The sequence below is a fragment of the Vipera berus genome (genome assembly GCF_964194415.1).
Source record: "Vipera berus genome assembly, chromosome: Z".
Classification (NCBI taxonomy): domain Eukaryota; kingdom Metazoa; phylum Chordata; class Lepidosauria; order Squamata; family Viperidae; genus Vipera; species Vipera berus.
The window spans coordinates 101,378,283-101,450,371 of NC_138205.1; the positions used below are offsets into that span (position 1 = coordinate 101,378,283).

Below are 72,089 nucleotides of genomic sequence, written 5' to 3' on the forward strand. Positions count from 1 at the left end.
CCAAGAGCCGTGGGTTGCAAACCCGTGCTCTAGCCACATCAAGGCTTGACTATTGCAGTGTGTTTTACACAAGGCTATACCTTATAATCACTTAGAAGTATGTTTCTGGGAGCATTTCAAAACAATAGTTGACACCTATAAATCCCTTTGTGGCAGATTATTTGAGGTACTGCTATATCTTCCATAGTTTCATCCCAGCTGGTATGAGCAAAAAGAGCCAGTAACTTTTGATGCCTTCTTATAAAAAGTGACTTCTATCAAGATCAGAAAGTATGGCTCCTTTGTTGTGGTATCCGTCCTTTGAAAATAGATCCCTCATGATATCCATGTGATAGCATTCTAAAAATCTTTGAAGATCAGGTCTTGGGTTAGAGTGGATGGAGTACCTTATTGGGTTTGTTTCTCTATAGTTTATGCTTTTATACTGAATGGCCGAAACCCATCTTGTTTGAAGACTCTATACTTATTTTTCTGATATATTGGGAGCTACCCAGAATTAGTTTGTACCTAATTAAATACCTGAATTTGCATTAAAAGAACTAATTCCTATTTGCTTCAATGGAAGCTCTTTTTCGATGGCATTTGTGACAAAGATGTAAAATTTCAAGGCTTTGTTAAATTTCTAGTATCCATCACTGTTGGCCATATTTTCTCTTAGTTCTTTTAGCAACGTTTGCAGAGCCACAGGCCCTGAGGAGATAACATCTCCAGCATGGATATTTGAATATGAAAAAAGAAAACACAGATATAGTCACCTGCTATGTATAAAAGACAATGTCTTCTCTGCATTATAGGCTTCCAAAATGATATATGAGTAGTACAGAAAATGGGGGAAAGAATACAAATCAAGGACCAAAAGTATTACACTGCAAGTTAGCACTATGACAAAAAGCATACCAACTCATATCTGATGTAATTTATTTTGTTCGGTTTGTTTTCAGAACATCAAGAGAGTTCATATTATCTCATTTTGTTAATTTTAAAAATGTCAACAAGACCTCCTGATCTGTTAGTTGTATGGTGCCTGTGAACTCGCTAACAACTAATGAAAAAATAATATGTTCCCATTTCCCCTAATTTTAGAAAAGCAAAGAACGCCTTAAATAATGATTAATGCATAAACAGTCTCTAAGTGAAATTAGTTATCTGCTACTTGGCACAAAGATTTTATGGAAAGCACTTTTATGCAATCTTTCTATTTGGGAAAACATTTTGTTTTTTAAATTATAAAATATGGTTCTCGGAGATGACATACTCCCTACATGTGACCTTGGAAAAGACACTTTGTGTACAAAAGAATGACCACTGAATATATAAAAGCACTGATAAGTATATCCATCATGAATTTTTAGTCTAAGGATCATTGAGTAAGCATTCAGAAAATTGCATGATTGTGTATGCCATCTTTTAGCTGAAACAGTGGCCTAAATTCCCATTCAGAATTCCCATATATTGAAAGTGAAACAGCTATGAGAATGAGCAGACCCACCCTATCTCAAAGCAACAACCTGTCATAATCTGGTTGTCATAGGATTAGGATAAGAGTGAAGTGTCCTTATAATTTCCTTCAAAGTGATGGAACCTGCTTAACGAAGATCCTATGTTTAAAGAAGAAGCTTTATTTCCATCTGAAGAATACATTCAGACTGCAATTTTATTATAAGAAGGTAGGAGGCATGTAGGACCGTATATCAGCATCTAAGGAACATGGGTAACCTAAGATCACACTTACAACCATTGCAGCATTCCCATGATCACATGATTCAAATTTGGCTACTTGGCAATTGGCATGTATTTATAACAATTCTACTGTGTCTGGGTCATGTGATCACCATTTGTAATCTTCCCAGACAGCTTGTGACAAGCAAAGTCAATGGGGGAGGACTGATTCACTCAATAATTTCAGTGATTCATATAACAGCTGTAGCACACAAAAAAAGATCATAAAATTTTTTTAATTTTTTTTTAATTTTATTGAATTTATTTATTTATTTATTTATTTTAATTCCATTTATATACCGCCCTTTCCCGAAGGACTCAGGGCAGTTTACAGGATACTTAAAACATTGATACAAAAATCAAAAACAATTAAAAGAATTAAATTTAATCCCTGAAAAAATATAAAAAACCCCAATTAAAAACTCTCAGCCTGGGCTGGAAAGCTCGAAGAGCCAGGTCTTCAGGTCCCGGCGAAACGAACGAAGGTCGGGGGCGGTCCTAAGCTCCGCAGGCAGCTGGTTCCAGAGGGCAGGTGAACCCACAGAGAAGGCCCTCCCCCTGGGTGTTACCCGCTGGCAATCTTTAACCGGCGGCACCCTGAGAAGGCCCTCCCTGTGGGAGCACACTGGACAAGGGAACTTGATGCCAGCAGCAGGTGTTCCCTCAGATATCCCGGACTCAAGCCATTAAGGGCTTTATAGGTCATCACCAGCACCTTGAATCTTACCCGGAGGGCAACTGGAAGCCAATGCAGCTCGTGGAGTAGAGGTGTTACATGGGAGTGTCGGGAAAACCCCATCACAACTCGCGTGGCCGCATTCTACACCAGCTGAAGCCTCCGAGTGCTCTTCAAGGGCAGCCCCATGTAGAGAGCATTGCAGTAGTCTAAACAGGAGGTCACGAGCGCATGAGTGACTGTGTGTAGAGCATCTCGGTCCAGGTAGGGTCGCAACTGGCGCACCAGGCGAACCTGGGCAAAAGCCCCCCTGGCCACGGCTCCTATGTGATCTTCAAATCCAGGAGGACGCCCAAGTTGTGAGCCCTATCAACGGGGGGTAACACCTCACCCCCCATTGTTAAAGATGGAATAGTCTGGTTAACCCGAGATGCCGGTATGCACAGCCACTCAGTCTTGGCAGGATTGAGACAAAGCCTGTTTCTCCCCATCCAGACCCGGACCGCCTCCAGGCAACGGGACAACACAGCAAGGGCATCACTGGGTTGGTTCAGGGTGGAGAAAAAAAGTTGGGTATCATCAGCATACTGATGATACCCCACCCTGAAACCCCAAATGATCTCACCCAGCGGCTTCATATAGATGTTGAACAGGAGGGGAGAGAGAACCGACCCCTGAGGGACTCCACAAACGAGAGGCCTCGGGGCAGATCTCTGCCCTCCTGTCAACACTGACTGCGAGCGGCCCAGGAGATAGGAGAACCACCGTAAAACGGTGCCTCCCACTCCCAATCCCCTGAGACGCTGCAGTAGGATACCATGGTCAATGGTATCAAAAGCCGCTGAGAGGTCTAATAGGACTAGGACAGAGGAACAACCCCTGTCCCTAGCCCGCCAGAGATCATTCACCAGTGCGACCAATGCCGTCTCCGTGCTGTGCCCGGGCCTGAAGCCCGATTGGTACGGGTCCAGATAATCAGTTTCCTCCAGGAACAGAGGAAGCTGATGCGCCACCACACTCTCAACAACCTTCGCCAAAAAGCGAAGGTTGGAGACCGGACGATAGTTATTTAAAACAGCCGGGTCCAGGGCAGGCTTCTTGAGGAGGGGTCTCACCACCGCCTCCTTCAAGGCAGCGGGGAAGATACCCTTCTTCAAGGAAGCAGTTATAACTGCCTGGAACCAGCCTCGTGTCTCCTCCTGACTCGCATAAACCAGCCAGGAGGGGCACGGGTCCAACAAACAGGTGGTGGAGCTCAGCTTCCTCATCATCCTGTCCACATCATCAGGGGAAACAGGATTGAACTCAGTCCAGATAACATGCTCAAGACCGTCCGATTACTCCATGTCAGACTCTGCCCAGTCAGAGTCCAAACCGGCCCGGATCTGAGCGATTTTGTCCATCAGATGATGACTAAACTCCTCGGCCCGTCCCTGTAAGGGATCCTCCCTCACCTCCTGGTTAAGAAGGGAGCGAGTCGCCCTAAACAGGGCGGCCGAGCGATTATCTGCGGACGCGATGAGGGCAGTGAAGTAATTAGCCTTCGCCGTCCTCATCGCCGCAAGATAAGACCTTATAAGGATTCTTAACGGCAATCAGTCAGCTTCGGATCGGCTGGACCTCCAACAGCTCTCTAGACCCTGTCTCCTACGCTTCATCTCCTGGAGCTCCACAGAAAACCATGGAGCCCACCGGGATCTGCGCTGGGTTAGGGGTCACAAGGGTACAACACAGTCAAGTGCCTCGGTGGCAGCCCTTTCCCAGGCATCCACCAAGGCGTCGGCCGGGCTGTGAGTGAGGGGAGTAGGTATAGACCCAAGCACCGTCTGGAACCGTTCCGGATCCATTAGGTGCCTGGGGCAGAACCATCTGGTTGGTTCCGTAGCCCAGCAGCGGGGGATGGCATAACGGAAGACCAACCGCAGGAGGTGATGATCGGACCATGACAGGGGGACAATAGTTGGCGAGCCCCCTCCCAGATCATCAAGCCACTGCCCAGATAAGAAAACTAGGTCGAGAGTGTGTACCCCCCATGAGTCAGACCCTGAATTACTTGGGTCAGGTCCATGGCCGTCATGGAGGCCAAGAACTCCCTGGCTAACTCAGATGACCCTCCCAGAGAAGGCAGGTTGAAATCACCCAGAACTATAAGTCTGGGAAACTCAACCAACAACCCTGAGAGGGCATCGAGAAGCTCGGGCAGGGTCGTTGCCACACAGCTGGGCGCCAGGTATGTTAGCAACAAGCCCAACTGAGCCCCAGGGCCACACCTCAGGAGGAGGGACTCACTCCCACCTATCTGTACAACAGTGGACTCCCACGGACATAAGGTCTCCCGTATAACTACTGCCACCCCACCGCCCCTGCCCTGAGCCCTCGGCTGATGCAACACACAGAAACCTGGAGGGCAAAGCTCAGTCAGAGGGACACCTCCATCTGAGCCCAACCAGGTTTCTGTAATACATGCCAGATCTGCGCGTTCCTCCTTGATTAAATTGTGGACGAGGGGAGCCTTGTTCACCATGGATCTGGTGTTAAAGTACACCAGCCTGAGCTGAAGGACCTGATCCCCCTCACCCCTGGATAAGTGGGTACCAACCAGAGGGTTGGAGCACGCCACCGCTTGGAGACAGCGGGGGCGTGATCCCAGATGTCGATATGGCCCTCCGTGTGACCGCCTGCTGCCATTCCCTACCATTGTGGGAATTTGAAAGCCCACCCCAATGCCAGGAAAACCAGAAGACCCCAACCCCAACCCCATCCCGCCGGGAACCATCTCAGGCCCAGACTGATATCCGGTTGAAAAAGCACATCCTAATTCCCTCCCGACCCTACCATTCCCCTCCCTCCCTAACCCTTTAAAACAACCGGCTAAAAAACATACTAGGGGCCTCTTAATGCATTTCCACCAGAGGCCCCTATCCATGCCCAGCCACCTCTTGGGGTCCCAAAAATTGGGCCCGTCATGAAGGGAATTATGGGACAAGGCAGCAGGTCGTACCCAGGAGGGAGGAGCCCCCCTGAGGGCGTACAGGTCAACACTAGAGTAATGCAGACGAGCCATATAGTACAAAAGACATCCACATAGGGCAGTTGTAAACAAGTGAGTAGTCAGATGGTACTACGTTAATATCAAGATGACATTGATATTGAGTCTGGAAGTACCTCAAGTCCACCAATCCGGCTCCGCTCTCACCCGAGCCGGTAACCAGGCAGAAAGAAACCCCAACCGCCCTCTCACTACAGCTGAGGCATCAAGCCTGGGGTGGACAAAGTACAACTACCAGGATAAACCTACCCCAACTGGTTTCTCACACCAGAGGGCTGGTTGATGGCCAATCCAGAACCGCCCTCTCACCATGGTCAGGTCCCAGGTAGATTCTGGACTATCAATAGGGAAGTCACAGGGGCAGGGGCATAAACCATGTCCAAATAACAGGCTTAGTGTTAAAATAAGCAGGTGAGCAGGAAGGTCTGGTGTAAAAACACCAATAACATGCAACTAATTTAAAAACTGCCTTTCTAGGGCTCTATTGTGGTTATAAGTCAAAGATTGCCTGTATTTATTATTAATATTTATTTATATTATAATTCTAGAAATATACAGGTTATCTCAATAACGAATCCTGATTTGACTGTATCTAATATTGAATATATTGAACTTTATTATAAATTTAATAGGTAGTTAGGTTAGTTGAACTGAATGTAATCTATAAAAAAATGTTACATCTTTCAGAAAGGGCACAACATCCAGCAATAATATGTGAAAATAATTTACACAAACATTGATTTAATAATCCTGGCTGATTGATTCAATGTCTTAGAGTTGTTTCCATCACTATGAATCTTATCCCATTTGCCTCTTCCATGGTAGAATGACAGTCTATATCTAGAATTCCAGATGGGCAATTTAAGAATGAAGACAAAATACAATATGTGATTAATATAATGCATAGATTGGGCCAGAGTGGGAGAAGTTAAAAGCAACTGGGATAGCTAAGCCCAACTCCTTATATCTACCTGTTTTGACAAGTGTCAAAGCAGTAATAGGGTGGCCAGACAACTATTTCTTTTGGATTCATAGACAATGAACACAATTTTGAAAAAGAATTTTTAAGCTTTATTATTAAACAAATTTTAAAGCATAACATAAAAAGCATACATACCAAGCAAGACAGTATCCAAATCTCTTACAAGCTGTGAAGAGCTCCTAAACAGAGATACATTAAAAGGGAACAATTTCCACAGTATTCAGTGCTAGATTCTGTGCAGAAGCTACCTGCTTAAAAGCCAGTACTAGTGTTTTTATTAAAATCTGGCACTATGACTTCATGGTCCTACTTCTGTGATCATGAGACTATAACACTTGACTTTGACTGGGTGGCACATGACTCTGGGATGGGAACCAAAAGTCTAAAACTTTCACAGATAAGAAAAGCTTTGCAGCTATGTGAAGATTCCCACCACCACCTTCTTTATTCAACAAGAGCAAAAAAACCACATTTTTAACTTTTCTTAATATGAAAGAGAAATGAAAATATGTCATTAAACTCCTTGAAATACAATGGTCTTCCACAGTGCCGTTACATTATCTCATTTGGATTAGCCCACTGCACTATGAATATGATTGCCAAGCAAAAACATGGAAATATGAAATTCCAGATCATATTCTTTAAACATTACTTGGTTGAAATTATCTTATATTAAAATTTAACAACTATCTATATAAATATAAGTAAGACAATTTTATTTTCTATAACAGTGTACCTTGCACACTGGAACATGCGCAGAGGCAAAAAAATCCAGATTTCTGTGTGGCATTTCTATGAATGACTATATTCCCTTTATGTTTCCACTGGAAATGGCTGTATTATATTAAAGTAAAAGTGAGTGACAAAACTCATGGGAAATGTCACCTCCTACTTGATAACACTTTGTGGTTGCTCAGCAACCAGTTGGAGAAATGTTAAATCTTCAAAATGAGAACATATCTGTAAAACATAGAAGATCAATTTAGTGTCAAAGGCTTCACATATTCCTTTTCAGGAGGCAATGCTAGCCTTTTTTTTACATTGCCATGATGTATGCTCAGATTATCTTGGCTTATCACACAAATATCCACAAGGTCTGCAGCTTTCCTTGCTACTTCACTTTGAATGCTGAAAATATATAATGATATGCTATGCATTTCAAAATCAAAAGGTCTCAGTCCCAAAGCATCCTTAGAACAGGATAGCAACAGGATAGCTAAGGGTGAAGATATTTCATCTCAAAATATTTTGCAGTTTTAAAAATATATACTTGCTTACAATCTTCCAGCATTCATACTAACCTGAACTATTCTGAGGAATTTTGTATTTTCACAATAAATCTATAATTCTTGTGTGAAATTAATATTTTAGTCCTTTGTTCAATTACTGTGGTGATAGCCATGGTTGAAGCATCATACACAGGACAGGACAGGACAGGACAGGACAGGACAGGACAGGATAGGATAGGATAAGATAGGATAGGATAGGATGAAATAATAATGTATAATATATGTTATTTGTTTCCTCTTTTCCCTACAACAATAATGGGGTGGGGTGTGCTGGGTTGAGAAAAAGTAACTTGCCAAGTCACCAGTCAGCTTCCATACCTAAGAATTTAGTCTCCTGGTTTCTAGGCCAGCAGCATAACCACTACCACAAACAGTCTTGTTAATTAATTACAAAATTAATTCATTTCAGCATATTTCAGGAACACATTTAACAGTTTTAAAGTACAAAGATCTGGGGAGATTTATACTTTTATTTTACTGTTAATTCAAAAGCCCCAGGAAAACATATTTGGCATATTTTGCACTGTCACAGAAAAGTGTTACAGATGCTCAGATTGTTTAATGTATTCTTTTAATTCTGAGGCCCTCCAACTCCACAACTGTGGCCAGTTTACAATTAAAAAAGAATTTAAAAGAAACAACATATCTCAGAAAAAGAGAATACAACTGACTGTAACACTAGTCCATAACATGAAAAGATAAAATTCTAACACAAGATTTGTGAGAAAGCCAAAGTTAAAAATTTGTGAAAAATCAGCCTTGGAGAAGTCCTTGGAGAAGACTTCCAGAAACCAGATGCAAAAGCATGTTAGATCAAAGGAAGCAGGAAAGTATTGGCTGGCTGACACCCTGGGTATAAGAGAGAAGTGAAAACATAGGCAGATTTGCAAGATTCTGTTACAGATAGTCCCTTTTGATCTTCTGGCAACCTGGTCATTAAGCAAAGTGGTCACTAAGTGAAACCACAGCTGAGCTTATGATCTTATTTTCAAATTTTTCCTTTATTTTTTTCATCACCATTGTAACTGCAAACAGTTACTAAATGAGGCTATTTGTTACTATCATCTATCTCAATAAAGGATGATTCTGTGGAGTTAGTTTTTTTATCTGATCTACCTTGCAGAGCTAACAGACAGTAAGGACAGAAAATAGGAAAGACATTATAGGAAAGCAATTAGATCTAAAATCTGGAATTGCTCAAAAGTTTAAAAGGAACAAATATGGATTAGATCATTTATTCATTCCAAAATTAGCTTTTTTAGGTAAGCAGATTCATAATAAAGCCAGAGAAACCTCCACTTTGGGCTCTGATTATGTTTTTCTGACTGGCCATAGTTATTCCAGGAAATTGATAAAAAATTGGGCACCCTTTCTAAGAATTCTTTATGATTATTGTGACATTTCAAAGTCCCACTCATCTCCTTTATTAGGTACATTGTTTTATTATAATCAAACTGTATTTTATGATTACTTGTACTTTTCAAGCTTATTTATTATTTTAAAAGCACATCCCCTACGCACACTAAAATCTATAACTGAAAAATTTAACTGCCTTTATACAAAATTACAAATCTTTTCGAATTTTCCATTTAATATACTGAATATGAAGGTTATTATAGATCAAAAGCCATGTGGAGGTTAATGGAAAAAAGGGAGCTCATCCTATTCTACCACTATTCTTAAGCTTCCTCCTGAAGCAGGGATTCTGTAATGGGAAGGAAGATAGTGAGATAAGCAGGAAACCTTACAAAACAACAACAAACCATCTTTGCACTGGGGCTGGAAACAAATAGGAGACCAATACACTTGTCCAAATCAAAGATGTATGAGAATATTGAAATGGTATAGGTTCTCCTGCTTGAGCAGGAGGCTGGACTAGAACAGGGCTTTTCAACCATTTCACCCATTGCACCACTTTTAGGATACGGCAACATCCGAGTACCACCAGTCGCCTAGCAAGGTGTCAAAAAATTGATGACCAAAAAAAAAAAAGGAAAAAAGTGATGAAGTACAGGTAGTTCTCGACTTACAACACTTCGCTTAGTGACTGTTCAAAGTTACAATGGCACTGAAAAAGGTGCCCCCCAAGCCACAGCCGAGCAAGACACCTGCCTGCCCACCCAGCGGCGCTCTTCCTTCTGTCCGAGGTTTTCATTGTTGTGAACATTTCTGTTGAGCATTGCCAGCGGAGATGGGGTGGGGGGTGTTTGGTTTTTATTCCCCCTGTCTGCTGGGTGGTTGCAGCACGTTTTGGTCACTTCATATAACCCTGGGACACTGTGACTGTCATAAATATGAACCAGTTGCCAAGCATCTGAATGTAAATCACGAGACCCTGGAGATGCTGCAACATTCCAGTTGATCTGTGCTTCTTCTGGGGTCAGAAGTGCCAGGATCAGTGCCGAGCTCCAGCTGGAGCCTGGCGCTGATCCTGGTGCTTCCACTGACCCCTGACAGCTCTGCAGCTCCAGCCATCTCTTGCTCAGGCTTGTGTGGTGCTGCCATTCCCCTCCCCTGCTACCACTTTTCTAGGATGGTCACGTACCACCTGCCAGGTGCCAATGTACCACAGGTGGTACCCGTACCACTGGTTGAAAAGCCCTGGACTAGAAGATCTTCAAGGTCCCTTCCTATTCTATTCTATTCTATTCTATTCTATTCTATTCTATTCTATTCTATTCTATTCTATTCTATTCTATTCTATTCTATTCTATTCTATTCTTCTATTCTATTCTATTCTATTCTATTCTATTTCTATTTCTAATTCTAATTCTACACTACACTACACTACACTACACTATTCTATTATTCTAAGTTGTCAATAAATGGACTGTCACAATATTAATTATTGTATTTACCAGTATGTCCTTTTTGGGATGCAGTGAAGAAAAAAACATTTCCTTTTCACTGGTAATAACATCAATGGTCATAATGTGTTCTTGTGTTTGATCACTGGCTCTTCAGCCTGAAGATTTGATTTGCATTCCAGTAACGTATCTATGGATTGAAATGAATAAATTGTGGTGTGGATGCAATTAACAGCTGCCAATATTCTGTGGTTGGTTAGTTTCTGTTTCAGTTTTGGGTTTTGCTAAAATAAGGGCTTTAGACCAGGATCAATATATGCATTTACTTTTTTAATTCCCACCATTACCCCCAAAAGGACCAGTATTTCAGCCCTACCTACTAAAGTTATAAAGCTTGCAGCCGTCAGTGAAACCTCTCTCAAGAGAAATGAAAGTGGGGACCTCAGACACCAAAAAGCTTCTATCCCATCCTAAACTAAGTACAGGTAATTCAACATACAGCTTATATGATGAAATTCTAAACTAAATGTAGAAACCTAGTTCTTTCTGTTGCATAGTATTCCAGTAGTTTGATACTGATGCCTCAGAAAATGTAATTTGATACTGATGCCTTCCTCTAGTTGAGAAAATAGGGTATCTGGATCCTACCTATACACTTGGTAAGGAACAATAAAATCCCACTAAAAATGGCAATAATTAAAATTGCCTTAAGTAAAAAGAACTTATTTAGCTAACACTCAAAGTTAAAAGAAAATTGAAAACTGAATAAATTTCTTAGACAAATTTTCAGGAGGCCTGTACTTTTTGACATTTTAATGGAAACTAATGTTATATTCAACTATTTTAATTACTGCCACTTCTATTTTAATCTTGCAATGAAGTTATTTCCATACGAAATCATTTTTAAACTAGGAATTCAAAGTGAAAATATTGTTTTTGAGAAAGGTCAAAATAATATGTTATGGGAAGATTGGAAATATGTGATTATTTTTTTAAGCTGGAAAAAACTTATTTCCATTTACAACTGTTGAGAAGTTTTTAATAGATGTTGGATGATAAAGGGCTCAGACCAGTCAAATGAATTTTTGTTTCTTTTTTGCATAATCTCTATATAATATCTTGGGCAAGAAAAAACACATCAATTGAATGTCAAGACAGATTCCAAGACATGAAGCACATGGGAAAATATTGCTACCATTCTCCAGGATACCATCCTCCAAATAGTTAGCATTTAGAAACAAACAATCTCCTGAAATTTGTGAGCAGATCATGCTTCTGGATATGGAATTAGATGCAAAATGATGACATTAAAGGCACTGATTGTTTATTGCACCCATAAACTGGGTTATATAAATCAGAATCATGCTGGTGTCTGAAAGTCAAAATATGCATAATGTGTTTGTCATATACTGAGATTTAGCTATCTTTTCTTAATTAATATGGTATCAATAATTAATTACAAGAAGGTAGAGATTTTTATTCTAAAACACGTAGCAAAGGAGTGCTTACCTTCTTGATCCTCATTCATATTTTAAACAAAATCTATTTCATATAACTGGTTTGGAGCTTCTTTATTTTAAAAAAATCTTTAGTATCAATGGGAACTCTTCCTAAAGCTTCAGACCATGTTTAGTCAGCATGTTTTGGAATGCAAGAAAGAAATGAAGAGTTAAATCTTGGATAAACTATTGTCAAAGTAAAAAAAAAATCTGCCTATTTATCCTGTTCATCATGACAGGTACTTTAGTGTGACTCTTTCAGTGAGTTTTCCTGGCTGAAGATGGATTTCAGAAGTTGTGGGTGTTCCAACACTAGAGGCTTTTAAGAAGAGACTGGACAGCTACTTATCTAAAATGGTATGGGTCCCCTGCTTGAGCAGGGGGTTGGACTAGAGAGCCTCCAAATCTCTTCCAACTCTGTTATTCTGTTATTCTGAATCTAGATCTTCTGGGTCAAAGCCATCATTATAGTCACACCAGTTCTTATCAAACCCTAACAGATATCCCCATCTAAAAATTATATTCAGCATTATTGATATACACAGAGATCGATTTCTTTTTACTTCCAGTTGCCATCTATAAAACCTGATTGTTTCACCAACTCTGAACTCATATTTGATTTTTTTAAAAATGGAAGTATATTACAAAAATACCCAGAGAATAACTATTTTTTAAACAAGGGGAGTTTCTATTGGGCTCTGGGGGAATTGTGCATGTTAAACAAAAGGAAGGTCCACCTATTCAGTTCAACTTCTCTTCTTAAAACTGTTGGGATGCAGAAGTTCTCCATTTTTCTTAGTTAAGAAACAGCTGAAGTGTTTATCCAGATATCCTTCACGTACAGAACAATCCTCTTCCCAGCAGTCTAAAGCCTGCTTGACTTTTTATATTCCAATTAAATCTCAAGGGAAGACATCACAAGGGAACTTTTATCAGAACAGGAAGTAAGAACAGCATGGGAGGCTGAAGAATGATATAAAGGTGAATCACAGAAAGAGTAACAATACCATCTGCTACTTTAGTGCTTTAAAATGAAATAGAAAAACCAAAATTTCTTTTGCAGGAAAAAATATTGAGCAAAAGAAGTCAGCTTTTGGTATTTGAAAGTAAGTACAAAGCAGAATTTAATATGATCTGCAAGACATTTGAATCAAACAATAATTTATGTTAAACACATATAGCTGCATTCTATTTTTAAGAAATAAAGACTATTAAATTTTGAACTTCAATCAATACGCAGTTCAAAGTTTTTACCTCTGATGTTCTGACTACCCACAAAATATATTCTTAGTACAAAGCCATTTTGTTTCCTGCATATGATAAATTTAACACAGCTGAAATGTTCCAAAATATTAAACTATTCTACACACTTAGTAGAAGTACATAATATATAGGTGACAGTAGTTGCTTCTGATCACTCATTATGCCTATCTTTACCATCTTCCTTAATTCTTTAGAATAAAACTATTTTGAAAACAAAATACACAAAAATAAACTCCATAAAGTGAAATTCACAAAACTTGTTAATGTTTGCAGTCTCCATCATCTAAAATACTGAACTGTCTCTTGGTTTTGGTGGCCTCTTGCATTAGTTCATGCAGCTGTCCAACTTGCTCATCTCGAAGGGCATTAAGTTTCTCCTCCGAGAGATGTGCTCCAAAATCAGGCTGATCAGTGGTGTTTTGCATATGTTGATTAGCCTGCTGCTGCAGCATCATTTCGTAGTTCTAAGAGGAGGCAAAAAAGAAATGAATAAAGTTGATGACAATTTGGTGAGTTGCATATTTTTTCAAGGTGGGGACTGTGGGGATGATGGGTGACCTTATCATATACAGAGAAAGGTGTTTTTATGTATTTCAGGATTTTTAAAAATAGAAATGTAAAATCAATCCAAAGGAATATAGACCTCATCTTTTTTATTTTAAATCATGAAATAATCATGCTTCCATACCTTGAAGAAGAATGGAGAAATATTTTTTGAAGCATCCCCGAATTTTTATTTAAACATGACCAAGAATATCAAGTAAATCAAATGAATCTGACTGCCAACCAATATCAAGGAAAAAGATGTCTATGGAGATTCTCAGTCATCCAGGTCATAATTATCCCAAAGGTGGTTTTTCGTGAAACAACTGAACTTTCTTGTTTTTCTTTGAAGACGTTTCACTTCTCATCCAAGAAGCTTCTTCAGCTCTGTGCGTCTTCAAAGAAAAACAAGAAAGTCCAGTTGCCTCATGAAAAAGCACCTTAGGGACAGGGAAAAGATCTTGCTCCAGAAAGATCAGTGTTTGAGCATCTTCCCTTTTTGAAACCTGACGCAGAAATTCAAATCCAATTTTTAAGCTAATGCTGGAAATGTGAGGTACTATGTCATCCAAGTTTATAACAACAATAAGCATTTAAGATCCCCACTGTGCTTAGTGGATACTTTTTTACAAAAGCACCTAGTCTTCAAGTTCAATATTGCTGGCTAGTCATTTCGCTAACAACAAGTACACATCTGTTTCTGTCTTTGTGGACCAGAACTTTTTATCTTAAGGTCAAAATCTATTACGTTAACTCTGTAATATGTAACAGGAATCTATGAAGCAATTATTTACACATTCAGTAGCTTGATTGGCAAATTTCAACCTCATTTGGTCTGAGAATTAATTAAATTTGAAATCATCCGCACTCAAGAGCACTAGTAGCTTCACTGTCTCATTTGCTAGCCAATATTTTTTTCACTTCCGCATCAACTTCACCCTGAGATAGGAATTTCCACACAATCACCAATTTAAATGATTTTCAAAATATTAACTGAAAAAGTTAAGAAAATCAGTCTATATAGAATTAAGAAAGCTAATAAAAAACTGACAGTATTTTACATTTCAGTTTGAACTCTTAATTTTTGTATTCTGCAGCAATGAATCATTGTATCATTGTGTTTGAAAGTGAAATGTCTGTTAAACATCAGCTTTCTTCTCCATGTTTTTGGTACACTTTTTTCTACTAAATTTAAGTTAAAAATATCTGTGGTCAAACCAACTTCTTATTTGAAGTATCAAATCTACCTGGCTCAATAGTAGTAACTGAGAGAGGGAACTTGGAGTCCCAGTGGACAATCACTTAATATGAGCCAGCAGCATGATGTAGCTACCAAAACACTAATCACGCAGAAAATCAATCTAGAAATAAGAAGAAATTTTCTAATTAATGGAATGGCTTGCCTTCAGAAGTTTTGGGTTCCCCATCCCTGGAGGTTTTTAAGAAGAGATTGGACAACCATTTGTCTGAAATGGTATAGGATCTCCAGTTTGAGCAGGGTTTTGGACTAGATGAACAACATCCCTTCCAACTCTGCTATTCTGTTAAATCATCACAAATAATGATAGGTAAATCCTTTGAAAGAAGTAGTTTAAAAGATGTTATGGTGAATGCAAGAACACCTCCTTTGGGATTATAGCAGCATCTTTTTTCAAGCCCTTGTACTGTTTCAGAATCTGCTTTCAGCTGTTTCTGTGCATACAGTCTTCATGTGGGGAGATAGCAAGAGACATTATAAATTGAAGAGGTCCTGCACGCATCATGCATGTAGAATCAGCAGATGCAGTTCTATTGAACTAACGTGAGAAAAAGAAGAGAGACAGTTACTCTAATTATTCAAAAAAGTGTTTCATTTGTGCTTCCACACGTTTAAAAATCATCTTTCAAACAAATTGAATAGCACTTATTACTGATCTTTGGTTTTCATCCGGGTGGAAGTAGCTCATAGTGTTAAATTTGCATTTATTTATTTTATTTTTATTTATTTTAATCCCATTTATATCCCGCCCTTCTCCGAAGACTCAGGGCGGCTTACAATCTAAGCACAAATCAAATGTGCTTAGCAATAGCCTTCATTCTATGTATATGCCTGCTTATTAGGGCTTTCACCCCCCCCCCAAAGCGGCATTATTACAAAGTCAGCTTATTGCCCCCAACAATCTGGGTCCTCATTTTACCTACCTCGGAAGGATGGAAGGCTGAGTCAACCTTGAGCCTGGTGGGATGCGAACCTGCAATAATTGCAGGCAGCTGGTGTTACTTAAGGAGGCATTACCCCACTGCTCCACCAAGGCTCTTTAGTGGATTGATCCCTTTAAAGTGCTTTTTTACTTTGGGTTATGACCATGCAGCAATTTAGGAAGGTCATGAGGCAATACTCTTACAATACTGATCCAGCTAGATACCACATCCTTAAAAATAGCGGAATCAGAGAATGGGTTATTCACATAGAAGGAAATCTATTTCCTTTTAAAAAAATTTTTTTTATTGATTTTCTAATTTTACATTTAAATATTTAAAAAGCAACATGGTGGCTGAGTTAATCGATAATTCAATAACGTACAAGTTTCAAACTACTACATTAAATATTTCCTCTCTTTTCCCCTTAGTATTTACTGCCTCATGTTTAAATAATACAATTCTTATTATAACAATTAAATAAAAATAAATTTCTTACATTTATCAGTAATTTTTAATTTATTTAAAATTTTTATTTAATTTATTTTAACATTCAATCTTTATAGACAATCAATGTCCTAATTAGTTTTTCCCAATTTTTAGTTTCCCATTAATATTCAAGTTTAACATTTAATATATATAATTTCCAAGTTTTAAACAACCACAGTTCCCTTTATCACAATTCATCACAAAATCTAATGTTCAGGATACACGTCTTATCCATTTAAATATATTCTATTTCTTGCCATCTTACATCAACTAATTAATAATACAGTATAACATTCTTATTTTCTATTAATTTCCAAATGTCTTAAATTTAGTAACCAAAATTTTCTCTTATTTCAACATTAAATACTTCCTCTTTTTCTCTTTATGTCTACTATCTCATATTTAAGCTAGTAGTTTTTATTATAACAGCTAAGTATAAACATAACACCAGCTGCCTGCAATTAGTGCAGGTTCGCATCCCACCAGGCTCAAGGTTGACTCAGCCTTCCATCCTTCCGAGGTAGGTAAAATGAGGACCCAGATTGTTGGGGGCAATTAAGCTGACTTTGTAATAATGCCGCTTGTGGGGGGCCAAAAGCCCTAATAAGCAGGCATATACATAGAATGAAGGCTATTGCTAAGCTTGTAAGCCGCCCTGAGTCTTCGGAGAAGGGCGGGATATAAATGGAATAAAAATAAAAAAATAAAAAATATTTATTACATTTATCAATAGATTGTTAGCTTATATATATATCTTAATTACTTTTACATTCAACCTTTATAAGCAAATCAATTTTCAAATTTAACTTTTAATATTTATACTTCCAAGTTTTAAATCACCAAAGTTTTCTTTATCTCAGCTCATAACAAAATCTAGTATTCAAAGTACTCATTTTGTCTATCTGAGTATGTTCTATTTTAATTCTCACTAAGTCAAAACCCCAATTTTCTTCAGCCTTATTCTAGCTTTCTTTCTTTGCCAACTTGCCTTCCATATCCGTGCTTTTAAGTCATCCATTAGATTTCCCTGTGTTATTATATATATTGCTTGAAGTAGAAGAGGCCATCCGGTCGCCACTTTTTTGGAAGGACTAACAAATCGTCTCTCTATTTTTCCATCTCAATGTAGTTGTCCTGAAATGTTTATCTTCCCTTCAGTATGTTCTTCTTCTTGATCCTCAGGTTTCTTCTGGTTTATATAGAAAGTGTTTTCCCTTTTCCATCTTGTCAGTCTCTTTTCTGGGTTTTCCATTAACTGTGTTTGTTGATCTACTGAATCTTCTATCATAGTATTTAATTGTTCCGCTTCTTCTATTATGTTCTGTGTAGTTGATTCTTTAGTTGTAATCAAACTTTGGGTTCGTTTATCTGGGCTGACATCTTGTTCTTTTCTATAGCTTCTTATTTCATCAGTAGCGATAAGAATAGTTTCATAAATTGCTTTCAACATAAAGAGAATCTGTCCTAATCTTCATCCATGTTCTCAGTAGAGTGTTAAAAACTTTACAATCAGAGAATGAAAATATTTTTTTCACTGAGTATAGTACACAGCTGGGCTTCTCACAGCTGATATCTGTCAAGGTTGCAAAAGTCTTATCTATAGTCTGGGCTACAAGCCAAGTCTCTTTAAGACAATAACAAATTGTAATATCAGGTTTAGCCACAAGATGTCGCCCATACCATTTAGGGTTGGGGGTTTTTAAGTCCAAAATTTTTATAATCCTTTTTCTGATTTTACTTTTTTTTATAGGTAGAAACCCAAGTCTTCAATAAGAATAAAAAATCTTTTAGTCAACAAATTTTAGAAGGATAAGGATCCAGTTAGAATCAGGTTATTCTTGCAATGTTTTAAACTCCCCTAGATAGTCAGTTGCTGCTGTTTTTAGAGGGTGGGATAGAATCTCCCTTCCCTCTCTTACAGGGGGAAAAATACTTTGGGCAGCTTATACAGGTGGAAAAAATAAGTAGGATTGAAGAGAGGTAGTTCTCACACTGCTTTGTAGGTGCTTGGTGGTAGGTTTGACTTCGGCTGTCATCAGCCTAGTGACGCACCATATTTCTATGGCCAGTCTTTCATCCGCCGGTTTGGAGGGCTGCCCCAGATCAAGCAGAAGGGCTATCTCCCTCCCGTGATCAAGCAGGGATCCCCTCCTTGTTGGTCACCCCTACAGGGTGACTTTCGACCCTTGCCAGGGTCCCCCAGCGGTGCAAAATTGAACGTGGAAGATGGAGCTCACCTTCCGAACATACGCAGTGGCCATGGCGGCAAACTGGAAGTCAGAAGGTAATCTATTTCCTATCTTCTCTCTTTGTTATCTCCAAAATAATGTATTATAAAAACAATATTTGGTATGTTATTATCAGCATTTCTATAAGACAGTTATAGGTATTCTATACATAAAGCATTTTTGCCTTTGTAGATCTGGAATAATTGAAAATATTATCCACACATTTTTATATTGTATTTTTTTTACAGAAATTGTTCTTTACAGAGATAGTACATTACTCCATTTTTGTTGAAAATCCCAGATAATTCAAATGTTTTATTTTTTGTACATTTATCAGATAAGGATGAGATGCTATCACAATGTGGCAAATTTTATGTAATAGCTTCCAGTGTCAGAAATGAGATAACAACTACTCAAAGTATGGTTATAGTCCATGCTAATGGGATATCATTTTTTTATCAGTGTAAAGAGCGTAAAAAGACAGAGGTAAGGAGTTTTGTTAATATGATTAATATTACAATCAAAGGACAATATGACCTTTAGCTAGTGCAGATTTTGTTTTGTACAGATCAACTGATCTTGAGAATCAGCAATCTTTATTACATATGATCTATGCAGATGGTAAAGTATAGTAAGTATTTTGTAAGTAAGGATTAATGTTGATTCATAATGAGAAGAGGCAAACTGTGACATGCCATCTCTGGTTCAGTCACACTGTACTAAAAATATATGAAAGCAATCTGAGAACACTTATTTCCCCCTTAGCAACTGACTACTTCAGACTTGAAGAAATGTAGTTCTAATAAGAACCAATGAATGATAAGTGAGTCTAATCAACCCAGCAGCTCAACAGACACACTTTAAGGCAGGGATCAGCCTTGGTAGCAAAGAAATCCCATCATATTAGATGCCAGTCCTCATCTTTTATATGAACTCAGGTAGTGGTAAGACAAGCCCTATCAATGAAATATAATCTTCACTTTGAATACCATTATCCTAATTCTTTGCTCTTTAGAAGGCCAGATCCTGAAGCTAAAACTCAAATACTTTGGCCACCTAATGAGAAGGAAGGACTCACTGGAGAAGAGCCTAATGCTGGGAAAGATTGAGGGCAATAGAAGAAGGGGACGACAGAGAATGAGGTGGCTGGATGGAGTCACTGAAGCAGTAGGCGTGAGCCTAGATGGACTCCAGAAGATGGTAGAGGACAGGAAGGCCTGGAGGAACATTGTCCATAGGGTCGCGATGGGTCGGACACGACTTCGCAACTAACAACAACAATCCTAATTCTTCCCTCTTGAAAATGCTATGTTCAAGGTTTAAGTACTCTGGAGATCCCAAGTTAAGCTGCTTTATTTCTTTTGTATAAAATTTCTCCATTCCAATTCCTATTGATGAATGTGTGTCTCTACAATATAGATGTTCTAATCTTAATTTATACTGCTGTTTATTTTATTGGACAAAAACATTGGAGTTTATGTCTGTTTGGCAATTGGTATAATAAATTCCCTTTTGGCCTGACATTAGCATGTGGTTTTCATAGGAATATCTAAAGTATGGAAAGGATGCTTTTCAAAGGCTCATACGGCAGACGTCTTTCAAGCTTCACCAAATTAGCTTTGCATTACGTGCATTAAAAAAGGACCATGAACTCTTTATTCTTGTTTGCTTTTTTTAATGTAGTCTAGAAGCAAGAGCTTTTGCATGTTCGGTCTAACACACTGAACACAAGCATTGCTTTGTGATTATGAAAATGAAGAATAAAGCCTTTGAAAGTGTTTTCAATTTTATAATCGATATTATTGTAGAAAAGGGCTGTAGATAAATCAGAAAATGTATGTTGGAAAAGTGAAACTAAAGAAGGTACCTTTTATCATCTGGTGGATTTGTGTTAAAGCAAAGAAATATTGGGCTCAGATTCATGTTATAATGCAGGTTTTAAAAAATAACATAAAATTGAAATCTGAAGTTTTTCTTATAGAATTATTTGATATGGAGTTGGACAAAAGATTTGGAACTTTATTACTGTATATGTCAACTACAACAAGAATTCTATATACACAGAAATGGAAAGATATATCAATCCCCAAAACAGAAGACTAGATGGAAAAAGTAATGCAGCTAGGAGAAATGGCAAAAATGATTGTTTTAATTAGAGAAAATAATATATCCAGCTTTTGGTTTTACTTGGAAACTGCTTTATGCTTGAGACAGCAAAAAAATGAACACTTGATGTTGGGCTTTTCTGATTAATATAGTTTGTAGTTATAAATATGTCTAATATTTGTTAAGTTGGTAAAGTAAAAAGTTGAGACTTCCAGTTTGCCAACGCTGCCATTATGGACGTCTGGAGGACGGCTCTCGTCTTCTATGTCCAGTTTTGCATCGCTGGGGGATCCTAAAAAGGCTAAAGAGTCATCCTGGAGGGGTGACCAGCAAGAAGGGGCTTTTGCAGAAACGTGGGGGTGCCACAACCCCTGTTAGTGCCTACATTCCCTTCGAACCAGCGGACAAAATACCAGCCATAGCAACATGGCTGGTTACTAGGCTGTGTGCAGCCGAAGTCACACTTACCACCAGGCAACATTAAAACAGTGTGGAAGAGACTGGGTAAGATTCCTCTCTTATACTCCAATCTTCTTCCTTTTACCTAAATAAGCTGCTAAGTACTTTCCCCCCTGTGGAGAGGGAGCAGGGAGTTCAACCCTCCCTTCAAAATAGCGGTGATCAAGCCTCCAGGGGTGTTTTTTTTAAAGTTGAAAAAACGAATTGACCTCAACTAGAACTTTATAACTTGTGGACTAAAAGCTTTTGACTACCTACTCCTTACTTCCTACTCTTATTTGAAAATTTGACTCTGCTCTTCTAAAATAGAAGAAATAATTGAAAAGAGATTAACAGTTACCTAAAAGAAACAGTAAAGAATTCTCTAAGCACTTGGGGGACACTCAGTGGCTAAACTTGAAATTGCAATCTGACACTCTAAAAAAAAAGAGAGAGAAAAGAGACTTGGCTGATTCCTTAGAAAAACAAGATAAGACTAACCTTGAACACCAGATGTGAGACTCCACCATGGAAGAAATACAAAAACAAAACTATGCTATGATGAAAATAACCTACCAAACTTATCAGTTCCTGTCTATAGCCGGCGATGAAATAAGAGCTTTTGGGGAAAAAACTAGAAAGTGTCTTGGAGAAGCAAACTCAAATTGTGACTACAACTAATAATTTATCGGGACAGAACATAACAGAAGAAATTGAACAATCAAATACATTGACAGAAGAATTAACTACTCAACAAGCACAGACATTTGAAGATCAAAATGAGAAACAGATGGAAGAAAAAATACATTGTCCAGGACAATTATATCAAGAGGTGAAAATAATGAGAAGATTTGGTGCTTTTATTAGACCTCTCAACCCTTCAAAAAGGAAGATTGGAGGGTCACTTCAATACGATACAATAACACAAGAATTCTTTGATGACCCTGAAGCAAAGAAGCGAAAAATGATATGGCAAAGGAAAAAAGCAAGAATAAGACTGAAGAAGAATGGACATATTTAAGAGGCCTGAAATTGTACTTGGATTATGAGAGATTGTTTTGATGAAACAAATACTGGCTAATTAAAAAAAACATCAGATGTATGAATATTAACAGTTAAATTGAAATATCGAGCTGTTTAAATGAAATTGATTAAGATGTATATATGTTAAGAATGATATAATGTAATTAAAATACTTGGATGTAATGATATGAAAGGATGAAAGGATGTATTAAATGTTGAAATGGGAGAAATTTTGGCTAATTTTAATACGTGGAAATTATAATGAAAACAAGAATATTATATTGTATTATCAACTTGTTGATATGGAAATGAGATAGATAAGAAGTGTATTTATATTACTAGGTATTGGAGAGAATTGTGTAAAGGGAAGGGAGGTCACCTAGAAATATAAAAATGAGAAACTTTAAATGTTTAACTTTAATATCAATGCAAAATTAAAACTGGAAAAGTATATAAGGTGTTTGATGTCTTAAAGATGGAATGTTAAAATATAAAATTTACAAAAGTATTGACAAATGTAAGAAAACTACTAAATAAAAAGATATTTTATAACTGAGGTATCAGTCTGTTGGATGGTAAACAGCTCAGAATCACACAAGTATGATGGACGGTATAGAAATTTGATCATTAAATAAAATTATTATACTTTGAAAACTTCCCCTTGGCCAACATCCAAAACGGGGTCTCTAAAGGCCAAATTCCATTGATATTACTGATATACACTTAGCCCAGTTTGGAAGAACTCTGAAGAATTATTTACTAGCAATGTAGGAGAAAGGCAGAGGAAGCAGTTTTTTTTTATTTTTTATTTTTCAGTTCCTTTAATATACCACAAACTAACCAATGAAATATAAACATTTTTTCAAGTATTTAACATTTGTTAAATCAGTAATGCTGTAGGTATTATATATCGCCATACATAAATACATACACATAAGTTTGGGTGCTGCTCGTCCATTTCCCCTTTCACTGTATCCACCCTCCTTCTCTCTCTTCCCTCTTCTCTACTTTCTTTCTCACTTTCTCCTTTCTTTCCTACTTCCCTCTTCTTCCTCTCCTCTCCTCTTTCCCTCACCACTCCCCTCCCGTTTCTCCCTTCTCCTAGAGGAAGCAGTTTCAATAGTATAGTGCTAGGTGCAAACACAGCTGGCACAGGAATCAGATTCAGGTAATCCTTGACTTACAACCATTTGTTTAGTGAGCTTTTAAAGTTATGGCACTGAAAAAAATGACTTATGACCATTTTCACACTTAAGATAATTGCAGCATCTCCCTGGTCATATGATCAAAAATTGGACGCTTGTCCCAGGGTCATGTGATTACCTTTTGCGATCTTCTGACAAGAAAAGTCAATGAAGGAAGCCAAGTTTACTTAATGACCACCCAATTCATTTAACAGTTACAGTGGTTTGCTTAACAATTGTAGATAGAAAGGTTGTAAAATGGAGCAAAGCTCATTTAACAACTGTCTTGCTTGCAATGGAAATTTTGGGTTCAACTGTGGTCATAGGTTTGTACATGTAAACCCATTCTGATATGTTTTTAAATGTACAAAAAGCACTATTTCTCATGCAACATTATAACACCTTTCCAGCTGCACAACACAAAATATACACATTACTAATTCTAGGCAACATTTTCAAGTCATACATTTATTTGACACTATTGTCAGTATCTCTAAAATCTTTATTTCCCTGAAGGATTTGATCCTGTTATTGTCATAAAGATTCACTGCCGGGAGGAAAAGAAACATCAAATGCATGATAAATGATCACAGCAAAGATTGCTAATTCAATAGCAATACTAATGTTTTGTTTAAGACAGAGTATGAAAATAAAGATACTCAGCCCACAAAAATACAGAGTGCTCCATTTATTCTCACAATATGTTAAAAACAAGGAAATTTTTCAAACCAACAAGTCTAAATAGTAGTTAACACTATTTTGAAAAAAGTTATATAAAGTACTGAAATATCATCCTCAAGAATGGTAATCTCTGTTTCTGAATCAAGGTCTTTATGCTGCCGGTCACTACAGGTAGTCTTTGACTTACAGCAGTTCATTTAGTGACTGTTTAAAGTTACAACAGTACTGGAAAAAAAGACTTATGACCATTTTTCATACTTATGATGGTTGCAGCATCCCTGTGGTCATGTGATTAAAATTCAGACACTTGTAAATTGATTCATATTTATGATGGTTGCAGTATCCTGGGGTCACGTGAACACCTTTTATGATTTTCGGACAAGCAAAAACAATGGGAAAGTCAGATTCATTCAACAACTGTGTTACTAATTTAACAACTGAAGTGATTCACTTAATAAATGAAGAAAGAAAAGTCATAAAATGGGCAAAGCTCACTTAACAAATGTCTCATTTAGTAACAGAAATTTTGGGCTCAATTGTGGTCATAAGTCAAGAGTTACTTGTATATCACAGTATGTTGATAAAAGTGGTGAATATATGGTATTAATCTATGCTTTATTTGGGTGTTGGTTGTTTGAGAAGAGGTATTGTCATCTTTTTGCTTATGTCTTAGTTCTGTTGTCTTTTGAGGATGTATACATGTGGCTTATCTCTATGTATCTATCGTTGGTCAATTTGTCTGAATGCCAAGCTTCCAGGATTTCCCTAGCATTTTTGGATTTAACATTTGGGTACTCAGTTTCCCCATTAAAACTATGGTTAAGTCTGTCCATGTTTTAGGAGATTAAGGAGTTTTTATTGTATCTTCTGACAGCTAGTTGGTGTTCATGGATGCACTCTGCTAGTCTTCTACCTGTCTGTCCTTCATAGTGCTGTTACAGTCCTTACACTGTATATTGTAGATGCTCCTGTTTTTACTTCTTGGATTACCGGGTCCAATTGTTCTACATAATTCTTGGTTTTAGGCAGACAGTAGATTATTTTTCAATAGACTTGCATTCCCATTTTTTGCCATAATTTCTTGTTGATAAAAATAACCAGGAAGTGCAATGTATTGTTATTTCCTTCTACTGTTGTGAAAATTGTCCCTTTGAAAATGTTGTTGATTATTTCATGTATCTTCACAGGGTGTTTTTTTATTATGATTTCCAAGTACTACATTATAATATTTGCTATAAGCTCTGAGAGTGGTGATCACATGTTCCTCTGCCTGTTGGCATATTTGTCTATCAAACTGAAATAGACAGGCAGAGGATGATGAGGCCTATGATTCTGAGTATTTTGATCTTAATGTATTTGGTTGGATCAAGTTTGTTGTATAGCAGGGTTTTTCAACTGGTTATACGTGTACCACTGGTGGTACACGAGCATGTGGCTGGTGGTACACGGCGTCGCCTTCCTCCCCCCCGGCTCCCCCCGCCCCTTCCTAGCTTACTTGCAGCCAGAAAACATGCTGCTGCAGGAACCTACCAGGCTGCGCGAAGAGCGCAGGTGCAGAGTGAGGCCCCACCCTCCCCTGGGACTCATTGTGCAGCAACCATGTTGTCCTTCCCCCAGAAACAAGCGCGAGCCTGAAGGGGACAAAGCCATCCACTCCCTCGGCAGGTAGGTGTTTGCATCCACTCGCGTCCTTCTTCTTTTCCTCCCCCCCCCCACGAGCTTGCGATACCCCTCACGGCCCTCACATTGCCTCCCTCCTGGGGCTTGAGAGATTTCCCCCTCTCCTCTTTCCGATGTGCAATGCAAAGGGGAAAGCAAAGCGGCCAGACAGCATGCGCCCTACCCGAGGATTCATCCTGTGGCAGCAGGTGGGAATCGAGGCCCACGTTTGTTTTCCTGATGCGCGCCAGGGCAGGTGAAGCCATCAGAATGTGGGTGTGGAGGGAAAAACGCACCTGACTCCCTCCCCCCCATACTGTTGGCAACTCCGTACAGCTGGCCCTGACCTCCACCAACTGGAGCCCATTGGCAGAGGTCGGGGCCAGCCATATGGAATCATCAGCTGATCTGTATGGCCAGCCCTGACCTCCTCAAGTGGAAAGCAAGGGAGATTGCCAAGAGCACGAATCGGCGCGTGCTGAGAAATGCTGATCTCGCACTGCTGCAATCTCCCTCGCTCGGTTTCAGCTTGCCTTGCTGCAAGACAAAGCAAGCTGAAACCAAGCAAGGGAGATTGCCAGGAACGCGAATCGGCCGATCTCGCGCTGCTGCAATCTCCCTCGCTCGGTTTCAGCTTGCCTTGCTCCAAGAAAAAGCAAGCTGAAATGGAGCGAGGGAGATGGCCAGGAACGCGAACTGGCTGATCTCGCGCTGCTGCAATCTCCCTCGCTCGGTTTCAGCTTGCCTTGCTGCAAAAGAAAGCAAGCTGAAACTGAGTGAGGGAGATTGCCAGGAATGCGAATCGGCCGATCTCGCGCTGCTGCAATCTCCCTCGCTTCGTTTAAGCTTGCCTTGCTCCAAGAGAAAGCAAGCTGAAATGGAGCGAGGGAGATGGCCAGGAATGCGAATCAGTCGATCTCGCGCTGCTGCAATCTCCCTTGCTCGGTTTTAGCTTGCTTTCTTTTGCAGCAAGGCATGCTGAAACCGAGCGAGGGAGATTGCAGCAGTGCGAGATCAGCTGATTCGCATTCCTGGCAATCTCCCTTGCTCAGTTTCAGCTTGCTTTCTGCAAGAGAAAGCCGGGCCACAGGGCTGCCTCCATGGGTGCTGCTCTAGAACGGAGAGGGAGAGACTGGTCCCCATTCGGCCTGCCAGCCCCAGGAGAGCCCCGCGTGAGCGGCTCGCCAGCCACCGAATCCTGGCTTTCGAGCAGGAGCGGCCTTCCCTGCTTGCCCTTAGTTGGCGCTGGGAGCAGCCACTGCCACCCACCCCACTTTTTGCAAGCCCTGCTATGCCGCCGCTGCAGGTATCCAGCAGCGGGAGGCTCTGGGACAAGGGCCTGTCGGGGGTGAAGGAGTTGGGGCTGCTCCGGCGGGCCGCTTCTGTGGCAGTGGGGCATGCTGGTGCCCTGCGCTGCACTCCGCTGCGGGGGCCGCCCTGGGAAAGGTGGAAGCACAGCTGTAGTCCGGGACGGTCAACCGCTCCGAGCCCTGTCTGGCCGGCTTTGTGCCTCTGTCCCCCAAGAGCAGCTGGTTGTGAGTTGCTAACGTGTGCTTCCCTGAGTGCCAGATCTCCCCCCACCTGGGACTCTGGCCGCGTCTGCAGAAGGCGAGCGGGGCGAAGGGTACTTTGGTGCATCTTCCATCCCTCCTGTGTGAACGGCACCTTCCTGCCCCGTGGTCCATAGCAGCATTGTTGGTGTGTGTGGATTGACTCTGAGCGAATACGAGGTGTTTCTGTTGATGGAATAAAGCTTATTAAATGAGCTAGCAACCTCCAAGTATCATTGATAGATCTTCCCCAACTTTCCTCCGGTGCTTCATAAAGACTTAAGTGGGCATCAGGATTCTTGGTAAAAATGGATTTGGAAGGAAAGAATATTTTTTTTAATCCCATTTATATCCCGCCCTTTTCCGAAGACTCAGGGCGGCTTACAATTTAAGCACAAACCAATGTGCTTAGCAATAGCCTTCATTCTATGTATATGCCTGCTTATTAGGGCTTTCGGGGGCCCCCAAGCGGCATTATTACAAAGTCAGCTTATTGCCCCCAACAATCTGGGTCCTCATTTTACCAACCTCAGAAGGATGGAAGGCTGAGTCAACCTTGAGCCTGGTGGGACTTGAACCTGCACTAATTGCAGGCAGCTGGTGTTACTTAAGGAGGCATTAGCCCACTGCTCCACCAAGGCTCCTACAAATGACAGTGGGAGAGAGGGAAGGAGGAAAGGACAAAGAGGGAGGGAAGGAAGAAAGGAAAGAAGGAAGGGACAATGGGAGAGGGAGGGAGAGAGAAATAGAGAGAGGAAGAGAAAGAGGGAGAGAGAGCGAGAGGGAGGGAGAGAGAGAAGGAAAAAGAAATAGGGAGGGAGAAAAAGAGGGAGAGAGATAAATAAAGAGGGAGAGAAAGGGAGAGAAACAGAGAGAAAGAGGGAGAGAGAAGGAGAAAGAAATAGGGAGGGAGAAAAAGAGGGAGAGAAATAAAGAGGGAGAAAAAGAGGGAGAGAGAGAAGGAGAAAGAAAGGGAGGGAAATAGAGGGAGAGAGAGAGAGAGGGAGAAATAGAGAGAGGGAAAGATAGGGAGAGAAAGAGGGAGAGAGAGACAAGGAGAAAGAAAGAGGGAGGGAAACAGAGGGAGAGAAAGGGAGAAATAGAGAGGGAAAGAGAGAAAAATAAAGAGAGGGGGAGAAAGAGGGAGAGGGAGAGAAAAGGAGAGAGAAGAGAGAGAAAGAAAGGGAGGGGGAAAGAGAGGGGGGGAGAGAGAGGAAGAGAAAGAGAGGGAGAGAAATTAAATTAGTAACATGATTGTTAAGTGAATCTGGTTTCCCCACTAACTTTGCTTGTCAGAAGGTTGCAAAAGGTGATCACATGACCCTGGAACAATGTGACCATCATAAATATGAATCGATTGCCAAGCATCCGAATGTAAATCACATGAACCTGGGGATGCTGCAACAGTCATAAGTGTGAAAAATGGTCATAAGTCACTTTTTTCAGTGCCGTCGTAACTTTGAACAGTCACTAGGTGAATTGTTGTAAGTTGAGGACTACCTGTACTTTATCATTTTTTCCCCTTTTTTGGGGGTCAAGTTTTTGACACTTTGCTGGGCGACTGGTGGTACTCAGACAATGCCTTGTCCTAAAAGTGGTACAATGGATGAAAAGGTTGAAAAGGCCTGTTGTATAGTACTGCTGTCATGAACGTTTTGCTACATCTGGATCTATAGACATAAAAAAATGTTTTGATATTGAATGAGCCATAATTTAATGTTCTTCTATTTTTAAATCTTTGATTTTCTGGAGGAATTATAATGACATGTTGCTAGAATACTCACTCCTTTCTGTGAAATATTCAAGCTTTTTATAAGGTCTTTGGCTATGTTGTATGCTGGGGTCCCCAGCAATGATACAATTAGACAAAGAGGTACATGAGACTTATATGTTTTGAGGCATCTATAGAAGCTGGGTAGTGGATCTACTATTTTTTGACCCACCACTGTTGTACTTTTGTGATCTGACCTTTCTTATTTGGGTGGTTCTCTTGATTGTTTAGTTTCTGTATTGGCTTGGTGTTTACTTGGAAGCAGTTTTTTTGGCCTCCACTAATTCTTTATCTGTTTGAATGTATTGTGTTCTCTCCATAACAGTGGTTCATCCTTTGCCTGCTGGGAGGATGGTGATGGTTTGGACTTTTTTAGTTTATTTTGTCTGCTGCTTTGATTCTCCTGATCTGTGGTATGACTGTCTGACATATATTTTCTTGGCTCTCTATGGCAAGTTCTGTGGTTTCAAATGTTGCTTCTAAGGCTACAAAGAATTCTAACTGATTAGCTTTGTTTATGTTGTAGCTGAAGCCTTTCTGGAGAATATTGTGTTCTATGGATAGTAGGGCGCCAGACATGTAAATTTTTCATTTATGTACATATACCTCTTTGGTTCCAGGATTTAGTTTAAACAATTTGCTTTGGAGTTTTGATTTCCATTTTTCAGCTTGTCTTAAGAGACATATATTGATGATTGCTGTCATATTGGAATCCAGATAAAATACATAACTCTATTTCCCACAGGAGTCTTCACATGAACCTCCTCAGCAGATGCTGGTCATTGTCCTGTTGTTAGGTCATGAATACATAGCCATCCCAGTTTCATTGCTAGGCTGATAACTAAAGCTCTATCAAAAAAATAATAATACTAAAGGGTACATGATTTATGAAGCTAACAGGAGAAAAATGCTATTATCCAAAAAGCAATAGAATATAACTTCTGATTCTTTTTATCTTTAAATGGTTTAGCCAAGCACTCCTTATCTGTCCCTAAATAAAAGACATGGCATTCTTCAAAGTTTCCTTAGTAAAGGAACCATATAACTATTTTCAGAGGATACTGTGTTGTGCCAAGTGCGTTAAAAGCATGTTGTGGCATCTTAAAGAAAAATGGAACAAATAAAAATACATCTTATTTGTTTCTGAATAATGCATTAGCATCTAGGTACCCATTCAAATACTACAGAAGTCCTGTACTGCTGAAATTTATGGAGGGATAAACCATCTCTTTTTGGAAGCAAGCATTTTTCTAAAGCCATTGTCCTGTGAATATTTTTCACACTTATGATTTTCAGGGAGTAGTAGAAACACTCACAAAGGTAATTTTTATGTAAATTGTTGTTCATTTATATTCAGAATTCCATTTACCATACCTAGATTTCAATACATATTTGTAGGGTTAAACAATTTTTTTTCTTTCTCTTTTGATAGCAAAGCTTTGAAACCCTCTTTAAGCTCTTCACAGAAACCAAACAATGTGCCAGCCTTGCTGTTTTAAAAACCATGGTACTCTGATAATCAGAAATAAAGGAGAGCTTAAAATGAATACACCGTTTTAGAAATAAATATGGAAACTCAACCTTTTTCTATTTCTGTTGCCATGGCAGCATTTCTATCCCATAATAACAACCTTTGTATCCTTGAGTTAGGAAAAGTTAAGTAATGCTTGAGTTTCCATATTTATTGCTTAACTTTTCGATTGGGAAAGAAACATGAACCTTTTGGTTATTTTCTGGAAAGATATATAGACAAATACAACCAATGTTCCCAAGAATTATATACTATATTATATACTAGGCTGCATCTCTCAGTCAAAAATGTTATTTATCTACAGGTAAAGTAGCTCTACTTAAACCAGCAATCTCTTGTTTGGATGATGCCAATGCTTTGTATTTTGAGCTGTCTTTGCAACTAAATACAGTCATGGTTTAAATGCATCTTCCACCCCCATCCAAAATATGTTGCCTAAATTCTTTTAAGAAAAAATTTCCAAGATTTTATCAACTTCATCCTAAGTTTTTAGTTTTCTCACAGTATTCTTTTAAAATCCATTTTGAAGATGCTAGCAATGTCAGTTATGGATGCAATAGATACTCCTGCACATACAGCTATTGTGTTACTGAGCATTGGTTAACAAAAAAAGGGGGGGTTGATATAATCATAGTACAAATGCTGTGTGATGTGTAATGCTTCCAGGTTGTTTCTGAGTCCAATTCAAATTGTATCAATTCAAATTGCTGCCCAGCTTTTATTATTCATAAATAAATTGTGCTGCCACTAAACTACTATTGTCATTGATGCTGACTGAGGAAATTTGCAATGCTCTGCATAAGACTTCAATCCCCTTGAAAGTTAAAAATGTTTCATTATTCTTTATGTTTCTGAAGTTGTGGAACGCACCAAAGTAATTTGTTGCATAATACTAAGACAGCCTTGCATGGAGATCTTCTTTGACTAACTCTTCAAACTACTGCCTTAATAGGGAAGAAGAAGCCTGACACTATCAAAAGCAGTTTAGAAAAGCATTTAGATATGCAGTCAGATTCCACAGAGAGCACATTTGTATTTGGAGGTAGCTACATAAATGTGATGGCTCCTGAGAATATGACTGCACAAGGCAGGAAAGAACAGAATACAGCATTTGACAAAACAGAGTAAAAACAACTGGACTCTTATATAATAACTGAAGGCCAGCTGCATCACTGGATATTAATTTTAGCATAATGTTTGCTTTAAAGTTCACTTTTCATAGGTAAATACATGATAAAGGAATCTAGGACAAAGACAAGAGCAAAAGTATCATTCTAACTATGTGGATGGTAAATGGTAGATTTTTATTTTATTGTTTGGTCTGTAAATATTAATACAATTCACCAGAATTTATATACATTTGACATACCATATACTATTTTTTTATTTTAATTCCATTTATATCCCGCCCTTCTCCAAAGACTCAGGGCGGCTTACAAGCTTAGCAGTAGCCTTCATTCTATGTATATGCCTGCTTATTAGGGCTTTCGCGCCCCCCCCCAAGCGGCATTATTACAAAGTCAGCTTAATTGCCCCCAACAATCTGGGTCCTCATGGTCCTATGGAACCATTTTCGTCCTATTGCATCTGCCAGTCCCATCTGGCCAGGCTGGGAAGTTATGTTGCAGACCCCATCAGTTAAAGAAATAGGGTCCTGGAAGAGAGGCACTCTCTCTCATTGTCCCCATCCCCACCTGTGCGTTCCCACAGAGAGGGCCTCCTCAGGGTGCCACCAATCAGAGAATGTCGATTGGTGGCCCCCAGGGGGAGGTCCTTCTCTGTGGGCGCCCCGGAGCTATGGAATCGGTTGCCGGTTGAGCTCTGGATGGCGCCCGACCTCCGCTCCTTCTGACGCGATCTGAAAACGCATTTGTTTGAACAAGCCGGCCTGGCCTGATAGGGGGTGGGTTGGGTTTTTTATTGCTCTTAATATTTGTATTTATCGTTTTTACTTGGGCATGTTTAATTCCTTTTAACTTTTGTATTTTTTGTATTTTATACATCTGCCCTGTTCACCGCCCTGAGTCCTTCGGGAGAAGGGCGGTATATAAATAAAATTAATAATAATAATAATAATAATAATAATAATAATAATAATAATAATAATAATAATAATAATAATAATAATAATAATAATATTGTGGGATATTCTGCCCCCTGGAGGTGAGGCAGGTCTCCACTCTCCTGGCCTTCTATAAAAAATAATTAAACGTAGCTCTGAGGCTTCATCTGTGGAACCAAGAGGAGCACGCAGCTGTGGGGCTGTCAGGTGCCCTGGAGCCCCTCTCTTCACCTTTTAAATTAATTTTAACAGTGTTCCTTGCCTTCTTCTAACTTTTAAATTTTTTATATACTGTTTTTATATACAGCCCAGTCTTTCTCTCTGAGGATGATGGGTGGCTCAAAACTGTGAATAATACATACATGCAAAAATATACATACATACTCCTAGTTTCAAATCATTCATATGAACTTGTTCTTTACTTAGATCATTGGCATTTTTTTTCTTTTTCAGCATTAAATAAATAAAATAATACTTTACTCCATTAACTACATTGACTAGAATAGTGGCCAAAATTGTGGAAACCTTTTGGGAAAAGGGTTAGGGTTAAGGCTAATAACACCACTTTTTTTGGAGTAGTACCATAAAATTATATATCAATGGAAAGATAGTTTAATCAAGAACATAATGCAACATAGTTTAATTATTTGTACTGTATTCTATGAAAAGTTATAGCCAAATAACCAGAAAAAGGAAGCACAACTTGCTTAGGTTGATATCAGTTAGCTTTCCTTCATCTGACTGCAGCCAATGAGCATGAATGTTTAGAGAGCCAATCAGGTGTCATCTTGTTTTGGCAATGAGCCAATCAAATCACAGTAGGATTCAATTATTGATGTCATTTATTAAAGCTGAGAGGAGGACATCTGCAAATGGTTATGTGATTGCTATCAAGTTGGTTGGGTTTTTTTTCTTTCATTTAGTGAGCTTGTAAAACATAATAAAATTAATGGTGCAAAAAGTTGACTAGTTGCCCAGAAAGCGATGTAAAATAGTATTATTAAATGAACAAGGCTACAGTTATAAAGAAATTAGAAGAAAAATTGGTGGAAACTTACCGTAACCATTTCTACTGTACATTTTTCCCAAAAGGTTTCCACAATTTTGGCCACTACCGTATGTGTGATTTGAAACATTGTAAATGTATTAAATTAAAAATGTAATTTCTTAAGCTGTATAAAGTAATTAAAATTGATGTCATGATTAATTTTAAAAACAGGAGAGATTTACATACTTGTTAAGGAAAAAATATTAATGATTTCATATACATTACTATTATGCACATTTATAAAACTTCATAAAGGCATTTTACCTCATTTAATTATTCTATTTAAAGAACTTTCAATTTATAACATAGCATTTAAGCATTCTTAACCATTTGTGGAGATGGTTACCAGCATCAAATTTCTGGGTGTGCAGCTGACGAGTTGGCTGGCTGCTCAACAGTGAGAAACTGGTGAAGCGGGCACAGCAGCTCCTGCATTTTCTGCATCGCATGAGAAAAGCACATCTTCCTTCCCCTGTCCTAAACACTTTCTACAGGGGGACAATCGAGAGCATCCTGTCATACAGCATCACAGTCTGGTTTGGAAGCATCATTACTTCAGATAGGAAGGCGGTGCAGAGAGTGGTGAGGATGGCTGAAAAGATTATTGGCAGTTCCCTCCCGTCCATCCAGGACATAGCATACAAGTGTTGCTTGAGCAGGGTCTGCAAGATTGCCTGGGACACTACACATCCTCTTCACGACCTGTTTTCCTTATTACCTTTTGGGAGGAGGCTTCATGGTATCTGAAGCAGAACATCCAGATTCAGTTAGTTTTCTGCCATACAGTATTAACCTTGTGAACTCTAAAGCTTCCTCTTTCTGCTATGTATTCAAGATGTACAGTGATTAATATTTATATGTTATACATATGTTGTATATAGTAGGTTCAAATGTATGTTATGTAGGTGTACACTTTTGAGACCAAACAACAAAATTTCATTTTTAATGAGTGTCAATGTGCCCACAGTAAAAAATGACAATAAACATTATCTATCTCTCTAAGGAGCCTTGGTGGAGCAGTGGGCTAATGCCTCCTTAAGTAACACCAGCTGCCTGCAATTAGTGCAGGTTCGCATCCCACCAGGCTCAAGGTTGACTCAGCCTTCCACCCTTCCGAGGTAGGTAAAATGAGGACCCAGATTGTTGGGGGCAATAAGCTGACTTTGTAATAATGCCGCTTGAGGGGGCGAAAGCCCTAATAAGCAGGCATATACATAGAATGAAGGCTATTGCTAAGCACATTGGTTTGTGCTTAAATTGTAAGCCGACCTGAGTCTTCGGAGAAGGGCAGGATATAAATGGGATTAAAAAAAATATATTACACACTCATTTCAAAAATAACCACTGATTTTGAAATACATATTTCATTGTCAAACTTTTCAGAGATCCAACTCATTAAAAGCAATATAAATAAAATATATTATAAAATATACTATCAGTAACAATATGAAAAGTATTTTGAACATTCTAACCTTACAGTTAATATACCAGAAATAGAAATATATTTATTAAGAAATATCATTGATATTTGAATGAAAAAAGGTGTACAGAAGAGGTTAACACCGAAACTGTTAACTTCTTTTTTACAAAATTATAAGGAGCAAACTATCAGATCCACATATGAATAGTTCAATTAGCTCAAATCCTTAGGATGGGGTTTCTAAAAACATTAGAACATGATGCTGGAAAGAATGTAGAATTAACAAGAAGATGAATAAATGGTCCATAAATAAGGATAAGACTTGCTAAAATGGTTATTTAATAAAGTATGATGGAAGATTCAAGACAGAGGAAAGGAAATTCTTATTTATACTGTACAGTTAAAGGATACAATATTGCTAGGTGTAGCAGTGTCTGTATAAAATACAGTGGCTGGTCCTACTTATTAAACCAGGTAACTCATCTCTTAGAGCCAGTATGTGAATATGCTTAAATCAAGAGTGACCAGAGAACCTAGTTTGTCTATCATCAAAAGATACTGCACCTGGATCATAAGAGCACCTTTCCTCAACTAGGTTTGAACTATATTTGTCAGGGGAGTTCAGAAACTTTAAAAAAAATCTAATTCAACAGGTGCCCAAAAAAGAATAAAATTCATTAGTTACTTATACATTCTCATATAAAAGGACATAAGGAACTATGCAGGTAGAAAACGTGGCCTTAAAAAAAAATCAGGCCCATTCTCTGCCATATGCTATTTTTGAGTTGTTTCCATTAGGCAGTCTGTACACTGAATTAATAAACAAAATTTAAAATCCCTAATGAATATGTTGTGAGTAGAAAGGCTAAGCCTTTATGTTTTATGTCAAGGAGCCCTGATTCAATTAGTGGTCTTTCCATTTGATAGGATAAGGTAATGGAAAAGATTCACTACCTAGCATTTTAGCAGGCCATTGACCTGATAATAGGCAGTGTCCTATATTGATAATATTTAAGATATTTTTTCCAGTCCAATCCCCTAATATTTTTTCCTGCTTATATTCATGGGAGTCTTTAAACTATGATGTCTGGTCTTTGTACCAAAACAGCAATAAACAATTTTGTAACGAATCAGTTCACAGGGCCAGGTCAATGCACTTTACCATAAGTCCCTCGACTATTTACTACCTTCAATGAAACTAATTTTTTTTCAAAAAGCCCTGACACAGGTATTTGGTGCCATCATGTGGGTCATTTCAGAAAATGCAACCTTATATAAAGAAGACAATAAAATTGCAGTGTTGCAACGAAATTTTCACTTCTGCAACAAGCAGATCCAACATGAACTCACAAAATGGTTAGTCAAAATGAATATTTTGACTGGAAGTAAAAATCCATTCTATTGTTTTGAAGTTGCAAGTTTCTAGTTCCTGAGTTTAGAATACTGGGTCCTATGTTCTCCCTAGCTGATTCAAGATCTTTCCTTCAACCTTTGGAGCTTCTGTAGACTTACTATCTTTCTGAAAACAGAAGGAAGTTTTTTGCAGGTATCAACTGCAAAAGCTGCTGTCTTTCCATTATACTGTTATCATTAACAGAGGTGTGGGCAATCTATAGTATGTATTAACCTTTGGCCACACAGGTGTATTTATGCAAATCAGCTAGTGACTGAGACATGAATCAGTTGACCAATGCTAGCTATGTATATATGATGGCATATATAGGGTATGAAGATACATTTCTTCTAACCTGCCAACTGATACATCTAGGTTGTATCTTGATCTGGGATAGTTTGCAACAATAGTTCCACTATTATAGAACTATTCAGTGAGAAATTAAGAAGTAAGAACCAAAATACAACTTTCAATTAAAGTTGATTCTTAGAAGTAAAAACATTTGAACCTGCTGCAATAAAGCAAGATGACTGATATTGCACATCATTTTTTGTCCAGAACAGTCTATCCACTAATGCAGGAATCCACTAATGCTTACTGAGGAATTCTAAGAGTTGAAATTCACACAATCTAAAGTAGCTGAAGTTAAGGTTGTAATGCCTCACCTTCAGCAGCTTCAGGAATCTCTCTTGGCCACCTATTATTTTGTTATAGGTGGCATATTCCAAATAATTAATAATTAATTCCAAAGTAAAATAAGCTCAAATCCTATGCACCAAAAACCTAGAACAAAACTCCCAATCAGAAGCTGTTAAACACCTCATCTTCATATAGGTATATATCTGATAAAGAGATACATCCATTTCTTAATCAATCCCATTGCACCATGGTATATATTTTACCTGATTCCCAGCAAACTGCCTGTACCACTGGATTCCAATTATTAGATCAAATATCCTGGATGATTAATAAAAACAATCCCAAGGAGGCCCCCACAAAAAAAAATCCATAGCCTCAAACTTCACTGCTCAGATTATGCCAAAATTTGCAGGAAAAGGACAAATATCTTTAATAGGTCAGGGAGAGTTTAACTTTTATTATCTTAGCCTGAACTCAAGTAGGTAGCTGAACTAGGTAAATTTAGCAGATTTATAAAAACTAAGCTGGGTTAGCTATAAATAGCACTTTGAGACTACCCAAAAATCCTGGGATTACTAACTAGAATGGTAAATAATTTTTAAAAATGAACAACAACCCTGAAGAAGGAACAGCAAACATTTCTCTACTGTTGCTGAGAAAATTACATGGACATGTCTGTGAAATCACTAGAGATTTAGCTCGACCTGAAGATGACTTGTTTTACACTAACCTAGCCAAACCTGTCTCAACTGAGATCTTCCAAATACAATAAAACTGTAAGTTCCAGATTTCTGTCACTATGGCTACAAGGTACGAATTCTGGGAATGGCAGCCTTAATAGATCTGAAATATACTAGGTTATGGAATTCCTTCAGTTGCTTAAGAATAGTGCTGAGATCATTTTTTTTCTTGTTCTAGAACACTCAATTAGGAAAACATTACATAAGTGAAAAAAATATTTCCAGCATCTATTGCTTTAAAAATGATTTTTGAGAAACAAGAAGAAATGTTATGAATAAGAGAACTATGTAACATATCTTAGGTTTTTTTTCCAGTACATTTCTGCAGATAAAATAATTCATTTATTTATTTATTTATTATTGGGATTTATATGCCGCCCTATCTCCCGAAGGACTCAGGGCGGCTAACAACAGTAACATATAATAAATACAGAAGTTAAGATAAAAATTAAAATTAAAGGCCTCTGTACAATAAATAAAATTAAAATAAATTAAAAGTTAGAGTTAAAAATTAAAAACATAATTAAAATCCCTGTCAGTCCAGGTCAGCCAGGTGGAAAAGGAGTGTTTTGAGGCCGCGGCGAAAGGACCGGAGATCTTGGGCCATCCGAAGCTCATGGGGGAGCTGGTTCCACAGGGCTGGCGCTCCCACAGAGAAGGCCCTCCCCCTGGGGGTCGCCAGCTGACATTGTTTAGCCAACGGTACCCTGAGGAGGCCTTCTCTGTGTGAGCATACTGGGCGATGGGAATTCGTTCCTGGCAGCAGATGATCCTGCAAGTATCCCGGTCTTAAGCCATGTAGGGCTTTAAAGGTAAGTACCAGCACCTTAAATCTCACCCGGAGGGCAACCGGTAACCAATGCAGCTCACGCAGGAGGGGTGTAATATGGGAGTATCGGGGTGCTCCCATCACTACCCGTGCAGCCGCATTCTGACCAGCTGAAGCCTCCGGGTGGTCTTTAAGGGCAGCCCCATGTAGAGAGCATTGCAGTAATCTATACGGGTGGTAACAAGTGCGTGGGTGACTGTGCGTAGGGCATCTTGGTCCAGGAAGGGGTGTAACTGGTGTACCAAGCGAATCTGGGCAAATGCCCCCCTAGCCACGACTCCAATATGATCTTCAAAACTGAGTCGTGAATCCAGGAGGACGCCCAGATTGCGTGCTCTATCAACGGGAGGTAACATCTCTCCTCCTATAACCAAAGATGGAATCTCTTGGACTAAACGAGATGCCGGTACGTAAAGCCACTCAGTCTTGGCCGGGTTGAGCCGGAGCCTGTTCTTTCCCATCCAAATCTGTACCGCTTCCAGGCAACGGGACATCACATCGAGGGCATCACTGGGTTGGTTCGGGGTGGAGATGAAAAGCTGGGTATCATCAGCATATTGATGATACCTTACCCCGAAGTCATGGATGATCTCTCCCAGCGGCTTCATATAGATGTTGAACAGGAGAGGCGAGAGTACCGACCCCTGAGGCACCCCACAATTAAGGGGCCTAGTGGTTGACCTCTGCCCCGTGCCAACACTGTCTGCGAACAGCCTGAGAGGTAGGAGAACCACCGCAGAACGGTGCCTCCCACTCCCAACTCAAGACGACGCAGCAAGATACCGTGGTCAATGGTATCAAAAGCCGCTGAGAGATCTAATAGGACCAGGACAGAGGAATAACCCCTATCTCGGGCCCGCCAGAGATCATTCACCAGCGCGACCAATGCCGTCTCCGTGCTGTACCAGGGCCTGAAACCCGATTGGTACAGATCCAGATATTCAGTTTCCTCCAGAACCAAAGGGAGCCACCACGCTCTTAACGACCTTCGCAAGAAAGCGAAGGTTGGAGACAGGACGGAAGTTATTTAAAATAGCTGGGTCCAATGTAGGTTTCTTAAGGAGGGGCCTTACCACCGCCTCTTTCAAGGCGACAGGGAAGTACCCTTCACTTAGTGAGGAATTAATAACTACTAGGATCCAGCTTCGTGTAACCTCCCGAGAGGCATATAGACCAGCCAGGAGGGACACGGGTCCAATAAACACGTGGCAGCACTTAATTTCCCCATGATCCTGTCCACTTCATCTGGAGTCACAGGATCAAACTCTTCCCAAATGTTCTCGGCCAAACTCATTGTTTTCCTCTCGTCAGATACTGCCCAGTCAGAGTCCAGACCAGCCCGAATCTGAGCAATTTTGTCCACCAGATATTTACTAAATTCCTCAGCTCGTCCTCGTAAGGGGTCCTCTCCCGTCCCTTGATTTAAAAGGGAGCGGACCACCCTAAACAGGGCGGCTGGGCGGTTATCTGCGGACGCAATGAGGGGGGTGAAGTAAGCGCGCTTCGCCACCTCCATTGCCACAAGATAAGATCTAGAAAAGGATCTTAACTGTGTTCGGTCAGACTCGGATTTGTGGGTTTCTCATTTTTAAATCTGTTTTAATTATGTTTCAGGATAAACATCTTCATTGCTTTCTATTACAATTTAATATCTTATAGTACAAAATATTTGGAGTGCACTGGATTGGGAAGGCTGAAATGAACAGGATACAGCTTGCAGCAACAGTACAACAATTTTTTTCCTATTGCTTTGCCTTTCTCTTTTCTGAATAAATACACTATAGACCTCTTTACCTAGTTATTATAGAAGGTTACTTTAAGCATGAGGGAAAGATTTCTGTTACTGAATTTATAGGTAAGTATTCATTCCAATTCATTACACAGTATACTATAAGGAAACTATAATAATCTTAAACCTGGAATTGTGTATATCTCAGGAGCCAGACCCACAATATATCCCGAAGCTTGAGTTAAGAGCTGACCAGTATGGACTGAATGCAAACAGTCATCTTTTCACACACACACACACACACACACAAAAAAGCCAAAGCAACATAATGATTTGGTGTTGACAATAATAATTTTTAATGAAGCCAAAACATCAAGTTAATTAGCAGCTTCCCAGTTTCATTACATCTTTTTATTTACATAAATAAAAAGCTGTAATGAAACTGGAAAGCTGCTAATTAACTATATTTTCCCATTTTCTTTAGAAACTAAAGCTCTAGTTATATAAGCTTTAGAATAAGCAAAGGTAAAGGTAAATGTAAAGGTTCCCCCGCACATGCGTGCTAGTCGTTTCCGACTCTAGGGGCCGGTGCTCATCTCCGTTTCAAAGCCGAAGAGCCAGCGCTTGTCCGAGGACGTCTCCGTGGTCATGTGGCTGGCATGACTAGACGCCAAAGGCGCACGGAACGCTGTTACCTTCCCACCATAGTAGTCCCTATTTTTCTACTTGCATTTTTACGTGCTTTCGAACTGCTAGGTTGGCAGAAGCTGGGACGAGTAACAGGCGCTCACTCTGTTACGCGGCACTCGGGATTCGACCCGCCAAACTGCCGACCTTCTGATCGACAAGCTCAGCGTCCTAACCCACTGAGCCACCGCGTCCCCTGAATAAGCAAAACATTACCTCAAATCATAGTTCCAAAACATAAAACCTTAGTTTCCTGCTTTAGACAAAAGAAACTTCAAATAACTAAAGATTTCCTAGTTTAATCACGATTCACATCAAAAGAAAGAGAGAAGATATGCTGTCCAAAGGTTTGTATATCTTGCTTTAATAATATATACCATCAATATCAAAGGAGCACCAATAATATTCTGCGATCCCATGAAAACCTCCAAGTCAGATTCATTGATTAATCTAAGCAGCTCTCTTTGGGAGGATTGCTTCTTGATTACATCTAGGAGAGAATAAACTTACATAGCTTTAAAAATTATTTCTGCAACATGAAGAGCGTAAGATGGATGTGTATCTTATAGCCTCCAGTCTATTTTCAAACAGCTCTTAGGCTAAATTTCAAAAGCTCTTTCAAAAAGCCAGTCTTGGCCTCTAGTAAGAAATATCTGCAATTTCCTTCAAGCAGCCTGTTGTTTGGAAGCCAAACAAAAGAAGAGATTTCAGAGAGAGAATGTTTATTTCTCCATCTATTTTTGGCTCTAGCGTTAACCATATACAACTTTCAATAAAGTTATTGTGTGGTGATGTGTCCCTCAGCAAATAAAAGATTCCCTCCCGATATAAAATAAAGTTAGATAATTTGAAACCCTAGGACATCATGCGGTCCAAAAAAAAAGGGTTTGCAACCACTGAATCCCACAATTGCTAAAAAAAAACCTAGTGTTTCCCATCAATTTAAAGTAAGAAATAGATGAAGCTGCAGTATAGGCCTTAAAGCTGGCATATTACAGGTAGTCATTGATTTACAACCAGTCATTTAATGAATCTTAAAAGTTACTACAATCTTCAGAAAGGGTATTTCATGGCCCATGAAGCATTTCCAGATGATGTAAAAGGTCAAGGCTCCCCCCTTGTCACAGTAATCATGATCTGGATGCTTCGCAACCTTTTCACACTTATTGCCAGTTGCCAAGTGCCCCATTATATTGTGACTGCGATTTGCAATCTTCTCTCTGTCTTCCTCAGAAAGTCAATGACTGTGCCTACCAAGGGGGGCTGAATTCCTTTGGTAAAGTGGATGAAACAAAGGGGGTCCTAGTTTATCTTGATGACATCCTCATCTTTACAGAAACAATGGAAGAAAAATCAGGCTGGTTCACGAAGTGCTTAAAAAATTATTAAAGGCAAACCTTTACATCAAGCCATTCAAATGTGAGTTCCATCAGACACACCTTGACTACCTAGGGTACCAAATTTCAAATGAAGGGGTGGAGCTGGATGCAGAAAAAGTCAACGCCTTTTTAAATGGCAACCCCCTTGAACTCACAAACAACTACAGAGCTTTCTGGGGTTTGCTAATTTTTACCGGCAATTCATCCCCTCCTTTGCTAAAATAGCTCTATTGATTACTGAACTTTTGAAGATAGGTAAAGGGGGGGGGGGAAACACCATCCCAGCCAACCTTTAAAATGGACTATGGAATGCCAAGCAACTTTTGAATAGCTTAAAAGATTGTTTGCAGGAAAACCAGTCCTCCAACATCCTAATTCTGTGGAGTTCATCATCCAAGCGGATGCCAGTGATGTTGCAGTGGGAGCAGTTCTTCAGAAAAACAACAAGGGGGACCTGCAACCATGCCCTTACACCTCCAGGAAACTAATCAGCACAGAGCAGTGATGGTCTGTATGGGAGAAGGAGGTATTGGCTGTGCAATGGGCATTGCTAACCTGGCACCATTTCCTAGAGGAGAGTAAGATACCATTTGAGATGTGGACTGACCATAAGAATCTTGAGGAACTTTTAACCCTGCAGAAGTTATTCCCCAAACAGTTTGATGGGTGCAATATTTCGATGAGGTACATTCCTGGAGGAAAGAACTTCCTAGCTGATGCCTTGTCTAGAATGCCACAAGTATAAAAGCCATCCTCTTTCCACAAAAAGTCTCTCAAGTCACCACTAGACACCAAGCACAAAAAAATCCCCTGACCCCAACAGCAGCTTGATCCAGAAACTCAGAACCGAACTGAAATCTGACCCCTGGTTCCAAATTGTACCTTCCTAGCACCCTCAGGTTCCAAGCCCTACAATGAAGCCATGATGTCAAGAAAGCCGGTCACTCTGGATTTCTAAAGACTTTATACTTAGTAAGATGGCAGTTCTGGTGGCCAGGAATGAAAAAAGATATTGAAAGTTATGTAAAGAGCTGTGCAATATGTGCTGCCATGAAGAAAAGACCAGGAAAGCCCCCTGGTCTATTACAGCAGGTTGCAAAATCATCCCAGCCTTAGCAAGAAATTGCAATGGATTTCATTGTAGAACTCCTGGACAATAGCGGAAATACCTTAATATGGACTGTTATTGACTTTTTTCAAAGCAGGCTCATTTTATAGCCTGCCCTGGACTCCCCTCCACCTAGAAACAGGCGAAACTGTTTTTAAAACATATCTACAGACTCCACAGAGCACCAAGAAGAATTATATCAGATTGAGGGGTCCAATTCACAGCAAAATTCTGGAGGGAGTTCCTGAAGCTGATCGGATTCACCTAGGGGCTCAGCTCGGCTTTTGACCCGAATATGAATGGAGCTGCTGAACATGTGAAGGCAATGGTAGAACAATACCTGAGATGCTATGTTAACTATCAGCAAATTAATTGGGTAGGTATCCTGCCTTTTGAAGTGGCATACAATAACATTGTGCACAGCAGTACAGGACTTACTCCATTCAAAATGGCTACAGGCAGGGAGTTCATTCCCATGCCTGAATATCTTCAAGAGCCCACCTCCTCACAAACACTGACTGAGTGGGTAAACTCACTGAGAGCGCTTTGGCAAATGTTAAATGTACCTTAGCTACAAAGATTCAAAAAGTGCAAGCAAATAAGAAGCGATTCCCCCAGAAAATGTTTCATATAGAAGTGAAAGTCTATATCTCAACCAAATATCTAAGATTAAAACTACGCTTTGAAAAGCTAGAACCTAAATATATTGGTCTCTTCCCTATCGTACAAATCATAAACCCAGTCACAGTGGAGCTGTGGGGAAGATACATCCAGTTTTCCATTGCAGTTTGTTGAAACCAATTGTAGAATCAACACTGAGACCAGTACCTTGAACTACCCCAGGTCCTATTATGAAATAAAATGAATTACTGATTCTAGATGATATAAGGGGAAATTACAGTACTTATTTCAATGGAAGGGCTATCCTTTGCCCGAGGCTACATGGGTGAAGAGTAAAGATGTAAAGGTAAATAAATTAATACAGAAGTTTCATAATAAATATCCCAAAAACCTAAAGAACCCCCAGACAATAGAATAAGAAATTAGTGAAATACTAATGTGTATCGGTGCTTCTTATTTTCAGGAACTGCTTTCTCTTTAGGGGAGTCTGACGTCAAGTTCTGAAACGAACCTGGCTGAAGCCATTTTTGTCATTCTGAGTTGCCACAAGTTGAGGGGAAAAGGTAAAAGGGAAAATGATAGCTTTGCTAGACTGAACACGGAGCAGTCCCATGGGAACTAAGATCATTTCCACAGGAGCTGGAAGGTGGAGAGAAGAGGTTTCACGAAGCCCACCAATTGCTTTTATTGGGTAACATGATCTATACTCTACAGCATAGTAGAAGGGAGGGAATTCTTACATTTAATTACATTGAATTGCTAAGGGGAATTTTAGAGTTGGTTGCACTTTTGACCACACTGATATTATGTATCCAATAAACATGTACTTTGAGGAAACTTCAAACCTCAGAGTTCTGATGTATTTGGTTTCATTAGTCAGAACCATGACAGATAGGTTTGCAGGAGCTGGAGCAAGTAATGGAAGCTTACCCTGTTACACAGCACTTGGCTGTCAGTTTTCTAGCTAACAAGCTCAGTGTCTTTAACCACTGGGCCACTGTGGCCCCTCATCCTAATTATAAGATAAAAACAAATGAAGCTGGTGCCCTGCAATATACATTAATTACAGAACGAGCACTATTATTTGACATTATTTTAATTTAAGATTACCAGAAAGACTGCACAATAAGATAGATAAAGTCCAAATTTTATTTGGATAAAGGGCCACATTTACCGTAGTTTCTGGCGTATAAGACTACTTTTTAACCCATGAAAATCTTCTCAAAAGTCAGGGGTCATCTTATACGCCGGGTGCTGAAAATTTAGGGACAGGGCTGGCTGGAAAACCTGGAGCGGATCTCCCATTTAGTCTGCGCAGGGAAAGCGGGACCAATTGGAGAAGAAGCTGCAGTCTGTGATTTTTTACAGGCTGGGGTCTGGGCGTCTTTCCTTCTAAAGTTGAAGAGCAGCTGTAGTATATCCCAACTTGAAAGGCAGGTGGGGAAGGCAGCAGCCAGAGCAGCGGCTTAGCTCTAAGAACACATCTGACTCAGGAACTGGGCGGGCTGGAAAACCTGGAGCGGATCTCCCATTTGGTCTTTTTTTTTAAATCCCATTTATATCCTGCCCTTCTCCGAAGACTCAGGGTGGCTTACAATTTAAAGCACAAATCAATGTGCTTAGCAATAGCCTTCATTCTGTGTATATGCCTGTTTATTAGGGATTTCACCCACCCCCCAAGCAGCATTATTACAAAGTCAGCTTATTGCCCTCAACAATCTGGGTCCTCATTTTACCTACCTTGGAAGGATGGAAAGCTGAGTCAACCTTGAGCCTGGTGGGATGCGAACCTGCACTAATTGCAGACAGCTGGTGTTATTTAAGGCTCTGCGCAGGGAAAGCTTTAGAGTGAATTAGGAAAAGTGAAAAAGTGAATTAGGAAAATAGGGAACGGTTGCTGCAATTGGGTATGTGTAGCTTAACGAAGAGAAGGGTGAGGGGTGACATGATAGCAGTGATTCAATATCTCAGGGGCTGCCACAAAGCAGAGGGAGCCAAGCTATTCTCCAAAGCACCTGAAAGCAGGACAAGAAGCAATGGATGGAAACTAGTCAAGGAGAGAACCACCTAGAACTAAGGAGAAACTTCCTGACAGTTAGAACAATTAACCAGTGGAACAACCTGCCTCCAGAAGTGGTGAATGCTCCAACACTGGAAGTTTTTAAGAAGAGACTGGACAGCCATTTGTCTGAAATGGTATAGGGTTTCCTGCCTTAGCAGGGGGTTGGACTAGATGACCTCCAAGGTCCCCTCCAACTACTTCTTCTTCTTCTTCTTCTTCTTCTTCTTCTTCTTCTTCTTCTTCTTCTTCTTCTTCTTCTTCTTATTATTATTATTATTATTATTATTATTATTATTATTATTATTATTATTATTATTATTATTATAGTTTAATCCACTTGCACTGTTTTATGTTTACATGTTTGATGACAAACAGCCTTATGTTTATAAGTGACAGTTTTCCTACTAAGCACCTGCATGTCATAAGCATTTGAATTAAAATTACCATATTAAAATCAAATCTGATGTTTTTTAATTTTTATTTGGTGTGCGTTGGAAGAGGGGTAGTCTTATACGGCGAGTATAGCCCAAACCCTATAATTTAACAGGAAATGTAGGGGGTCGTCTTATACGCCGGAAAATACGGTAAACTTAAGTGAAATATAGAAAGAAGTACTAAAAGTCCAAATATTCAAAATAAATAAGATAGTGAGCCCAGGAGAAAAACTACATCATCTGATTTCTTTTTATTTTAAATTTACTTAAAATTATTTTAATTAGTGAATACAAGTACCACGATTATTTGCCAAGCACTTAACACTTTTCTACTTTTGTCATATTAAGCATTTCAATTCAACAGCAACTTTTTAAGAAGCTCAGGGGGAATTGCAGGTACCTTTGGGGTGCAAATGATGAAGCCTTGACACACTGTATCTGGCACTAATCCAAAGCACCAAAATTAAACTCCAAGTATAGAAGAAATCACTTGCCTTCCACTCCTGTAGGAAGTGCTGGGCCTCCTGAAGACTGATGGATTTGTGTCGCCTGAATTCATCTTTCACATACTGATCTCCCAAGGCTTTCAGTTCCAGTGGCAACACACGATGAAGCTGAAGGATCTTTTTGTACAGAGTCCTTACTTGGGACACATGATGGTGTATACTGCCTGGCATAATGTTGAAGAAACAGCACTGGATTATCTGATGTTGCTGCTTGCTTCAGTATTAGTTCTAAGGAAACAATTTAAAAATAAGTAAGTCAGACAGATACCATTATATAGCCACTTAGTTAAATGCTACTACAGTGCCTGCAATGAGTGTAAAATAGATGCAGAAAGGGGGAGGGGGTGTGTATGTGACTTTTATCATGCTTTGAACACACACACACACACACATACACAAACAAAATTTATATAATCTATGTAGACAAAAAGAAGGGAATATTCAGAAAAACAGTATCCAGCATTCAGCCTCAGAAAATTTTGATTTTGGCCTCCCCAGTTGCTGGAAAATTAATTTCTGGAATAAAAGAAATGTGTGTTTTGCATTAGGAACACATACATTATTTTCATGATTGTTCGTATTAGAATAGCTTAGTACAATGGTTCCCAAATTATAAACTGCAACACTCTCAGAGTAAGATAAATATTTTTTATTTATTTGTTTTTCATTTTTCTCTTCTCTTCTTTTTCTTTTTCTTATTAACTTTAAGGATTTACTTACTAAATTTATTTGCCACTTATTTTGCTGTGGGTATACTACGGGCAGCTTACAAAATGGGGAATAATTATAAGATATCACAATAGCAAAGGAATACAGCAATAAAAATAAACAGTGGAAGTATAGTAATATGAAATTTAAAAAAAATTGTTTATTTTGGCAATTTGATATATTTTGTATTCTTCTAAAAAATAAAGAATTAAAAATTTCTGCAGTTCAGCTTATATTGGGCTAACAAAGGGGACTTTCAGATCATGTCTCACTGACTACACTGCAGGATGAAACTCTTATAAAAGTATTTTGACCTTATATGAAAGGAAAAGAAAATCAGACCCGGGTCGATAGAGTTGTCCTGAACCAGCCAGGCAGCCTCGTCTACGAAAAAGAACTCCCTGAGCACTGCCCGCTGAACTTTTATTCACCTCCAACATTACAAAAACTACATCAATCTCATGCAACATAGGATACATGGAAAATAATTGGATATAGTGAATAACTCAGGTGCCTATGAGATCATACAAAAACAAGGTACCAAAAGATATATGTGAAGGCTTTATCATAGTGTTTCCCAAACCTCCCACATGCCAGCCCTCCTGTGAGCCAGGAGAGTGTGCTCTCACTGAAACCAACAGGGAGGCTCATTAGGGGGGTCTGGGAAGGCTGAAGGGTGAGAAACCAAATTCTTGGGAAACCAAATTCTGGCCATTCCCACACATATAGGTCAAATTTCTTTGTTTTCCAACTTCTTAAAGCTTTTTTGTCAGTAAAAAAAAGGCAGAACTTGGGAGTACTAAGAGCTGTTCATCTGGAAGCACTCCTTTATACATTGAAGTACAGGTAGTCCTCCACTTATGACCACAACTGAGCCCAAAATTTCTGTTGCTAAGGAAGTTGTTAAGTGAGTTTTGCCCCATTTTATTACCTTTTTGCACTGTTGATAAGTGAATCACTGTGGTGATTAAGTTAATTATGCAGTCATTAAGCAAATAGTTTCTGACTTCCCCTATTGACTTTGCTTGTCAGAAGCTGGATGGGAATTTTGATCATGTAATCATGATGCTGCTTCACTGGTCATAAGGGTGAAAACCAGTAATAAGTCACTTTTTCCAGTGCCCTTGTAACTTTGAATAGTCACTAAATGAATGGTTGTAAGTCAAGGATTACCTGTAAACTGTGATTTCTAGATCTTGAATAAACTGGCTGAGAGCATACAACATCCTGATTGTCATTCCCAATGGTTGGATTTACTCCTAAAGTACCCAAGGAAACCACATTATGGCTTCATGGGTAATGTGACTCACAGCAACAATGAAGTATTTTGCATCTGCCTGCAAGTTGCATTTATCTCATTAATATCTAAACTGAAATGAGTAATCTCACTGTATAATGTGGCCCTTTCTCTCTCAACAACGCACACACATCTATCCATCCATCCATCCCATCCCATCCATTCACACATATACATAAATATTGTTGGTGAAGATTCCTGAGAGTACCCTGGACAGCCAAGAAAACAAACAAATGGATCATAGAACAAATCAATCCAGAATTCTCATTCGAGGAGCAAATGGCCAGAAACAGGTTTCTTTACTTCTTCCAAATAATAGGAAGTCCCAGCTCTTTGGAAAAGGCTCTAATACTGTGAAAAGTGGAAAGAAATAGAAAAGACCGATCAGCAGCAAGGTGGATGAACTCAGTTACAATGGTGATGTGTGCACCATTGGGAGACTTGAAAGAACAGATTAGGGACACCTCGGCATGGAGAAAAATCTATCCATGTGGTCCCTAGGATTATAAAACTACTTGGTGGCACATAATCACATATAGACACAGAAACACACACACACACACACACACACAGAGAGAGAGAGAGAGGGGGGGGGAGAATCTCTCACCTACCTACCTACCTACCTACCTACCTACCTATCTAATCACCTCGCCACTCCAGAATCCGTGTCATCGGCCCCAGGAAAGTCTGCCCAGCGAGATTTACTGCTCGTTGCCTAGGAAACAAGAGGGGAGGGGGTTTCTACAGATCGAGAGCCACGCTTGCTCGGCTACCTGACGTTGCGACCGAGAAGATGCCATTCGATTCCCCTAGTCTCCGCCCGGCTGAAGGGGTTGCGTAGAACGAAGGCGACGGTGGCCGCCAAGCTACAAACCGCGGAACGCTGGACATCGGCGGGTTTAGTCGGGAGCACCGGAAGGCAGCCCTTACACGTGGGGTTGGTAACTCAAACCTGTAGACTCTATTAAGCTCGCAAAATAGATGGTAACGCCATGAAAAAGTTAAAGTCCGTGTTAAGGGCTTGATTGTTTGGAGGAACATCTCTGCGCTTGCATCCCAACCCTCCCGTAGTGGGACAGGACCTGTGACCAAAGAGCCAGGCGCCAAAGAGAAGGAGACGAGCAAATAGTCACCTAAAAGCTAACAGCGGGTCGGGGCAAACGGGTGGAATGTCAATAAGTGGCTGATCAAGATAGATCCCCAATCCTTGTCAAAATACAAGGCTTTCTTTTAAAAGCATTTTATAATCTGGGGTCATATAATGCTCATGTTTTAGTCTTGATTTTGATTATCCTTGTCTATAACAAAATCGTGGTTATTCACCTGCCAAAGTTAGGGCTAGAAAGGAATAAGAGCCCTCCTGCCCAGGATCTAAAATTACCTGATCCCATCGTTTCATAAACGGTATTCTCTACCTTTCTTTCTTCCTTTGAAAAAAATGTCATCTTTTTACATTCTTTGAATTCTTGGTGTTTCCTGTCACTCCAGCACTGCGTATTCTCTGAATTGAATTGAAGGTGAGGGAGGGGGGAGGAGGAGGAGGAAAGGACTTTTACTATTTCACTCAGATTGATTGACTGCGCAGAATGAATTGGATAAAAGATAAAAATCAAATAAGAGATGGGGATCTGTTTGGAAAAATGGAAGCAGGTAAATAAGTAGGATACACTTTATAAGCTTAATACAGATGGAAATGTATGATGTGCCACATACATATAGTTTGCTTTATACCACTGGCTCTTAACATTATTTTATTTAATTATAAGCCAGCTATTTAGATAATGTCTGGCACTAAGGTTGCTGTGTTTATGCAAATACAGTGTTTTGTGTGCATCCAAAGGGTAAACATTAAAGGCTGTAACAGCATTGCCTTTTCAATGGGCTAGGTTCCTCTCTTGAAGCAAATATCTATTTGACTCATAGGAATGAAATGCTAATTCCAGTTATTCTAATATTTTAGAATCTTTAATACTTCAGACTATTAGAATTCATAGTAGGTTCATACAGATATTCATCTTTTCCATTTTTGAAATCTTTGATACCTATATGGATGGTTGGTTGTTTTTTCTTAGCTATATTTTGTTTATATATATTATGTTTCATCTGATCACTGACCAGAATTATTACCTGTCTGTCCATCTATGTACCACTAGAATTAAGTCTGAAATACATGAGAGTTTATGGCAAATGTGGATTATACAGTGCAGCCACTTGGGGGCAGGAGAATACCTTCTCCCAGCTTTGCCAAATCTAAATAAAAAACATTTTCAGGGCCATTCTATTGTTTTTAAGAGTACTTGATTGTATGAAGCAATTATCTCACTTCCTCTCTGTTTCCTCTTGTACAGTTGCTACAAGACATCTATATCTTATATTGTAGGAAACTTCAGAACTCACTCTTAGGGAAATTACTGTACTCCCAGGATAAAGAACAGTGCTTCTCTTAGGATGCTGGGGAATATTACAGAATGCTGGTATTGCATTTATTTATTTATTTATTTTATTTTAATTCCATTTATATCCCGCCCTTCTCCGAAGACTCAGGGCGGCTTACAAGCTTAGCAGCAGCCTTCATTCTATGTATATGCCTGCTTATTAGGGCTTTCCCCCCCCCCCCCAAGCGACATTATTACAAAGTCAGCTTATTGCCCCCAACAATCTGGGTCCTCATTTTACCTACCTCGGAAGGATGGAAGGCTGAGTCAACCTTTCCATACAGCTGATACTTCTGTTTTTATGGTGGAAAGATGGACCTCACCTATTTTTGATTATCACATTGCTGCTATAGAGCTCTTGGTTTCTGGTCACCTCCCATAGATAGCCCTGACTTGAAATATATTTTGAGTCATTGCTTTAATAGTGCAACTCACACGTATTTTGAGAGTAAGCAAGCCTGAGTATAATGTTGAAAATAAGATGATTAAAATAAAAGTTATGCCTAACTTTAGTTTTTCTCAGCATATTTTTTGTTATCTAGTTTGTTTATTTATTTCTCTGGATTTTTGGTAGGTTTACATTCCACCTTTCTTCCAGGAGCAAAATAAGGCATACTTAACACATTTTCCCAGAAATGAATGCTAAATTTACATAGTAATTTATCATCCTGTGCCCAAAAGTATGTTTCTAAGCCTTATTGGATATGTGACACTTCTAAAGAGACATCCCAAATTCTTTGAAGCATCTGTCTTCATTAATACTTTTGCAATGATCATTCCTTCCCTTGAATCAACCACCAATCCTTCCAGCTGACCAGCAGAAGAATGCCAAATTCGGCATCTAGCAGTCACCTAGTTCTATGTTTATCAATGCTTTGTTGCAGAATGGGCTAACTCACCTCAGCCAACTCACCATGGCCAATTTGCCACAGCCAACTCACCATGGCCACCTTGCTGTGGGACAACTCACTGTGGGACAATTCAACAATTCAATTTAATTATTTTAAATAATTTTAAAAAAATTATTTTTTGTCATTCACATTTTATTTTGTACCTCCTTTGGCATCCTTTCTTTAATGATTCTGTTTATTATGTTACTGAACAGTAAAGCTACTGGTTCAAATGGCAAGTGCTGGAAGATAACACTTTTCCTCTCTCTGGAACACAATGATAGCATACACATTTTCTTTCAATCCTCAGTTATCTGCTGCTGTCTGGGTAGGATCTTGTACTGTAATGGTGAAACAAAATTCAAGGAACCATCCAGTTGGCTTCTGTAAATATAATGGAAAGCAGTATCATTTTGTGCTTAACCTCATACAGCAAAGGCCTTGGGCTGGCCTTCATCTCCATGTTTGCAGGATCAGGGCACATCTTTAGTGAATAATTTATTATTTGGTAAAAAAAGAGCATATTACTTGGTAAGTAATAAATAAAACAATGTGGATGAATTTGACATTAACAACATTCTTAGATATCATACAATAATTTTTTTTCTGTTGGAGAGGATGGGACCCTATTTCAAGAGGGATGAATCATAACAAAGTTGCAACACAGAGTGTATCTTAGCATGTTGCCAACCAAGTACTGCCTATACCACAGGTCTGCAACCTGCGGCTCCGGAGCCGCATGCGGCTCTTTCAGCCGTCTCCTGCGGCTCCCAGTCCTCTGCCATGTGCAGTCCAAAAAAAAAAGTGGGACTAAAAAAGTTCAACCAATCAATTCAAATATGCAGGGTAGGTACATATCTCGCCTTGGCTTCACTCTTCAGTCAAACCCTGTTCTGCGCATGCACGCATGTATGCGCATGTGCACACATTTTTTGCGGCTCCCAGTTTTTCCTTTTCTGAGGGAACCGGTTCCGAGTGGCTCTTTTACTGTTTCAGGTTGCTGACCCCTGGCCTATACTATTTCTCTCCAATACAGTTTTGGGTTGATTGAAAAAATGTTTAAGTCCCTGTATTTGATCAGTTGCATAGATTTGTTTGAAAGGAAAAAGAAGTTCTTTATTTCCAGAGGCTGTTGGAAATTTACCTTTTCCTCTGAAAGACCTTTTTAGTTGTGTGTCTGAATCCTGTTACTGCCAAGGACACATAATGTCAAGCAAAGTTCAAAGTACAAGTCACTGGTTTGTTTCCCTGAAGCTTTTGTTTGAATCAGATACATTTCTCCCTTATTGGCAGATAATTCAAGTTATTCACAAACAGATGGTGCTTGTATACATAAACAAGCAATACTGGAACACAGGAAGCTGCCGTCTTCCAAATCAAACCATCTAGCAGAATACTATGTCATGATTAGCAGAGGCTCCTCAAGATTTGAAGCAGGAAATTTCCCAGCTTTATTTGGCAAAGCCTGGAATTGAACCTCAAATCTTCTGCATCCAAAACATACAATGCATCACTGATCTTTTGAGAAAAAATATTGATAGGGATTTTTCTCATATTTTGATCATGCTTAGCAAGAATTGATTGAGCATCTCTTGAACTTTGGGAATGAGAAGACCATTACTCACTTAAATGCCATATAAGGAGCTTTAAGAGGCATTTCACTCTCCATGACTGGTTGAATTCAGAAACCAGTTCTTAACTAAGAACTAGTTTTAATATCGTTCTTAACAATCTATCCAACTGATAGCTTGAATGACAATGCTATTTCAAACTCAAAGAAAACAAGTCAAAGATAGGTTAGACTTATTCCCATGTAGAAGACAAACCATGTTTTGAAATGGAGGGCAATAAACTCATCACTGACCAATTATTCAACAGAGTAGGCATTAAACATGTTTCCTTCATGCAGAGGTGCTATCTCAATTAAGGAACAATTGGTTCCTGAGCAGGTAAGAAGCAAATGGATGCATTTTGTTCTTTGTGCCAGAAGTGCAACCAAACCCCAGTTTTATCCCAAGCACAATCATGCTATTCAGCACAAGCTAATCCAGAAACTACCTTGCAAGACAATATACTATGACCTAATCTAGAGGGTAGATGAAATGTTCTGACATGACCTTGGGATATAAGTCCCCAATATTCTTTAGGAAGTCTCAAAATAAGAGACACCAGGCAAAGAGAAGTGTCCTCAATTATTCCTCAAATGCTTCCTACTAATAACAGACAGGATCAAACTGTCCTTACAGTACTGTATTCAGAGATGTTGCCATGGTAGACTTTAACAGAAAAAATAACAAGAAACCTTGATGGCTAATTAGTTTATTATTACATAAGCTTTATCAACCATACGGTAGAAGGCATTATTATATAATCTTTAAAGAGATGTGCATTTTGTTTCTTTTTCTTCTTCAGAGTAAATGCAGATGGAGGATAGATGGATGGACAGACAGAACGTAATGTTGGCCAAACTATGTAGAATCCTTAAATGAAGGGACGTAGCCTACTAAATGTTGCTGTACTACTATCCATATTAGCTGAGAAAGCATGGCCAATGTTCAGGAATTTTTCTCAACAACCATGTTTCTCTTATCTTGGCAAGTATTTATTTCTGCTCTTCAGTTCTCTCTCTCTCTCTCTCTCTCTCTCTCTCTCTCTCTGTGTGTGTGTGTGTGTGTGTGTGTGTGTGTGTTGTGGGCTGAGTTTGGTCTACTAAAGTAAAAGAATTTTCTTTGAAGCTAATTCTGTTCATATTTAGGAATGCTGCATATTTGTATGCAGGTATACATTTGCTATTTGATCTCTAGCAACAAGTTTCTTGGGTGGCCTCTGTTATATGTTAATACTGATCTCAGTTTGGAGAATGTATTGAAAACAGTTTTGTTCATCAGAACCAGGAAGTGTTAGCTTGATGGTTTATTTACTGTACATTTAAAGACTCATTCGGGATAATGAATAAACTCTTCAGAGAAAGCATTTCCCCAATAGCTTAGTTAGTAGTAAGCATCTTCAACAACATAGAAACTTCACTAAGAGTTGTGTAGTAGTAAAGAAATGGAAGAGCTGAAATCCTAAAAAGGAAGCACTCTTATAGTACAACATTTTTTTTATGTTCCCACTTTTTTTTAAATAGTGGATATTCCTTTTTCTTTGCAGCAAAATGCAGTGAGCAATATAATCTGAAGAAATTATACTTCCCTTCAAATGTGTAGTTCTCTTCAAGGCCCATGTATTTTCTTTTATTTTTCTTACACTGAGAAAATCTTGACAGCAAAATCCAATCCCCTTCACCTCAGTTAACCCATCTCGGCTTGCTTTAGTTGGGGAAATCCCAATTTTCCACAACCTAACACCAGGCCAGAAAAGTAGGACTACAGTTCCCATCACTCCCAATCACTGTTATCGTTTAAGGAAGTTGTCGTCCAGGACATAAGGGGAACCACTAGGGAAGGAAAGGCTGCCTTATTCATTTTTATTCAGAAATGAAGCCCCTCTGTATAAATCAGAATTAACTTCCAGGTGAAGCACTTATAGAATGAAAGTTTTGATTGCTTATAGTTACAGAGTTTTAGCCTAGAAGGCTGACTTTAAATTAAATTCAGCAATAACCTGCATTTAACAAAATTAAAAGAAAGCTCATTGCCCGGTTTCTTGTTTTAATTAAACACACATTTAGTGAGAAATGGTTAACTGCAAGTTATGGGATTGCTTTGGCAGGATCACTGCTCTCAATAAAGAACTGTACTATTATTTTGTTTACTTTTTCTCCCATTTCTAAATTTTAATGTTTTCCTTACCTCTCTGTGTGGCTGCTTCAGTTTTGGCAACCAGATTTATGGCAAAAAGGAAAAGTTCTGTTTTTTGCTTTCAAAAAAATTGTCTAAAATAGGTCCTAATCTTTTCCTTCTTTCTTTTAATATAACAATCAGAAAATATACATAAATTGAAATAAGATCATTAATGGTGGTTAATTTGCAGGTTGTTAATACTTGCCATTTTTTTAAAAAAAAATCTTTAGATTTTTACTTTGCCTTCTTTCCAGGAACTCAAAGCCGTGTATTGGGTGACTGAATGGAGACTCAAAAAAATCAAGTTCGTGGCCACAACCACACAAACAAAGTCTCATGGTGATACACATTATTTAGCAGCAGAGCTTCATTTGCATAATTATTATTATTATTATTTATTGAATTTTTATACCGCCCTTCTCCCGAAGGACTCAGGGCGGTGAACAGGGCATATAAATAGAAATACAAAAGTTAAAAAAGATTAAATTTTTGCCCGAATTAAAACGATCAAAATATAAAAAACATTAAAACCCTAAAATTCCCCATCAGGCCAGGCCAGCTTGTTCGAATAGATGGGTCTTTAACCCGCGCCGGAAGGAGCGAAGATCTGGCGCCATCCGGAGCTCAACCGGCAGTTGGTTCCATAAAGCCGGGGCGCCCACAGAGAAGGCCCTCCCCCTGGGGGCCACCAGCCAGCATTCTCTGACTGGAGGCACCCTGAGGAGGCCCTCTCTGTGGGAACGCACAGGGCGGAGGGGAGTCGACGCCGGCAGCAGGAGGTCCCCGAGGTATTCCGGACCCATGCCATGTAAGGACTTAAAAACCATCACCAAGACCTTGAACCTCACCCGGAAGACAACTGGTAACCAATGCAGCTCGCGGAGCAAGGGTGTAACATGGGAGTACCGGGAAACTCCCAAGACAACTCTCATCATCTTGACTTTTTTGACCTACCTGTAGACACTCCTGGCTGTATACCAATAAAAAAACCCCTATAATATGAGTTAGATGGGGAAATAGTCACTGGCTAGAATAGTTACTTGCCCATTAAACTTCATGGCTATGGCTGACATTTGAAATTAAGTCTTCCCAAGTTCATTTTATCCTTTTTCATTGAAGCTTCCAAAAAAGCTTCAGCATTTTTTCACATTGTTTAAAAACTTATGTCTGTTCTCTCTGTGCCATAATTAAGAAACAATTGCCAACCTGGTATTCTTCAAATGTGCCGTACAATTCTCATAATCTGTAAACCAGCATGATAGATTGTGGAATGTGGGAATTGAAGTGCTACATCTGGAAAACCCTTAAAGGAAGACTGATGGTAAGACCTTTTATTAATATTATGGATTTCATTTCCTTTGAGTTACTTGTTAGGTGATCCACTGGTAGCAAAGAGATGTAAGGACCCAAAGTGGGCAGAGATGGAACCAAGGTGAGTCTACCTCTGCATATACCAGCTAGTTGTCATCTCCCAGGATAGAAAAACCTGGCAGTAGATTATATACTCTTCATGTAAAAGAGCCAAGTTTCATTCCCCGAAACTCCTAAGTCTGGGAAACGCTCCTGAAAGATTAAAGTGAGATAAAGTCAGATGAAGCAATTGACTCAATAAAAGGAAGACATCTGTACTTACTTCTTTATTCCACTGCTGCCTCTAAAATGAAAACTGCTTCTGTTTACACCATTAGAATTCCTTCAAATATTGAAAAAAAACATCCTCAAATCATGTCACTAAAATGTATTTGGACGGTGGGCTGAGTTTTATCAGTGGAATTTGGGGCCTGAAGTGGAAGGAACATTTAAGGGAGGAAATGGGAGTGACTTATCTTCCAGAATCTTCCAGAATCTCTATTCTCTATTCTCACCTTATTTCTCGTTCATTCCGCCGCGACCTGAAGACCTGGCTCTTTGAGCTTTCCGGCCAGGACTGAGAATTTTAATTTTAATTTTATTTTAATTAGGTTTTAATTGGAGTTTAACAGGGGTTTTATTTTATTCAAGGACTAAATTTAATTATTTTAATTGTTCTTAACTTTTGTAATTTGTATTGTTATTTTAAATACCTTGTGAACCGCCCTGAGTCCTATGGGAGAAGGGCAGTATATAAGTCCAATAAACATAAACATAAACATTTGAAGGAAAAGATGGGAAACTGTAGTCTGAAAAACAGCCATTTTGAAACCAATTTTTGAATTACTGGGAAGCCACATACCGCCTGTATGGACTTTTCTAAATCCTAAGGCTTGAAAGGATACTTCTTATCAATACAGTCAGAAAGTGATATTTCATTCCATCTTTTCCATCCTGCTCATGGATTTCCTCCTTCCATTTATACTCTGCTTCCTCTTCAGATCATATTAATCTTTACATTATGTGCAGCTACAGTTCTGCAATTTTACAAGAAATAAAATACTATTTTAAAAAAAAAAATCCTCTGTACATAAGGCACTTCCTTGGCTGCCATTCATTTCTGAATATTGTCGATGATGTGTTGTAGATAAAAGTAGTCATTTAGTATAATTGCCTTGAACTGAGATTTGCCCATCATTTTTTAGTAATTAGAAAAGACTTCTGGCCCTTTAATTGAGAGTTTGCATAGGGTCTATACTGAGTCACCAAGTCTCTGTAGCAACCTTGCTGTAGCCTCTATTGGCATTTGCTGACATGCCACCCACCTTGAACTCCAAATGTGGATCCAAGGATTGCTGAGCTATGAACACAGTATTTGTGTAACTCTGCCAGTATTGTAACCGCCCATATAACCTCAGGAGAGTCAAAGCAAAACCATGCTGAAATGTACAAAAATAGATTGAACATCACCACTGAAGATGTTCAGGCTAGGTTTCTGAATCCAGATCTTTAGGCACATGTTTCCTAAACATCAAGAACTTCTTCCTTCCTTGGTTTCAGGTTCGAAGGTTTTAGCCATACTTTTGGCACAAGGTAATAAAAATATAAATACTTTGACAATTTTACCCAGGAAATCAAATCTTGCCCATCATGCTTCTCTAAAACATGAAGATGCAGCATTATGGCATCTTGACTTTACAGCAAGAGAGAAGTGCAGACATCTTGGTACGATTTTGATTCTGGAATATTTCTCTTCTATCTTTCAATCAAACATGACTCAGACTCGTGTCTCCCACACATGGGGGACCCCAACTACCATCTCTTGGCCAGAAGTTCATTGGCCCATACTGCCTAGAAATGTCGGGAACTATTCTCCTGCACATTTGGAGAATGTTGAGGTCGGCTGGTCTAAAATGACATTGCAGCTTAGATTTTGTCTGTTTTCCCCACCCCTCACTTTATAGTAGATCAGGCAGAAAAAAGTGATTTTCCCAAGGCCACCCAGTAAGTTTTATAATAGAAAGGGAACATATAATCCCAAACGTACCCCATCTGCTCTGTAATAATTAGTGCTGGATAGCTAAAAATACATTGCTATGGTACATTGAATAAAATACATGATACTATTTGCTGAGAGAGTTTCCCACATGCTGCTTTGTTTCATGGATGGCAACACATAGTGGAACAGTCAATATATGGTTCAACACTTCAATATATGGTTTGTCCCTCTTCCTTGTGGAAAATTTGTAAAAAAATGGGCCCAGGGAAAAATTCTGTCCTCATGATGCAGCTCTGTGTTCCCAGGTTCAGTGTTACAACTAGTTGCCACTGGAAGAAAAAAAATCCATCTGAATTTGCAGAGTACAGAATAATATAGTTGGAAGGAACCCTGGAGTTTTCTAGTCCAACCCCCCTGACCAACCTGGAGAGTCTATACCATGGTTGTCAAACTTGATCGTGTCATGTGACATATAGTGATGTGACTTTTTTGCCTTTGTAGAGCTGGCAAGGCCATGGCCTGTGTGTGATGCATCCAGCCCATGGGCTACCAGTTTGACATCCCTGGTTTATACAGTTCTGGATAAATGGGTGTCCAATCTCTTCTTAAAAACTTCCAGTGATGGAGCACTCACAACTTGTGAAGGCAAGCCATTCCACTGAGTAATTGTTCTCACTGTCAGGAAATTTCTCCTTAATTCTAGGTTGCTTCTCTGCTTGATAAATTTTCATCAGTTACTTCTTGTCTTGCCTTCAGGGACTTTGGTGAATAAGTTGATACCCTCATCTTTGTGGCAGCTCCTTAGATATTGGAAAGCTACTATCATGTCATCCTAAGTAGTGTCTGAGATGGTCTGAGGTCTTCTTAATACATTTCTGAGATGACATATCCATCCATACCAGTTGGTTCACATTAAATTTTTAACCAGATCAAGAGTGGACTTAGCAAACGCACTTGTACCATGTACTAAGCTTAGTTCTTGTTAAACTTTAGTTCATGTTGGGTTTTGCATAACTTAGTATGTGTTACAAATCCTACCTATTTCTAATTCAATGAGTGTGAATGCTGAAAAGGGTTTTCCTGAATAAAATATGTAATGCAATGTCTGGGCTACAAAACTCTTAAGATCACTTAAAATGGCAACAAAAAGATACAGAGCAATAATGTTTTGCTGCTCTCTAATGGTGGTTCGGATTTTTACAATCCTGATAGAGTAGTTGTAATGTTTGAATGGGGTGTGGCATGAAAATTGTTATAGGATGTGAATAATCATTTTATTTGATGTTTCTGATTCTTGATTCTTGGTATAGCTTCTGTTGTCCTTGTCTGCTGGGGTAAATGTACAAAGTTCTTACTAAAAACTAGCTTTCAGAGCTTGTGGCATCAGACAAGAAAAAGCAAAATACAAAGTTCTTGATAAAAACTAGCTTCCAGAGCTTGTGGCATCAGATAAGGCTTGCATTTGCAGTTTAAATATTACTAATGAAATGGTACTGAAATTAGATTTGGAAGACCAAATGGTTTCCCTTGATCATTAAAATGCTACTAGTTTCAAGTCCAAATCTGTCATCAGAAGCAAGGCATCATTATCCTTATCCAACCAGTCTAGAAGTACATCTGAAGACCAATATTTTGAAGAATATATTTCCAGGTATCTCCATATAGAAGTCTCTTTATCAAATTCTACATGTTGGGACTTTGCAAAAACAATATACTCTTGCAAATGACATAAGATTTCATATCCCCTAACATTTTTGCCTCAAATGTAACTGCAGATATCCATAAATATGACAACCAGGCTGCAAAAACTTTTTATTTATTTTTTCATTCCCCAAGTTACAATACAGCCATTCAGCACTAAAATATCAAGAGGCCATGTTCACCAGCTCAGTACATGCATACACACACACATTCCTGCTTTGTTCTTCAGCTTTTGGAATGCTGTTGGTAAAGGAATCAGAGTGAAGCTAACTCTTTGCCTCACATTTCCCCGGCTGCTGGTGCCACTGCAGTTACAAACAAGACCTCCAGCTAAATTGCAACCATGAAACATACCAATAGGGCCTGATATTTTGTATCAGAATTCTCAGTAGCCTTTCCAAAATTATGAGCAGTTATTAGTATAATATTATTTTTATGTAAATAGATCTCAAAACATGAGGAGAAACATATAGGCCACCAATTGGTGTTTCTTATTGCTTACTTTCTAGTTTTCTCTTCCTTTAGTTTTAAGCACAGTGAGAAATTACATCACTTCATTTGGTGTCATAATTATAATATTAGTCCCATCCACTATGCCAAGGGTCAGCAACCTGAAACAGTGAAAGAGCCACTCAGAACTGGTTCCCTCACAAAAGGAAAAACTGGGAGCCGCAAAAAAATGTGTGCACATGCACATACATGCGCACATGCACAGAACAGGGTTTGACTGAAGAGTGAAGCGAAGGCGAGATATGCACCCACCCTGCATATTTGAATTGATTGGTTGAACTTTTTGAGTCCCATTTTTTTTTTTGGACTGCACATGGCAGAGGACTGGGAGCCGCAGGAGACGGCTGAAAGAGCCGCATGCGGCTCCGGAGCCGCGGGTTGCAGACCTGTGCACTATGCTGTACCTTTGACCATGAAGAGTTTTCAGTAAGAATGACAAAATAATCAGCAAGATTACAAGACACATACTGGATATATTCAACAATCATACTGCATTTGGATCATGCATAGCATAGGCAGTGCCACTTTATACTTTAATCATGAGGGAAAACTCAGATGTAACTGGGTGGAATCTGATGTCTCTTTTCCTGCTAGTTCTAAGCTTCCCATTCTCATTTTAAACCATTCTCTAAATATGATAGTTGCTTGCTTAAATCTCACATATTAATAATAATACTGCAGATGACTGAATAAATAAAACACAAAAGTAGATTCCAAGCAATATTCTTTTTGGAATAATAAGCAGGTAGTCCTCAACGTACGACCACAATTGAGCTCAAAAGTTTTGTTGTTCATCAAGATTGCTGTTAAGTGAGTTGTACCACATTTTACAACCATTTTTGTTAAGTGAATCAATGCAGTTTTTAAATGAATCATGTGGTTGTTAAGTGAATCAGATTTATCCCATTGACTTTGCTTGTCGGAAGTCAGCTGGGAAGGTTACCAATAGTGATCACATGACCACAGGACTGCACTTTTTCACCACCATTGTTCCTTTGAATGATCACTAAACGAATGGTTGTAAACTGAGGACTACCTGTTATTTCTCCTTTGTAAATCTAGATTTGCTCCGGGGAGGGGGGGCATGTTTGTTTATTTTTTATGTCTTCAAGTCATTGTTGACTCCTGAGAAATTCCTGAAAAGTCCAGGGAGTGACTGGCCCAAGTTCATCCAACTGGCATTGTGCCTAAGGCAAGACTAGAACTCGAAGTGTTTTGGTTTCTAGCCTTGTGTCTTAACCATTATACAAATTAGCTTTCTCTAATTGGCCCTACACATAGTAAATAAGAACAATCCTGTGGGGCAGCGATCCTAAACAAGATAAATTGGGATTAGCAACTGGCAGAACATTTAATGGTAGAGTTGTTAGATCTCTGATTTTTCTTCAGCCACAGGAAAAGGCAGCAAGTAGCCAGAGTTACATTACTATTGAAATCAGATGTGTTAAAAGATAGATGTGATTTTTTTTATCTCATTACTTACCTCACAGTCATCACTCCCATTAAATCCAATACTTCAGTAAATTTTCAGAGGAAGGAAGGAAGGAAGGAAGGAAGGAAGGAAGGAAGGAAGGAAGGAAGGAAGGAAGGAAGGAAGGAAGGAAGGAAGGAATTGAATATGAATTCCTTTCACTATGCCTTCCTGGAAAACCTGCTGACAGTTCCACTCTACTAGTTCTATATTCTAATAAATGAGTATTTTGTGATTTTGCGAGACTCATGACAGCCATTCTATAAATGTGAAACATGGAAGTAATTTTGTGATTGCAGCTGCAACAAACTCTACAAAAGTGCCTTGGACCTTAGGAAAGTTGCTTATCTCTAGAGCAGTTTCTACTATATACATGTTATTTCATTCTCCTTTTTTATAAAATGTTATTACAGTATATGAAACTCAAGAGCAATGAAATAAATAACACTGTTTAAAATACATGTGTTTTGGTTAACAATGTAATAGAAAAAATAAATAAGAAAATAGGGTATGATTGGGAAACTCATGTCACAAACAATTCCATAGTTTGATCAAACTACAAGAAAGTAGTTTGCTATTTTTTAAAGAATCAAATGTTTCTTGAAGCATGCATTGTCCAAAGATGTTTCTGTGGTCATGTGGCCACCATATCTATAACGCATGTGTAACAGAACTCTGTTACCTGCCTACTGATGTGGTACCTATTTATCTACTCGTATTTGCATACTGTAGTTTTGAACTGCTAGATGGGCAAGAAGTGGGTCAAGAATGGGAGCTCACCCATCCTGCAACATTCAGATCTCAAACCCAGGCTGTCAGTTTTTTAGCAGACAGCTCAGCATCTTTAATTGCTGAGGCATTGCGGTTGAATTATTTCATTCAATCTTCATGCACACAAATTTCACAATTCCTTCTGTTTTACAGATTTGACTACAGCATTCAAAAGAAACCTATGCATCTTTGACATGAAATGATTCTTTTCTTGCATATAGTTTTCCCCAACCTCTTGTCCTCTTCATCCTCAGCAGCGCAATCACCCTGCAGTATAAAGTTTTCTTGCTATAGAGGTAGTCCTTGACTTACAATGATTCATTTAGTGACCATTCAAAGTTATGATGACATTGAGAAAAGTGACATGACAAAGTCAGGGAGTGCCAGTGCCGTGGCAGGATGACATCCTTTGGAAGCTCCCGAAGGACTGTCGCTTTTCAGCTGTTTGGGGGATCTGTCTGAGTTTCAGACAATCCTGTAGGGACGGTGAAGAAGGGAGGCACAGTTTTGGCAGCACAGGAGAGATTGAAACCTCCTGGAGAGCCGACAGAAGCTTCCTGGACCAGCAGCTGTCAGATGGCCATTGCGAGCCGTCACAAGCCAGGGCGGCCACTTGGAAGATCTTGAAAGTAAGTTTGGAGGATTGCCTGGGTGAGAAGATTGAGAATCCTTAAATGCTGGAAACTGTGTGTGTGTGTGGGGGGGGAATAAGAAGAATTTGACGCCGTGGAGAAGGGGGGGGAGCGGATTTTTAAACTGCTCCTCTCCTGGAACTGCAGGGATGGATAACAATGGAAGGCAAAAGAAGGTAATGAATCAAGTATCTCGGCTGAGAATACCCTTGAAGCTTAAGAAAAAAAGGGAGAGTAAGTGGCCTTGAATGACAGCTGCTGAACTCACTGATAAGAAGTTTACAGAGTCTGGGTTTTGTTTTGTTTTTTAGTTTGCAGAATGGTGGATTGTTTTTTACTTTGATTTTTTTTTCTTTTGGACTAAGACACAGAGACTCTGAAATGAACAAAGAGCATAACCTGTATGGATTAATTTCCTTTTTCTTTTTTTTAGATATAAGGATATTTGGCTTTTTCCTTCTCTTTTTCTTTCTTTTTCCCTTTGTATTCACCTTTACTTGTTGCTAAAAAAATTGTACTTTTTTTTTTTGGATTATAATACCCCATCAACATTTGGATTACAAACTACTGGAGAAAATGAAGAAGACCACAACACACCCAGCAACAGTTGCCCTAATATCACAGAGTCCGGTGGTACAGAAATCACTGGACAACACAACGCAGCAAGATAGATCCAACATGGAATTGAAAAATATGATACTGGCTCTACACACAGACTTCAAAGAAGGGATTGGCAAACTAGAAGAGGACATAAAAGAGGTCAAAGAACTGATGGAGAAAAATGAACAAAGATTGCAACAAGCAGAAGAAAGAATTGAATTAACAGATAAGAGACTAGAGGAGATTGATAACCAACTTACATTAACAGACAGGAACCAGGAGAAAATGATTATTGCTTTAGAGATGGATAGAGCTGATTATTATTTAAGATTCCAAAATGTTGAAGAAGAAAAGGGAGAGAACCTAGCAGATGTAATGGCGGGAATATTAGCAGAAGCATTGGAGGAAAGCAAGGAAAAGATAATTAATGATATAGATGAGATATTTAGAATATACACTAGATATGCAATGAGAAATACTCTCCCCAGAGAGGTGCATATAAGATTTACTAAAAAAGCATTAAGGGTAGATATACTACAGAAGCTGAGAAATGTTAAAAAAAATATAAAGGAAGAGAGAGAGTGATGTTAAAACACATCCCAAGAAGAGTGAGAGACCTGAGAAAGGAGTATCAATTTCTGACAAAATGCTTAATTAAAAAAGGGATAAATTTTAGATGGTTAATACCAGAAGGAGTAATGATAAATTGGCAAGAACAGAGACATAGACTGGACACAATAGAAAAAGCAGAACTTTTTTATGATCAATACTTTGGGCAGCAAGAAGAAGAAAGGCTGAGAGGGGAAAGAGTAATCAGACAGCAAGGAGACGAGACAGAGAAGCAACGTAGTAAGTATAGCATAGAACAGGAGGAAAGGGTGTTGAGAGAAGGGACAAGAGAAAGGACAAGAAATTCATATTAAGAAACAACATAAAAATCTACTAGAATATCCAAAATTGGGAGAATTATATACCTCACTTGCAGATCAGAGTAAAAGAGGTGTGGTATTATGTATTCAAAAAAACAATACAGTCTACATTGAGATATTCAGACGAAGAAGGGCGAATTTTAATGGTGGAAGTAATTATGAATTGTAAAAACATTTTATTGGTAGCAATTTACGCCCCAAATGAAAATCAAGAAAATTTTTATTCAAAATTACCAGAAAATAATAGAATTGGAATTTGAAAGCATATGTATGATTGGAGATTTCAGTGCTATTGTAAAGGCCGGGCTGGATTATAATACGACAAAAAAAATAAGACCCTAAGGAGAACACTTCCAAAATCTTTTCATAATATGGTGGACGAATTAAATATACTAGATGTTTGGAGAGAAAAATATCCAGAAAAGAAGCAATATACATTTTATTCTAACAGACACCTTTCCTGGTCGAGAATAGATATGATATGGACATCAATAGACTTATTTACAAGTACACAAAATATAGACATAGAAACAAGCACATGGGCAGACCACAACCCAGTCACAATTACATGGAAAGGACAAAGAAAAAGATCAAGATGGACATTAAATCAAACTGTATTGAATGAGAAAGACTTCCAGCAATATATGGAAAAAGAAATGACTTTCTTCTTTAAGGAAAACAAAACAGAAGATATCTCACTTCAAAATGTCTGGGATACAGCGAAAGCGTACATGAGAGGACCTGCTATATTTTATATGGGGAAAAAGAATAAACAGAAAAGACAAATTAGGGAAAAATTGGAGGAAGAATATAAGACTCTTGAGAAAGAATTACAGAAAGATACACAAAACAAAAAGATTAAAAATTTAATGGAGTTGAACAAGCATAAAATGAACTTAATAGAAAATGAAGAGGTGGCAAGGAAAATAAAGGCAGTTAAACAAACCTTTTTCTAACATGCAAACAAACCAGGGAGATGGTTGACATATAAAATTAAAAAGGAGAAAGAGAAGAGATGGATTAAACAACTGGAAGATGCCGAGGGGACTTTACAACACCAGAAAGAAAAAAAGAAAAAAAATAGCTTGGCAATATTATGATAATTTATATAAGCAACAAGTAGTTTCAGATGATAGGATAAAATAATTCTTGGGAAAAACAGAGATACCTAAAGTACCAGAGAAATTTAAAAAGCTACTAGAAGGGAAAATAACAATGATGGAATTAACAGAAGCAATTAAAAAACAAAAGAATGGCAAAACACCAGGACCAGATGGGCTACCAGCGGAACTATATAGAACATTGCAGGAATTGTTAGGCAATGTAATGCTGGAACTGTATAATGAACCCCTCTCTGAAGCTAAGATACCAGATTCGTGGTCGGAAGCACTTATTACCCTGATACCAAAGGAAGAAACAGAAATACAGAAAATAAAGAACTATAGACCAATTTCCTTGCTGAATGTGGACTATAAAATATTCGTATCAATCATGGCCGAAAGGCTTAAAAAGTTCCTAAACGAATTTATACATATGGAGCAAAATGGATTCCTCCCCAAAAGACAGATTAGAGACAATATGCGAATTATATTAAACACATTAGAATATTATGAAACACATCCCGAAAAACAGATGGCATTGATGTTTTTGGATTCACAGAAAGCATTCGACAATGTGAATTGGCAATTCATGATAAGACAACTACAGATTATGGATTTTGGGGAGAAATTTATAAATGTAATTAAAGCAATTTACAATAAGCAAATAGCCAAAATAATGATAAACGGAGATATGACTGAAAAAATTAACATTATGAAGGGAACAAGGCAGGGATGCCCTTTATCCCCATTATTGTTTGTATTGACACTAGAGATACTAACTAAAACTATAAGACAGAATAAGGATATAAAAGGTATGAAAGTTAAGAGAGAAGAATATAAGCTACAAGCTTTCGCAGATGATTTAGTATTTATCTTGGAGGAGCCACTAGAGACAGGACCTGTATTAATAGAACAAATAGAAAAATATGGTGAGGTAGCAGGTTTGAAGATTAATAAAGATAAAACAAAAATGTTAGTGAAAAATATTACTGAAAAACAAAAACAAAAGAATTGATGGGAAAGTTAGAGATATGGATTGTAAAGAAGGTAAAATATCTGGGGATTCACCTGACAGCAAGATGTACAACAATTAAAGAAGATAACTATTACAAATTGAAAAGACAAATCGAAGTAGATTTGGATAAATGGAAAAAGGTACAACTATCATTAATGGGCAGGATTGCAATAATCAAAATGAATATATTACCACGATTGTTGTTTTTGTTTTCAACAATACCAATAAGATTGGAAAAGAAATATTTTGAGGGGCTAAATAAAATAATTTTGAAATATATTTGGCAGGGGAAAAAGGCAAGGATTAATTTAAAAATGTTACAGGATGCAAGACTCAGAGGTGGGTTTAGCTTACCTAATTGGGAATTATATTACCAGGCTGTAGTAATGTCATGGATGAGAGAATGTATTTCACTGAGGAATACTAGATTATTGACATTAGAGGGACATGGTTTACAGTTGGGATGGCATTCGTTCATATGGTATGGGAAAAATAGAATACACAGCTATTTCCAGAGACATTATATCAGGAATTCTTTATTGATGGTTTGGGAGAAAATAAAGAGGAAGCATTACTTGAGGATTCCAGATTGGCTCTCAATGATGGAAGCGTTAATACACCCCAATATGTTTAACATGGGAAACATTATAAGATATAAAGACCTACTAACAGATACGGGGAAGCTGAAAACCAAACAATTAGAGGAACAACGAATAAAGATGGATTGGTACATGAGAACACAAATACAATCTAGATATGAAAAAGATGCTAAAATAGATGGTTTTAATTTGGGGAGAACAGAGTTAGATGAAATACTTATGGGAACTGAAGAAAAATGGATTTTAAAAATGTATAGCTACTTATTATATAGGGAATTAGAAGAGGAGCAAGTTAAGGAGTCAATGATAAAATGGTCAAGAAATTTTGGATATACAATTGAATTAGATAGACGGCAGCAATTGTGGGAAAGAAATTATAAACTGACAATATTTATATATTTATTATTAAATTTTTATACCGCCCTTCTCCCGAAGGACTCAGGGCGGTGTACAGGGCAATAAATATTAAAAATGAAGTACAAAAGTTAAAAAACAATTAAATATTATGCCCGATATAAACAGTAATTAAAACCACGTTAAAAACCCAACCCTTAACCCATCAAACCAGGCCGGATTGCTCGAATAAATAAGTTTTTAGATCCCGCCGGAAGGAGCGAAGGTCGGGGGCCATCCGGAGCTCGACCGGCAAGCGGTTCCACAGGTCTGGCGCGCCCACATAGAACGCCCTCCCCCTAGGGGCCACCAATCGACATTCTTTGATCGGAGGCAACCTGAAGAGGCCCTCTCTGTGGGAGTGCACTGGACGGAGGGAAGTTGATGCCGGCCGCAGGTGTTGCCGTAGGTAATCCGGACCCATGCCATGGCGACAGCGTACAGTATAAAGAAAATATGTATAAGATGTTCTACAGATGGCATATGTCTCCAGAAAGACTAGCTAAAATGTTTAAGGACAGATCTATGAAATGTTGGAAATGCCATCAAATACCAGGCTCTTTCTATCATATGTGGTGGACGTGTGCAGAAACTAAAACCTATTGGGACATAATCAGATCATGGATAGATGACACAGCAATGTATAGAATAAGGCCAGAAATATTCCTGTTGGGTATTTTACCAGAGAAATATAGTAAAGAGAACACATATTTGATTATTCATATAACCACTGCAGCTAGGATTGTGTTTGCACAAAACTGGAAGGCACTGAAAGCTCCTCCAGAAGAAGAGGTGATTGGGAAAATAACAGAATGTGCAGAAATGAATAGATTAACAATGATAATTAAAGATAAGACAGAGTCAGAGTATTATGAAATTTGGGGAAAATTTTGTGAGTGGGTGAAAAAGAGAATATGCTTAAAAGACAGCTAACACTAATTTAGATGGAAGAAAGATGAGGAGATAAGGATATTATCATACCTAATATAGACATTGAAAATCTAAGGAGAGGAGCTGCTCGGACACCACCCCTGAATTGTATAGGAAGAGGAATGGGAGGGAAGAAAGGAGAGGAGAGAGGGAAGAGAGTAGAGGAGGGGGAAGGAAGTAGGAAAGTTGGAGGGAAAGAGGAGGAGAAGTGGGGAAAAACAGGAGGGGAGTGGTGAGGGAAAGAGGAAAGGAGAGGAAGAAGAGGGAAGTAGGAAAGAAAGGAGAAAGTGAGAAAAAGTAGAGAAGAGGGAAGAGAGAGAAGGAGGGTGGATACAGTGAAAGGGGAAATGGACGAGCAGCACCCAAACTTATGTGTATGTATTTATGTATGGCGATATATAATACCTACAGCATTACTGATATAACAAATGTTAAATACCTGAAAAAATGTTTATACTTCATTGGTTAGTTTGTGGTATATTAAAGGAACTGTGAAAAATAAAATAAAATAAAAAGAGAGAAAAGTGACATAACCAGTCTGCAAACTTACAACCCTCCCAGCATTCTCGTGGTCATGTAATCACAATTTGGGTACTTGGAAATCAACATGTCTTCACAATGGTTGCAATCTCCCAGCATGGATACGATCATCATTTGCAACCTTTCAAGCCAGCTTCTGACAAGCAAAGTCAATGGAGGAAGCCAGATTTGTTTAACAACCATGTGATTCACTTAACAACTGTCGTGATTTGTTTAACAACTGTGGCAAAAAAGTCATAAATTGGATAAAAGAAAGGACTTCTTCATACAACACTGAAATTAATTATTATAAGACACAGTGATAGCTTTAAACAGGGTAAGCAAATGCATGTAGGATCACATTATTAATAGTTACCAAATATAAGAATTTAATAGTATTTCCAGGACCCGATCAAATATGCCTCTTAATGTTAACTGCTGGAGAATGCAGGCAATAAAGACCTTCATTTCCTAGTGAAGACTTACCAGATTTCGAGTTGGCCCCTAGGAGAGCAGAATAACTGCTATACAGGGCATTCATGGGTTATGGGTATGTGTCAGAAATTAAACATGTTGTCTAGAACTGTATAATTGAAGCCTCAATTCTTTATGTGTGCTGTATATGTGATCATATAAAAAAAGTTACTGGGCTTTTCACAACATCATTGTGGTGAGCATCTTGATTTTTTTGATCCATACCCTCATAAACATACCTGCAGTTATACTAGTTCACGGGTCGGCAATCCGCGGCTCCAGAGCCGCATGCGGCTCTTTGAGCCGTCTCCTGCGGCTCCCAGCCACCCGGTGCGCGCGCACCTCTTCGAACGGGCAGTGGTGCGTGCGCACCTCTCCAAATGGAGAGTGGCACCGCCCGTTTGGAGAGGTGCGCGCACACCTCTCCGAATGGGCGGAGGTGCGCGTGCACCTCCCCAAACCTTTGGAGAGGTGCGCGCGCACCTCTGCGCAAACGGGCAGCGGCGCCGCTTGTTGGGAAAGCTGCCGCGGCACGTTTGCAGGCTGCCGAAAGCGGCAGTTCTGCAAACGGGCCGCGGCAGCTTTCCCAACAAGCGGCGCCGCTGCCCATTCCAAGAGGTGCGCGCGCACCTCTCCGAACGAGCGGAGGTGCGTGCGCA

General features: G+C 39.0%; 1 protein-coding gene across 4 annotated transcripts; it reads right to left on the bottom strand.

Moving 5' to 3' along the window:
• Positions 1–12,597: 12,597 nt before the first annotated feature.
• On the bottom strand, positions 12,598–50,152 carry SDHAF3 (succinate dehydrogenase complex assembly factor 3). Of its 4 annotated transcripts, none has more exons than XM_081344629.1 (3): positions 49,975–50,152; positions 47,311–47,550; positions 12,598–13,748 (listed from the first exon to the last, which is right to left on the bottom strand). In XM_081344629.1, the coding sequence occupies exons 2-3, from the start codon at positions 47,491–47,493 to the stop codon at positions 13,545–13,547; spliced, it is 387 nt and encodes a 128-aa protein (XP_081200755.1). In that variant the 5' UTR covers positions 47,494–47,550; positions 49,975–50,152; the 3' UTR covers positions 12,598–13,544. The 4 variants fall into 4 exon arrangements, with proteins under 4 accessions (XP_081200755.1, XP_081200754.1, XP_081200753.1 ...); XM_081344628.1 differs by having other exon boundaries at positions 50,101–50,148; XM_081344627.1 differs by having other exon boundaries at positions 49,963–50,130.
• Positions 50,153–72,089: the final 21,937 nt, after the last annotated feature.

Excerpts from the sequence above, each read along its gene's own strand:
- SDHAF3 (XM_081344629.1), bottom strand. The coding sequence starts at position 47,493 with ATGCCAGGCAGTATACACCATCATGTGTCCCAAGTAAGGACTCTGTAC. Across the intron at positions 13,749-47,310 it reads ACTTCCTACAGGAGTGGAAG|AACTACGAAATGATGCTGCA; the intron begins GCAAGTGATTTC and ends GCCTCCTCTTAG.